This window comes from Mangifera indica, chromosome 13 (genome assembly GCF_011075055.1).
Source record: "Mangifera indica cultivar Alphonso chromosome 13, CATAS_Mindica_2.1, whole genome shotgun sequence".
Lineage (NCBI taxonomy): Eukaryota > Viridiplantae > Streptophyta > Magnoliopsida > Sapindales > Anacardiaceae > Mangifera > Mangifera indica.
Window position 1 is genome coordinate 1,960,806 of NC_058149.1, and position 72,089 is coordinate 2,032,894.

The following is a 72,089-nucleotide window of genomic DNA, read 5'->3' on the forward strand; positions in this document are numbered from 1 at the left end:
CACAACCTGGAATGATCCTTCTCAGAGTAGAAAGATTTCTTTGTACAGAAAAGTTAGCAAATTTCACCTTCTTTCTCATTCTCAAGCACCCCATCTTCATTTTTTTGTTTCGATTATTCCTCAACAAGAAGCCGGCTCTTCTCATGGTAACTAAAGCAAAAAAATACAATGCAAATTCTGAGGCTTAAGATTCAGAGAAGCAAGGAGCCTATGCAGATGACTTACAATTCATTTACACCAATTTATAAACTGTTTCACTGTAAAGCTCATGATGGGGCAGATATGGAGCAATGGTTGTGGGGTTCTTTTTCAGTTGTCATATTGTGATTGTTTTCGCTTACATTTGTTTAAGAAATAGCTTTAAAACTTTCTGCTGCTCTTGAAAATATGACATAACACCATTTCTTAATATTATAGCCACTGATAATCTCCAAATATGGAAGATTTTTCAGGATCAAGACTGTTGAATGTCGTGGTGAGGGCCATGAAATTGTTTGTTTTATGGGTATATTTTAAGTAATTTTTGTCTCCTAATCTCATTTTTATTCATCCTAAAATGTTCCTTTACTTTTCTTCCTGTTCTCAGAAAGAGACTTGTTTAGTTTATTTCTGAATTTCTGATGGTCAGCCATTACTATCCAACAGCTCCAATATCATGGGCCAGAATGCGCTTTTCATGTCGATCCGGTATATGCTAGTTTACTAACTACCCCAAAGACTAGCATATTAGGTGATATTATCTACCCGGTTTTTAAAATCAAGACCTAGCCCATGTTTATTCGACATTTGGGAGTAACACCAGTCACTTTAGCAACAGTGCAGGCACCTAAATGTGAACCCATCAAGTTGTCTGCTTTCTCCCAGAATAATATGGAGCCTGCGTGTAGAACTGAAAAAGGGACTCTTTTTCGTACATGGGAGTGATCCTCAAAACATCTTTTTCCCATTGGTACCTAATTTGGCTGCAGGTGGGTCATTTTTCAGCTAGATAACAAGAAGGGCTTGACATTGTCCTTCAGGTTTTTATGTCATCTTTCTATAGTTTTCCAGGACTTGGCAGATCAGATGAATGGATAAGCCTCAAGTCTTTTCATTATGGGCAGTGCGAAACTGAAGAGGACCTCAATATGGTTAAGAGCTCAAAGATGTGGGCTAATAAGTCAGATAGGCCACCTTGCATCACCACTACTAGCGTTTCATGGAGGGATGACGACGCGCCAGGTAAGAGACAAATACTCTAACCCCCGTTCTCATCTCTTATATCAAGATAATAGAGAATTCTTATTCCTTTTTTTTTGTTGAGAAAATTTATTTTTTCTTTCTCATTTCAATTTTAATAAAAAATAATTAAATATTTATTAAAAATCAAAAGATATTTATAATAATTTAAAATTTTTAAATTAATTTAATATTTAAGATTTTGAAAGATTTAAGAAAGAGAATATTATCTCTGACCTCTATCCGTTTATAATTTTAAAGATTTTATCTATCTTCGTCCTCAATCCCATCTCTATTCCTATCAAGAAATGTATTCCCTATTCAAGAAAAGGTAGGTCAGGGATCCAATTTTGAGGATCGAATTCCCACCCCTTTTTTTTTTTGGCTTGAGTTCATTGTGCCGGTGGTGGTAGGTCAAAATGTGGATATGCATACATTGCTGCAATGCCGGTAGATTTTTTGATAAATTGATTCTGAGATATCCAGCAGTACGGAAAAAATGAAAGACTCATGGTCGAAGAACTTAACAAGATTCTACCTAAATCATGCCTTAATGATTCAGATGGAATGATTTTGCCTCCTTGGTAACATAACTACTATAAATTTTAGTTTGAATATACTACAAAAGCACATAAGGCTGCAAAAAGCAGGTTTAGATTGGATCAAGTCCAGTTCTAGTTGACAATAATGGATCATAAAGGACTAGCCACAATGCAGAGAAAGCTCAGCGAAAAAGTTTCCCTAGAGAAGGAAGATGACACCAAGAAATTACCCAATGCCCATATAGTGGAATACTCTGATTCAATAGTCTAGTTGATTGTTAAGACTGTATAAGAATTCACAAACTATATAATCAATTTTCAGTTAGTATCTTCAATGTATGTAGAATGTCAATACATACCCACCATATCCCGCGCTTTGTCAACATGAAATTCCTTAAGATTATTACATTTACCCCTCTTACATGATTTAATGTCTATGTCGAAATTTACCCAACATCACTTAAAATAACACACAAAATAACTCTGATATCCTGGTCCATTAGCTCAATCCTCTGTCAAAATATCGTTCGTTTCAGATACATAATTAATCATAATTTTGTTTTTTGTATTTACATTCCAAAACACGTTGTGATTGTTTAAAAATTCACTATATGTTTAACTATTTATATCTTATCATCCTCAAACAATGTGAGATACTCACACATACCTGTCATCTTTCTCATGTTCTGTCAATATAAAATTTACGTAAAGGTGTTACAATTATTCGACATAAATATCCTTCCCCTTGATTCTACTTTTATACGTATACATTCTTGAGATATATATATATACCCAAACTCATATTTATTGACTTTCAAAAACTCAAATATTTATTCATTTATTACATTTTATTGTTATTGTCAGGGGTAAAATTGTTATTTAAAAATTTTATTTAAACTCATATTTTAAGATTATCATTAAGTTTTCAAATGTTTATTTCAACTCTATAAACTTATATTTTTCAAGTTTAAAAACTGATTTCTCTCCCTCACCCACCCCCCCCCCCCCCCAAGTCTAAGGGTACAAAACTCTATTTTTTTGTCATATACATCACCCCCTCAAATTTCTAGAAAATTTTAATTGTACCCCTATTCTTCCTTTCTCCTTCTCTTCAATGATAATTCGTTGCCACCTGTCATCAGTCTACCCTCTCGCCTTCCTAGTTGCTCTCCCTTCTCTCTCTGACCGTCTTTATCTCCAAGGAAGAAGAAAGGTGTTTGTTTGAGACGTAGACTCGTCATCAAAGTCTTCATTAGACAAAGACCTTTCATCTTTGTCTCCGACAAAGATAACCAAAAAAAGAAGGTAGTGATCAACAACCAATGGCAACGAATCGTCGCTAAAGAGAAGGAGAAAGGAAGAATATGGGTGCAACTGAAATTTTCTAGAATTTTGAAGGGCAATTGTATATGAAAAAAATAGAGTTTTGCAACCCTAGACTTAGATTGTTGGGAGGGGTGAAGGTTAATTTTTAAACCTGAAAAATATGAGTTTAAAGGATAAAAATAAAAATCTAAAAATTTAGGGATAATCCTAAAATATATATTTAAATAAAATTTCTAAATAACTATTTTACCTTTGACAATAACAGTAAAATTTAACAAACAGATGAATATTTGGTTTTCAAAAATTAATTGTATGAGTTTAAGATTGCACTAAACCTTAGGTGGGAATAAGTCTTTTGGCCAAAAAAAAAATGACACCGACACATGAGAAATTTATACATATGTATAAAGTTGACAGCCATGGACTCAGCCTTTTTTGTCAGTCATATTCTGCTAGACAACAAGATTAGGGGAACTCAACAATGGTATAACATAGAATTTTTTATGGACTTCAAATGGGAATAACAAATTTAGTATAAGCTTATCAACAAAATAAAGAGGAAATTTAAAAGTAGAAAAACAAATTTACATTTAGCATTTAAGAGTAACAAATACAACTCAACAATCAGCTTAGAATTCAAAAATAATTTGGTCAGCAAGTCTCAAGATTAGATAACAAAATCCTACTGCATCAGATCAACTGTCACTGGCCGGTCAAAGTATAGACAACAACAGATGCCTGAAGATCTCGGTCCACCTTGAAGTGAGCATGGAAAAACCGTTGTAACTAGCATAACAAACACGATTTAGTTTGAAATGAAGAAAACGCTAAAAGTTGTGAGCGAACCAACAGAAAAGTGAAAGATGATTTAAAAAAAAACACTTGAGATACAAGTTTGAGCATGTACCTCTTTGTAAGAATATGAAATGAGTAGATCCCTCAGTAGTTTTTCCTCTGAACTAAACAGGACAACATGACTTGGTAGAGACCTATTTTTCGCAATTTCTGATGTAAAACCGACAGGGTCAATCAAGAATTGATCCGACTCATCTAGTTCCTTATCTTCTCTGTTGAACAAAACACCAAACCAACAACGATTAGAAGGCAATGGATATCAAGACTGTAGAAAATATAATCCAACCAGCAGGGCAGTATAAAGACCTTGGTGAACAGTCCAGAAACCGCATGGGCAGGTTGCAATGCAGCGTGGAGTAGTAAGGTGTGGCATGACAAGGCATTAGGAAAAGAACACTTTTCACTTTCTCATTCTGAGCTTCTTTAGAGAGATAGTTCATCACATCTTCAGCTCCTCTCTGCCACACATAATTTAAGGAATGCATCAGCCAAAAGGGAAAAATATTACAACAAATTTTGCATCAGATTTTCCATTTTCTGGTTTTGTTACTTAACCCAGTTAGTTACCTGATGAACCAAGCTCATATACATGGCCATTGGAATATTGGTAGCAAGCAAGAAGAAAATTGTAAATTGCGTTTTTGTAGGCCACTTGGAATGATCATGTAAAGAACTTTTCTTTTTGTTATCAGTTCTTTCCGTCTTGGCTAAATTATAACCAGAGAACATTAAAGCTAGGGGAAGCACAGGAAGGACAAACCTGCATTATAGCATAATTAAAGGATGTCATTTATGAACTAAAGCAAAGAAGCTGACGCTGCATTTTCATATCCTCACAAACTGAAACATTTTGAAATGGTATTCTTACCTGAATTCCTTATGACCTAGTAGACTGTAGATTGCAAGAACCCATACTATAAGACCACAAAGTTTCCAGTGTTTAGATTTCATGATGCCATAAAATGAAAATGGCATGAAAGTGAAGATCATGACTGGAAATCCACTGCTGAAGTACCAGTGCCACTTGTGAGTTCCATAATAATCTCCACCAGAAGAAAGAAAATTGAACTTCAGAAAATTAAGAGGCACTAAAATCCAGGAGCCATACATCAAGCGATCTAGTAAGCATGTAAGTCCAAGCATCACGGCCCTGATACCATATGTAAGAGTATAAGGAATCAAGATGAAATAACCATCTACACTCTGTAGAGTGTCTCATGAATGTGCACTGCTACAAGGACTCTGCACTATTCCTAGAAGTACAAAAGACAGATGCCCAACATAAAGTATGACATAGCTGTTTCCACTCATCATAATATAGCAAATTGTGAATAGCAATTTGATTGCAGGGGCATGATAGTAATGAGCAATAGTTACAGTCAGAGACCACTGCAAATATCAGCAGGAACTTTATCTTTTACTTCAATGACTTCTTATAATTAAGTAAATATGCAAATTGACAATATTCCATCATCCAAATTTTCTTGTAAATGGTGATTTATACAGAACATATTCAGAATCTTGAGTTACTGGCCTAGATTTGTTACAGATATGGAAAATAATCTACAGAGGACAGCCACAACTATACCTTCCAGAAAAAATTAGAAAGAAAATGATTCATTAAATTTTGTAAAGTTACAAACCTTAGTCACAATTGGTTGTTTGAATAATTTTATTTTAAGTAATCATCTATTACAAGCAATTCTGATGGATAAGAGAATCAAAATATTAAAAACAGAGTGAAATGAAAATTAATTATAATCTATACCCCTTAGTCCATACAAACAGAGGCATATGATATACAGAACTATAAATATGATAATCAAGCTCAGGACATGTGGAATAGATAAGAGAAACAAAAAGTTAAAAACAATTACATCAGGGAGCAATAAATTAATACCTACCCAATTGGGAGCACCTCTAGAAAAACAAATCTAAGTCTATCACGTGTAACAAGTAACTCAAGAAGGCCAACATACAACCATATAATAGCACTTGTTGGTCGAATGGCACAAGCTAATGCTGCCACTGCCAATCCCCACTTCCTTGAAACAGGGTGAACTTTGCCAGCAGAAACTCTCATGCAAGGCCAATAGTATAGGCCTGCAAGGGTAAGAACAGTCTCCAAACTATTTGATAATGTGCGGTTGAAACAGTAAAACATGAACCAATTTGTCAATTGACAAAACAACTGCAGAAGAGTTAAGTACATCAACTACAACCAGCAGCACGATGGACAATGCAATGCCTTTTGTTTTAACAAAAATGCAAAGTTCAAGTAGGAAATGAAAGAATAACATTAAATTAAGAAAACTAAAGTTCACTCTACTAAGAACACATAAAAGAAGGATACTGCCCATTTTGCAACATGACCACCAAAGAGGACATGAGAAAGTTTATACACGTATAGATCACCAACTGCAGAAAACACAGACTGCAGCAGCCGTGGAGCCTTTATCTACAAAGCATAGAAGAAAAGATATAAGTGTGTCTTTGAACAACAAAAATAAAAAGCACTACTTTCATCCACCAGTAATTTGAAATCATGAGTGGATGCAACATAGCCAAAATGAAGGGACTAGTACATTCCTATTGCAAACAGATGACTGCATATAAAAGCATTTCATTTTGATGATTTTCTAAACCATAATTTCTCAATAACAAAAAATAAAAAAAAAACTTATGCCAGCAGGAAAACTGAACCCACTATTTATACTTTGAAACCTACTACAGTTGTAGAATCCAGTCCCATCCTATATTCAAGATTGAGTGAACCAAGAAAATTAAGAAAATTAAACAAGCATGAATAGTCATACAAAATAATATGATGAGTTCCACTTATGGCTAAAAAGGATCAAGTTGTCACTAATATGAGCAACTGCTCGCTCAGTGAACCAATGCCCTGCATTGTTCGCACAAAAATAAGAACATACTTATTAATCAAAGACTTAGCCATGAAACTCTCTCAACCATTGCTATAACAAAAATTATTCATGCTCTAAAATAAATCATCCCATTTCACTTCCTTCAGGGTCATTCAACAAATACTTAGATGTAGAGACACAATGAACCAGTGAATGAGGACTTCCTTATCTTAGCCCAAAAACCATTAATCTCATCGAAAGGTTCTCAGAACCAATATGAATACATCAAAGTATGGTAGAACTTCCATGCACTCTGTTACAATTACCAATACTGTATACAAACAAATACATATTACTTTATTTACCATGACCAATGGAGTATCAAGATGCAGCAGAGCAAGAATTTTGTAAAGGAGAGCAAACAGCATTGGATGCAAATAACTTCGAATCCCCTTCTTCCACTCCCATGTCAAATGACCATACCTGTCATTTTGATCAGTCCAAACACAAAACATTTACCACCATTGTACTGAAAAAATACTTTCACTTCAAAAAAGATTTCACTACATATTTCTGGCCTGATCAATAATAAACAATATGAAACAGCAATAACAGAAACCCAATACGTAAATTCTTCTAAACAGAAATTCAGCACAGATACATTTGCAATTTCCATTTAGTAACCATTCTAAAGGCACTTTGAAAGCAATTCCACGCCTTTCAAATTAAATACTGCAAAACTTAAACAGAAAATAGCAATTCTTTTCCAAACAGAAATTCAACACATACCCATTGGCAGTTTCCTATTAGTAAACATCTTAAACGCACTTCAACAGCTTTCAAATAAAAAATTACGCAGAAATTTGCATTTTCTTAAACATATATTTATCATAGACCCACTTGCAGGTTCTTACGAACAAACATTTTGAGAGAACTTCCTCAGCTTTCAAAATCAAAATCTGCAACAACTACAGACCCTAAAAAAGTCTAAACAATTTTCCAGTTTATAACCTTTTTTAGGCATTTCCACTACTTCCAAAATCAAACTCTGCAAACAATTTTACCTCATAAAAATGCTAATCACTAAGAAACAAAAACAACACATACCCTTTACCAAAACTATTCTAAACAGAAACATGAAAACAGTCCCATTTGCAAGTTTCTTACTAATATTCATTCTGAAAGCACTTTCCCTGCTTCCAAAATCACAAAAATTACAAACCCTCTAAACATACCAGCAAAACATAATTATTTAGTAAAGATTTACCCAAAAACCATGCGATGGGCGACTTCAAGGGCTTGCCAGTGCTCATCCGGATTGAAATAAGTTTGAATCAACAAAGCATTCACAATTCTCAAAGCCAAACAAACAGCAAAGACTCTTTTTTCTGAAGCGAATAAAACAGAGCTTGAAGATTCGGTTTCGGCTTCTTCATCGGAAGGGTTGACAGGATGTGTATTAACACGTCTTCGTCTCATCGTGTTGGGACGGACTGAACTTTGAGTTCAGTCCCTAATCCGGTGACATTCGGGATGCTATTATTACTAAATCCACAATTTCCCTCGGGTTTTATAAAATTACAGTAATCCTATTGAAGTTTCTGAAATAACAAAAACATCCCTGTCGTTAGTTAGTAAACCGTTAACTTATACCGTCAACATAAATGGTAAAAGGTTAATTATGTCAATATCTATCATCAACTTCCATTGAATAACAAAATTTTCGTTTAGTTTAAATACGGACACCTTATAAATATCTTATCATTAGGGGTACCCCCAAAACAATATTGTTACATGAAATGCCACTTTTACCCCAAAATAACCAGAATGGACACTATTATTTTAGGTATAATGATATTTCACAAGTATTATTAAATTTGTCATCAAATAAAAAAATAATAAATATTGAGTTCACTTGACCCCTAATATATGATTAACTAACAAAAATCCCCTTTTTAGTTAAATTAGATGCTATAATAATGGTGTAATCTAGTTAAGAAGTATTTAACTCATGATCAGTTTAATTACCCTAAGACAAGTTTAAACTTGAAACCATTGAGCTAATAAAATTTCAGTTTTAGCTCGAGCTTAAGACAAAAATGACTAATTCAAACTCGACTTAAAAATTACATTTAAACTATAATTTTATAAAAAATTATATATAAACCTTCTAATTTATATATTTATCAATTGATCAATACATATATAGTCATTAGGTAACACTTTAGGGTTGTAAAGGTAAAATTAAATTTTTCTGGAACCGTGAGTTTACAAGTTCCCCTAAGCCAATTAATAACAAACTTAAACTCAATTCGTGAACCCAACTCGAGGTGCTTGAACTTGACTCAACAATTAAAAGTAATGGAACTTTCTTTTATTTTTTGGTTATTTAGTAAATAGATTTCAAGTCACATTTTTTAGAAATAAAGGAAGTATTTGATTGTATTAAAATTTAATTTGAATTTTCTACTCAATATCATAGCCCAATCTTAATTAAATTAGGGAATGAAGCTTATTTAGCAAATGGGTGGGGAAATTTAGAACCTTCTCTTTGAAACCCTAATTCAATGAAAAATGGACTTAAAAATTAGCCCCATAAATGAAAATGAAGACAACCAAGCAAGCCCAATGGGCTTAAAAATGAATAGTTCAAAAATCAGGCCTTAGATCTAGGGTTAAACTTGGATCCGAATCAAGTCAACTTAATTTAGCTTGATGTTCAACTTTATTTGAGTCTAATTTGAGCGAGTTTCATCTTGATAGGTCAACTCAAATTTAATTCATATCCCACTAATGATACTATCTATCTCACCAATGAGATCATTTATTTTACTGGTGACTTTCCAACAACATCATATAAATTCCAAGGAATGAAATATAATATTTATAATTATAATTTTGAAATTATTTTAATTTATTAGGACTTATGACAAAGGTTATTTGGTTCTTACATGACATTACTTAAAATGAGGGTTAAATTTGATTTAAACCGAGCTAAAATATAGCTAAGTTTGAGACCAATTCAAATAAATAAAAAATGTTTGAAACCGGTTTGAGATTGATGAGTTGAAATTTAAACTCAATTTAAAAATAATTTAACTTTTGATTTAATCCAAATCCGCTTAAATTTGAATGTTCATAATTTTGCTTTTTCATGAAAACGTGCTAATCCTTGGCTCAAGGAGCTCTGCCCAAATCGATTTGAATTTGAGCTCAAACAACTCAGATCAAATCAAGCCATACACAACCCTTTTAAGTCCATAATGGCGGTCCAAAAGGCCCAATCTGTAGGAGGTACAAACAAATCTTCTACATTTTTTTTACACGCATTATTCACAAATATATATACATTCATTATATGATTGAATAATTTTAAATTAAAGATATTATTACTTTTTTTTTAAATGATTTTACAATCCAACATGAATCAATCTGGGCATAAAGTTACTGTAGGGAAAGAAAGCAAAATTTTTATATTGTGAAAATGAGATCCAGAATCTGAATATAGAACTTAAAGTAGCAAAAAAAATAATAATAATAAATTTATGGGATCTGATGTTCATAGGATATCTAAATTGGTGGGCTAGATTCTTAACCAAAAAAACTACTTCAAATGATTTGAAACTTCCAAATTTATATGAAATTAGGTTTAGAACAACTCTATCGAATTATTTTACCTTCTTCGATCAACTTGTACTATATATACCATTTTTTTCATCTGTTTGATCATCAGAACGATGAGTTGCTTTCAAAATGAATGCATGTTTAATACATTTTTATAGTAAAACATATACATAACATGATAGGTATGTTTTATCAAAAATATTCTCATCTATGCAATGATTATATATACTTAGAGTGAGAGATGGGTGTATAAGTTTGAAAATTATACACTATTTCAAATACGACTCATTGTTATCCTTACTTTCGAAACCAGCATTTTAATTTAATCCCATAATTAATGTTGATTGAATTTAAATATAAATAAATAATAAAGATTATGTCGACATTTTATATAATCTTAAATACGTTGTATTATAAAATTTAATATAATCCGATCAAATTTGGTACCGAAAAAAAAAAAAACCCCTTTGGTGAAATAGATGTGATTTTTCATCTACACCCCATAACATTTATATTTTTTCTTCACCCACTCAATTATCATAATGTCAAGTTGCTTTCAAAACCAATTACATATTTAATACATTTCTCATACCCATTAATAAAAATATTGCGATGTGTATTTTTCATTGAAGACTTTTCTGCCTCTCATATAAGATGAGTATGATATGATGTTTCATCGAAAACTTGTTTTTCTTGCATATAAACCTAACATATGAGCATGCATAGAAGTTTGATAGATGTTATACGCCTGATTCAAACTCAATCGATTGCCATCCCTCTTTGAACCCTAAATTTCGAATTAATTCCACTTCAAGTAGGATAAAATTGATTATATAGAACACAATCCCTGTCCAACCCAAAACAAATAAAGAAATATCAAGGACAATCACATTAAGTAGTGGAAAGGTGGTCCCGTAAGTAATTTGAATGACAAAAAGTGTGGACACTCAAACAATGAAGAGGCAATAGATTCGAAACTACTAGTAGCGTGGTGTATCAGCCTTGAAGGAGTGGTCCAATTAAGATAAAGGTTTCAACCCAAAAAAATATATATTGGGAAGGTGTCACAAGTAGCACAAAGACAAAACCCACTCCACACAACAACTCCCCATGGCCTTAATAACATCAGCCATTAATGTTGAGTCCCTCAACTATTTAATGCCACAGCCTGTAACCATAATGACCTTACTTGGCATTTCCTGCTAAATTGCATGAAAATTATGTAAGTCATAATCAATGGGCAGTAACCACCATTTCAAATTCAATTCTGGTTCATCTTTTCAGTCAAAAACTGATAGATACCATATTAAATGACCCTCATTTAACTCCAATGGCACATTCAATTCATTAGATTTTAAAATAAGGCTGTCAAAATCTTCTGTTTGGGGCCTAAATTTATTGCCTCCTCTTATCAAATTTGACCATTGATTCAACTCAAGCTTTATGTTCTTGAAACATAGATATCATCGTATTGATGTTTAAGACCAGAAACAAACTATGGCCAAGAATTTGGAAAATCTTAATTAAGCAACAGAGAGATTGATGTTATTGATGTTTAAAGGCAAAATAAAAATGGCATGAAGAAGACAAAAGGAAGAAGACAATTATAAAGAATAATGAAATTTTGAGCAAATGAGAATGCAACAACTATGTATAGCTTTCATTTTTTTTCCTCTTTCTTTTTGTTCTTCTACACATCATTCAATTCTGCCTTGCACAATGGAGAAATTATAACACAAGTTTTCCTGGAAAATGAATCCAAGAAAATAAACAAGTAAAGAAACTAAATATTTGGTGTAAAAGATGAATGAACAACCTTGTTTTGTTTCCCCAACAGCCAATGTAGAGTCCTCCTTGCAAATGATGGTGTCTTTGCCTGCAAATCCACACTGCCACCGCTTTGATTTTCCTCATCGCCTCGACTAAATTCACTTCCTCCAGTTTCCCATCTAGCAATGCCAATCTCAGAAGCAGTCCTCCTAGCACCAGCATTTGCATTCTTTGATTTCATATCCCCAACTCGACCTAATTCACTTCCTCCAGTTTCCCATCTAGCAATGCCAATCTCTGAAGCAGTCCTCCTAGCACCGGCATTTGCATTCTTCAATTTCATATCCCCAGCAACATTTCTAGTCACTGGAAACCGGAATGAGAAAGCCCTTCTTGACGGGTCTTCTGGTAAAATCTGCTTCTCCTTCTTACCTCGAAGCCATATTTTCGAGATAGAGAAGCTATCCCTGTTCCTTCTGCTCCTCCCAACAGCATTCTCCTTGCTAGAACTAATACTAGCACCAAAATTAGTTTCAAGGCCTTTAAAATTGTCGAAGCCACTGAATTCTCTTCTCGATTCACAATCACATTCAGACATAGCTGGCCTGTAACCCAGTGGCAAAGAAGGTTTCTTGCTAGCCTGTTTTTTCATGGGGGTTCTGATTGGCACTTGCAATGAAGAATTCTCATCCATTACATACTCAAAAGACCCCATGGAAAAGCACCTTCTGGCATCAATATTATTAGTACTACTAGTTTCAGCAGCATCCACATTTCTGAACTTTCCCAGTTTAACAGGCACAACTTTTTCCCCTGAATCTACAACAACTGTTGCAGGTGGTGAGGGAATTCCATTTCCATCTTCTTTTGTTAAAATTTCACAAGATTTTTGAGTATAATCAATGTGAGATGATCCAAATTCACTGTCTCCACAACGGCCAAGATGGGAACTTGATCTAAGAATTGAACTTGTTCTGCCTAGATTAGCACTTTCTCTATCAGCAACAATCTCTCTAGAGCTCTCACTCCCAGATTCAAGAATAAGAACAACAGGAGAACAACTATTGTTTGGAGAGAAATCAGGGAGCAAACTGGCTCTGCATAAAGGGCAGGTAGAGTGAGACAATAGCCATGTGTCTATACACTCCATGTGAAAGGCATGGCTACATTTTGGTAACAATCTGAGCTTATCTTCAGGCTCAAATTCACACAAGCAAACAGCACAATCAAAAGGGTCCTTGAGTCCAATAATGGCTTTGTAATAGAACACAGGCAAAGTGTCTATAAAAGACTGGTCAACTCCACCATCATGAAGGTGAAAGAGTTGTTGTAATTGCCCTTGAAGAGAAGTTACAGTATCTAAATCTTCAGGTTCTCTACCGGGAGGCCTCAAAAGAAACCTAACTAAAAGGTGAAGCAAACCAGAAATGAAGAAAATCACAGCTAGAATTATAATGGTAAGCAAAATACTAGGACTGACCTTATTGTTAAAATTGAAACCATCATTAACATCTTGTGGAGGAGAAGGTGATGGTGGCGGCTGAGGAATAAAAGATGGTTGCAATGAAGGAGAAAGAATCAAGTTTTCCTTGATTTCAAGGTGAAACCGACCCATTTTTTGTAAACAAAAGTTGCAGAAAACTCACCAAGATTGAAACTTTACTGTAAATTCAAATGCTTTCAAGAACCCCATTTGGTGCTACAAACAAAATCCCACCCCAAAACCAGTTTCAAGTTTAGAACTGTATTTGGGTGTGCAAAATAAAATACAAAAGCAGGAATTTTGAAAATAAAAATCCAATTTTTTTTGTAAATGGAAACTGCAAGTCAAATGCACAAAGATACACAGAGAGTGAGAGACAGAGGATTGATTGTGAATTGAAAAGGTATGTGTTAAAAATGGGATGAGAATCTGAGCTTTTACAAACAACCAATAAATCCGCCAAACAGTACGAAAAGAAAATTTTAAACTCCCATTAAGCTACTAACAAAAATTAAAATTTTAAGCACCCAAAACTCCAGTCATCAACACAGCGAAAAAAGAAAACATTTTTGTAAAACACTTTCTCTTATCTTGTGGGTTGACTTTGAAAAAGAACTCACCATTTGCATCAACTCCAAGGCACCATTAATGTCCCCAAGAGCAATAAAAAACATAAGATGCAAATCCTGAAGCTCACTCAAAATCTTGATTTAAAGTTAGTTTTTCCTCTAATAAAATTCCCCTTTTCAGGTCTTTATATGGTATATTTCAGCAGAAATGTACAATGAATCACAGTTTGAAGCTGAAGTGCAAAGACAAAAGAGAGATGAATGTTACAAAGCAAAGAGCTTTGGAATAATTGGAAAGAGTTTGAAGAAGATTAAGAAAAAGGCAGGCAAATTATACGGAGCTCTTTCTGGCTATTCAATAGACAATTGGTTAATGGGAAGTTTACTGGACCCCATAGCCTAGATGATCGCACACGCTTCTTTTGGAACCATTTCTTCTTAAAGAATTCTCCATGTGCTTTTTGTGCTGTGTGATGTCTTTTTTTTTTTTTTTTTAAATAACAAAATAATAATAATAATAATAATTAAGAGTTTTCGGAAAATATTTGTTTATTATTTTTCAAATATAGAAAATTTGAAAGGTGGGTGGTGAAAATACCCTTTGTTGTTATATTTGATGACTATGATTATTAGATGACTATGATTATTAATCATGTTTGTCATATGAGTAATTATACGGCAATTTTTTATCTACAAATTATCTATCGAGAAGTGATAGTATGTAAATTAAAAACTATAATTTGTCATTGTATTTGATAACATGATTATTAATCATAATTGATATATCTAAATAGCTTGTATCTGTAGGTATATCGAGGGTTAAGGGTAATTTTGTCTATATAAAATAATAAATAATGATAAAATTATAATAAAATCTATGTTATTTTAATAATTTGATTATCTCTTATATTAATATTTGTAATAAAAAAATAAATTATCAGAATGTTTACTTTAAACCAAATGCCCCTTAAATGTAATTGATATAATTAGAACAACCTTCTCTGATCCTTTAAAGAATATTACTCAGGGAGGGGAGAGTAAATATGCATAAGAAAGCATACACTTGGTGTTTATGTTTCATCCTCAATTAAGTTGGGAGACTCTCACAAAAACCAATAATCTTCTTTGGTACTCTCATCCTCTCATGACATCTCCTTATAATTTTTATACATATTTTATCAAAATATTCTCCTAAAATCATTAATGTTATAAACGTGAACACGAACTTTTAAATGCATAACAGATCTACCCATGTTAAAAAATAATTTCATATCAAACTCTTTATTTACTATTATCTTATGTCATCATAATAGATATCATGATCTAGTAACGTCTTCAATGTCACTATCATAATTTAGTCGATTTTGATACAAAATTGGAGTAAATATGTTATATATAATTATCTAAAATTTATACTATGTGAAGTGGTATGAAGTACAATAATAATAAGAATACTATTATAATAACTATAAAATTATGTGTATTTATAATAAATATCAATTTGAGTATCAATGATAATATATCATTATATAATTAAGTGATTTTGAATTAAATATATAATAATATAATAAAAGATTTTTTAGTATCTAAATTAATATTAAGTTGTAAGTGTAGATAGGTATGTAATATTGTTCTAACAATAAACATGACCCATAAAATATATCATTTAACACTGTCTAAATAAAGGTAAAAAAAACATGTCCAACACAAGCCTGTCCAATTTGACAAATGTTACATGGTAGTTTTTAAGTGGAACCAAAAGCTCATCTAGAAGAATGGCTTATCTTGACTTCTATCTTCAAAAGCAAGCGACAACATTTTAGGTTTGCTAAGTGTTTTTCTGCATAGTTTTTTTGCATATCTTTGCCTCAAAATTTGCATTTTTGCATTGAGGGAAACATGGATAATGATCTTGTTGTTAAAAATAGTAAGGCAATCTAGTTATCATAAAAAATAAATAAATAAATAAAAAACCTCAATTTAATTTCAATTTATATAGTTTTTGGAAATAATAAAATTATGTGTATTCAGTTTTGAGTATTCAATTAGGAATCTAAATAATACGTTATTGTGTGATATGATGATTTTGAATTAAGATAAAACAACATTTAATAACACATAATCTAAATACTCAACTGAGTATTTAAAACTGAATATACATAATATTGTTTTTTCAGAAAACACGTTAAAGTGGTCAATTTATATTGTTATTTTACAATGTTTTTGATGATCTAAAACTATACCATATGAAACAACAAAACCCAAAATTCAAAAGGCGCTAATGTTTGTCATTCAAATGTTATTTTTTTCAAGAAATCAAAGATAAATATAGAGCAAGTGCAGTACAAAATTTTAGGGCAAAGAATAAAGAGATCGATGAGCACGCCAGCCAAATTAAAAAAAAAATGTTTAAATATTTTCTTTTTCCCATTTTGCTCTCCTTTTTGTGTTGCATGCATGCACGCATGCAAAAGTTGAGCAAAACATCCCATGGATGGAAATGGAGCTGCAGCTTCTTCTTCTTCTTCTGCAACTTCCAAGAGTGACATAAACATTAAAGGTTAAGAAAATGTGAAAGCAATTAAGAACATCTCCAAAACCAGCAAAGTTTTTTTTTTTTTTAAAAAAATTTAGGGGCTTTTTAATCAAGTTAAATATTTATTATAATCACAGTAATTAGTTTCACTGGATGAAGATTAAAGGTTTTGAGTACTGGAGCGAAACCAGAAAGTTTAAATTTATGTGCAAAAATATTAATCTTGTTAATGCAAAGATAATATTAACAAGGATGAAAGATGGACAAATTTTATTTTAAAATAGAATAATAGTGTGATTGTATACCTTAATTTAAAATTATTTAATCTGATATATTATTTAAATTTTTAATTAGTTACTCAAAATCAATGTTTTTAAAATCGGATCAAACTGATTGATTACGACTAATTAAACTGTAAACTAGTCTACAATCTATTCCAATTTTATAATCCGATTCGGTTTATATATAAATAATAACTTGTTTAAATTTTCGTTAAATTCGATAGACCCATTAAACCGAAACACTATTTAAAACCAATAAAACCCAATTTACACACTACAAACAATTTTTGTCTTATTAAAACTTCAAAAAGTTATAATTTGTAAAATTTTAATTGAATTAATGATAAAATTTGTGATTTGTTTTTTTTTAATCTACGTAATAGAGTGGTAATTGTTGAATTAACATATTTAAAATTATGTTTTATGTTTAAAAAATATGATAAAGGTTTAACAATTTGATAATATATTGAACTGCTTAATTGCCTAACCAAACCAACTGAACCATAAACCATTGAAATAATTAGTTTAACCATCAATTTGATTTTAAAAATAATATTTAAAATTAAATATATATAATTTTATAAATTCTTTTTTTTTTTTAACGAGGGAGTATCCAAAGAGATGGAAGATTGATTTTTAAAGTTTTAAGCAAGGTATAATGTCTTATTATTTTATCATTCACATGTATTAAACAATTTAAATTCACCGAATCCAAAGCTTAGTTTGGATTAATGAAGACTACTATTTAAAAAATGCCAATCCCAAGGTATCATTTATTTTTTCTATTTCATTTGGTTCTTGCTAGAGTGATGTTCCTTTGTTTAGATAATTGAATTTATTAAATCGACCTTATTAATTGCTTACGGGTTTTAAAATATTTAGCCTAATCTAATTAAGATTAACATAGGTTAATTATTTTTCATGTGGGTATCAAGCATATCGTCACTTTCTTTGCTTTTCTCTTTAATTATTTGATTCCTTAAGTTGCCCGTTACGTGTTCTTATTTATTATATTCCTCATCAATCATATAATAATAATAATAATAATAATAATAATAATAATAATGTTGGAAAACGCAAATATTTGGGATCTCTTAGCAAATTAATATTAATCAAATTCAAAGCATAAGAATAATTAAATATATCCATCAAAATCAAAACAATTTAAATTTATTAATCAAATTATTTTTTTATTTATTACTCCAAAATCAACCAAAATTATTTATTGTACTCCTCATCAATCTCTTCATTATAATAATAATGTAGAAACAACACAAATATTTGGGATCTCTAAGCAAATTAATAATAATTAAAAATATTTTATTTTCTTCTTCAAGACCAGCTTCAAAGCAAATATTTGGCAATATTCACCTTCCAAAGTTGACAATGGGCAAAAGGGGTCATTTTCCAAGAAAACATTGTGGAAAATTTGCAACAAAAACTATGCCTAATCCTTGACAATTTGGAGCATCCCAGTATGTTAATTTGATGTAAAAAATTTACTAGAGTTTGGACTTTTCTTTTTGGCATCAACAAAATCAATCTTCTAATGGGCATAGAAAGATTTCCGAACTTCTATACTTATTTATTTTGTTATATTTTATTTATAGGAGATAACAAAGTCTTGAAATTAGGAATTGAAAATGGAAAGCTTGTAGCTGGGTGACGGCAAAATGATGTAATTTTATATTGAGTCATTTAATTTTCCCATCCAAAAATTGGCATTAAATCAGTTTCCACTCTTAATTGGTATAAATTTTTAGGCTATTTTTTGTGTTTTCACCATAGAGTTAAATCGATAAAATAAAATAAAAACTGTCATTTCAATTCATGGATATTGAAATTTAAAAGGTTTTGATTCATAATTGGGTATATTTATTTATAAAATAATTGTGAGGCTCAATGCCATACTTTATTCATGAAGATTTATAAATATTGAATTAATTTTTTAATGATGGGTTTATTAAAAAAGAATTTGGTAATACTTTAATTGAGCAAATTTTGGTAATAATTTAATTTAATATTGGCATGCACCATCCCATATTTTAAAATAAGAAATAAGTTTACTATTTTTTTAAAAAAAAAAAAACACATTGATCTTTATTGGTCAAATTATATATAGAAAACTTTCATGCGTAGACTTAAATAATAACTCACAAATATAAACTACCGAATAAATATATTATCAGTTTGGTAATATTATATAATCAACAAAAATCATAATATTAATTTATTTTTATTATACACTTTGATTTAAGATATAAATATTTGATATCAATTCGATAATGTTAACGAACTATGGTTTATAACAGAATTTCATATGGGACTGGATCAAGACATAGTCAATTTGCTTTAACTGAGTGTTTGATTTGATTCGAATTCGAATTAACTTGAATTCAGTTTGAGTATTCATATATATAATAAATCGAAGATCATAAAACCAAGTCAACTATGAATATTGAAGTCAGCTCTTAACAACACCCAACAACAAATTGACATAAAAATATAAAACTAGTATGAAATTAGGGGAAAAAAAATATAAAAAGATTGGTTTTTCTTTCTGGGTGTTGAAAATTGAGATTTAAGCATAACTAATCCAACTCAATTTGCATCGTTGTCAACAACTTCCTTTGTCTTGAGTGATTTTAATGTCAAAGGTTAGTTCATAAATCTCACCAAATAATATCAAAGTCAGAATCAAATATTTGATTTCATTTGTTTCAAAATTCCCATGTAGATTTCCCAAAAGAGAGAAAGAGGGTTAATTCTACACTTGCCAGTTTGTAATATATATATATATAATTGTTAAGCGGGCCTAATAAATCGATTTTGACTTGTTCAAACCTAAACACGTACAAAATTTCAAGTTTAGGCTTCGGGTTTGTCTACTTGAGTCTCGTATTTTTAAATTAAGTTTGGTATATTAACTTCTTTTTTTTTTATTCAAGTCTATTTTGGGTTTCTTTTAGAGTATGTGTTATATCTTTATAAATATACAAAAGCACTCTTACAAATCTCTACAAGTTTGAAAACTTGATAATTACATCTATACCCATGATGAATCTTCGTAACAAAGTTCAATAATTTAATGGACAAATATTTTTATATAGGTTGGCCCAAGATTTGAATTTTGTTCGATTTGAAACTAAAATCTTAGGATTGAATAATCAGATCTTAGGCTTGCCCAACCCAATTAACATATCTATTCATACATTAAAATACATCGTTTAATATGTAAAAATTAATTAAAAAATGTTAGTCAGTGTAGCATCATTCAAGAAAAATTATATAACATCCAACTCAACAACTTTACGCATTATCAACGTATTGTTTTCTTTATCTATATAATTCGTTACACTTTTGTTTTAAACTTTACAACCCAAAACGTATTTTGAAATTAGAGAATTCATAAGTTACTTAACTAATATTTTTTTACCATTCATAAACGATATGAGATGTTTATACTTATTCAACAATTCTCGTATACTTTGTTCATATGGGATTAATGAAGCAATCCTAATGCAAACATATCATTGAGATTTAAAGTCTTACCAATTGTTTCAATAATTAATTGAATTATTAAAAAAAGACATCTAAAGTGTACAAAAAAATGATAAATATAACTTGACAAAAGAGAGATGTAGACTTTAAAAAGAGGTGAGAAACCCCATGTAGAATGAAATAAAATTATTCACATTGTACCCAGAAAACAACAAGGCTTTAAATTTTATTTTTCAGGTTTCAAAATTGGGATCTGAAATATGATTAGAAATGTCAATGATTCCAAGGAAGAAATTATATAGCCATAGCCTGATCCTGTAAAAAAATTGTTCCATTTCAGAAAGTCTCCACATTGTTAGGATCTTGGTTCTCTACTCTATAATTTATTTAATTTATTTTTATTATTTTTTTATAATTGTCTATACTCTATAACATGAAGAAGAATCATATCATTCCCACTGTCCCACATAATCCTTTTCAATTAGGGCTGTCAATCTTTGCAATCACACCTCATTCCATTATGAATTAACTTAACACGGTTTAACCGAATTAGGGTTGATTTTAATTATTTTAAATTGTATTGTGTTCGGATTGACAAATCTCAATTTATGAACCTATTCATAATAACAAAGTTAAAAATAGAATTTAAGAGGACCAAAGATTGTATAACGGTAAAAATATAAGAGGTAAACAATAAATTTAGAAAGGTTGATATAAAATTTTAAAATTTTTATTGATATTTTATATTTAAAAAAATAAAATCAAAGTGGGATAGTTGACCCATAACCAGTCCTCCCCTTTACGCACCATCGAGTAACATAATTAATAAACAAATTAAATATGTATTTAAAAATAACATTATGTTAGACACCATCAAATACGGTTTTAATAAGTATATATTAATCAATACTACGTATTTTTAATTTTGAGTATCTAATTGAGTATTTAGATTATATATTATTATTTGATTATGTGTTATTTTATTATTAATATAAATTTAATAAATCATATGATAATATATTATTTGAATCCTCGAAACTAGTCCACATAATTTTTTTTTTTGTAATTATATATTAACCTTTTTTAATGGTTCAAAATCACATAGAATGCAACAACAATGGCTGTCTCAAGCATTAATTAGAGTTCCATCCAAATTGCTCTATGACAAATTGAACATTGACTAGTGATGAATCCATTACAATATGTGGACCTTTAAATTTATAACAATAATAATTGTTAAATAGACCATACTATAAAAATTACAATCCCTATATATATATATATATATATATATATATAGAGAGAGAGAGAGAGAGAGAGAGAGAGAGAGAGAGAGAGCTTTTTTTATGTATTTAAATGTTTTTAAACATAATAATATGTATTTGTGACATATTTAACTGGATTTTAATGATAGTACGGTTCAACGGAAGTTTCTGTTCCAAATTCGATTTAGTGGGATTTGGAATCAAGTGTTGAGTTATTTTTGAATGCATTTAGATAAAGTTTGAGCTCGCTAGGCTAAGAAGTTTTTAGCTCGAGCTCAAAATCTAATCGCAATAAAACTATGTATAGTGTAAAGATGTTGTGTTATTGCGTAATTATATATGTATTTAAAATTAGATGTACATAACATTGCTCGAAAGAAAGCACCTGAATAAGATTACTCATTTTTTTCATTGGGCTAGAATGAGCCGTCAACCCAGTGGGCTAATAGAGCCTACGATAAATAGAGACAATTTTGATGGGCCCATTCAAATTGGGCCATTAGTAGGGTTTTAAGCCCAATATATGGTCTATTTTATTATAGGAATGAGCGGTTCTTGGGCCAATCTTTGTGCATTAGTGCATATCCATTTAAAAGCTTCATTATAAGAAAGTTTCCTTGAGTTCAATACACAAGAATTTGATGAAAAATAAAGAGTAAGTGAAAAAAAAATTTACTTTCAAAATCACTTAATCATATATTATTATATTAGTTTATATAAATAATATGAAATTGATTAATATTAAACTACCTGTAATTATGAGGGATTTTAATATAATTAATTTTTTTCCCATAATTTCAGGGATATTGAAAATAACCTTATGAAACGTTTAATAATTTTAAAAATATATAATACTTTCTAACAAAAGTGAATATACTTAGTTTTATTCATCCCAAAAAAGTTTTCTTATTATAGCTATATTTTTAGGCTAAAATTTGTTGTCAAATTTGCTAATATTATCAAGTCTAATCACTAGCATAAAAATTAAGAAGTTGAAGTTGAGCAAATGGTGTTAGGCTAGAACTAAGGTTTTTAGAGTAGAATTGGATTTTGATGCATTCAAAAGATTGGTCTACGGGGTGATAAGCTCAATTATGCAAAAATAATATGTTTCAAAACTAATGTCTGAGTCTCTTTATTCTTAATATTAATTTATACTAACATTAACATAAGAGTCGGTTTAGTTCAACCCTAGATCAATTTAATTTGATAACAAAAACAAGTTTTAGCCTAAATTGAAATCGATTGGATTTTTTTTGGGGTTTAGAACACTAGCTAAGACTTGGCATAATTAATTAAAATTAAGGAAGGCAAACTTGAATTCATCAAGTATAATACAACCCAAATTTTTAATATGTATGTCGAGTCAATAAATGTAAGTCATATCACTATACCAATAAAAATATGTACACTAACAACTACATTTTGTTTTTGTTTTTATAATGAGAAACTCTATTCAAATCAGACAGTCACATTACGTTAAAATCATCCACATCGAATAAGATAAACTTTAGATCTAATGATTAATCTCATAATCACAGAATTAAGTAAATAAATAGTTTGATCTTAATATATCAACATATAAGATTTGAACTCATTCTCTTTCATACATGAAACATTATATTTTGTTATTCAAACTAGAAGTGACGATGGGTCAGATTGACCCTAAGACTAGACCCAGTAAAAGGTCCTATAGGCTAGACCAACCTATGATAAGTATGAGACTCACGGTTCTATCCTATATATAGAGGGTTAGGCCAAACCCTACAATAATGAGTCAGGTCGAACCCAACAGTAATGGGTTGCCTATTAATTTTAATAAAAAAAATTATATTATATTTATTATTTAATTAATTAAATTTTTAATAATGATGAAAATAGTAATGCGCTATTCATAAACCTCGTGTCAAGGCGTAATGCACTACGAGCTCTTCTAGGTTAGACCATTTTTCCATACTTCTGGCTAGCCTGCCGCCCATTTAACACCTTTAATTGCACCTTTAAAAACTCAATTATAAAAAAATATATATATAGTAGTGTTAGAGAAAAGTAAATAATATAAATTAGTCATATCTAATTGGTTATTCTAATTATAATAAAATTATATATATAAATAATATGTGTAATTTTATATATAATTAATAATATATTATTATATAATTAGATATTATTTTATTTTTAATTTTAAATTATTTAACTATATAATAATATATTATTAATTATATATAAAATTATATATATTATTTATACATATAAAATTACTCTTCTAATTAATATAATTGAGTGATTGATTCATTGTCCGTTAACATAGAAATGGATAGGTTCCCAGAGGCCCACTTGAGGCAAAACAGACAAAGCATTTTGTAGCTAATTATGCTTAATTAATTAATTAATTAATTATAAAAATATTATGAAAACATCCCCAACCATGTAATTAGAGATGACAACTTGACTATAAAAATGGGTTTTTGCCTGTACAAAGAAAGAACTTTCCAATGTAAGTGCGGGATAGGGATAAAGACAAAAAATAATTCAGGGAAGCAAGAATGGGACAAGAATCGAAATAAATATATTTGCTTTGCATCATACCCTCCTCACCCTATATCCATTTTTAGGATATATTTTACGAAAATATTTATTCTATTTTTAATTGTCTACATAATGTTATTACTTTGATGATAATTAATCAGGTGTGAGAAGAACAGTTAGGTTCAAATTAAATTTTTTTGAATTTGAGTTAAAGTTTGACTTGAATGTGTCTAAAACTAGTCAGTTTTAAATAAACTCGAATTTAAGTTTGAGCCAATATTTTTGAATTTGTTTGAGCTTGTTTTAACTAAGATGTGTTAAAATAACTTTGTTTTATTAATGAGTTAGTTAAAAGTTCAAACTTAAACTAAATCAAATTCGAGTTTAACTGTAACAAGTTCGAAGAGCCTAAATTTGAGTTCAAGCTCTATTATATATAAATTAAATTGAGCTCAAACTCAAACAAATTTGAATTTAATTTAATTTGAATCTTATCCTAACAAAGAAGATGGATGGAAAAAAAAACATTTATAATAAGAAATGTGAATTCCCTATGATCCTTTAATTAAAACGAGTGATAATTGAGATGTTTCTCTCCTTGCGAGAACATAAACAGGGGAGAGCCATCTGAGCCATCCCATTCCCGACCTGACCCTACTCATTGTCATCATCTCTTTTTGCAATAATATTGCTTTAAAAATACTAGTGAGTGCAATGCAATGCATGACTAAAGCACTTTACATCCAAGTGCTTTTCTGCTTTTCGGGGGTTGCTATTATATCCTTCACATGCTATTTTAATATTAATTTTCGAGAATTATTATTATTATATTTTAGAACAAGCAATTTGATCAATTTATCACTTTTCCCACTTTTGAAGAAGCACTTTACCATATTAATTATTTATTTTACAAAGGATAGATAATTATTCCTTATTATTTAACTTTGAATTCCACTATCTAATATCAATAATCTAAATAAAATAAAAGTATTCATCTTTAAATATATAAATCTTACCAACTTTGTCCTTTTCCATTCTTCATATGTATTTAAGAGTGGATGCAATAAGAACCAGGCCTAGAACAATTGCACATATCCTTCAAAACATGTTATTTTAGCTAGAGAGTTTAAATCAGTATTCGACTCGATTTTAATCAAATTTGAACTAAAATTTCAGTTTGTTAGTTCAATTTAAGTTCAATTCAAAATTTTTTTCATAATATTATTTATTCTGTTGATTATGCTATTTCAGTTTCAGTTTGATTTGAACTCAAATTAACTTATATTCAGACTCAATTAGACTTAAATCTAACCCCAATTTTAGTCGAATTTTCTGAACACACATTGATCTAAATAGTACTCAAAACAAATTTCAAACTGATGCTAGGAATCCTTTCATCCAAAATAACAGGAGTGATGAATCTTGACAGTTTTATGATTTGTTTAATCAAATATCGTCTCTATCTCCTATTTTTACAATCTCTTGATTTTTTAAAAAAATCACAATCACCCAATTTATTTAAAAACAAATTTCCTTATATGTTTAAATTCAATCTACTAGCGTCCGTATGTATTTGCTTTCAATAATGTAATTATTAATGACACAATCGTTCGTGTCTTTTGTCCTATAAATATATTATAAATACAAGATTATATCCTTATTTTGTCAAAACCTTAATTAGCAAATACAGGAAAAGAAAAATGGTATTTGAGTTATATAGGTATTATACCACGAATAATAAAAAAAAATATTTTTATAAAAAAGGGTTTCCAAAATTCATTTATAGAAAGAATACGAAACGTGTATATACGGGTTTAATATGATATATCGTAATAATTTTAATATTTTTCGTAAATCTTCTATTGAAAATCAAAATAACAATTCAAACATAAAGTATTTAATTAACTATTAAATCTAATATAATATAATACATAATCAAAATTTTTTGTACAATAAGTAATATACCAGTCAGTTAGAAAAAGTAAACAAATTAATCAGTTTGGATTTCAGAGTTCGGATCAAAATGAATCTTTATATAGAAATTAATACTGAGAATTAAGAAAGAAATACTGTTAAGTTTTTTTTAAACGACAGTGGTATTTTAGTAAATAAGTGAAAATAGAAGGGACAATTTTATACTTTAAGTTTAGTCAAAAATGCAAAAAACGACAAATGTAAAATATGACGTATAATTCAGAAAGAGCATAAAATACACGTTTAATAAATTTTAGGTTTAAAAATTCTTTCAACGTATTTAATACGCAAATAATATATGTATTTATTAACTTGGGTCTAAACTTCTCCAAAACAATAACTTACATATGATAGTTAATGTAGACTAATTAGTGATAAGCTGTATTATTTTGAAAAAAATTTTTGATAATCATTCCATTATTAGTTTTAATAAAATTGTGTATTTATTTTGAGTATATAAATAAATAAATAAATATATATATATATATATATATATATATATATATATATATATATATATATATATATATATATATATATATATATATATATCATTAAATGATTAAGTGATTTTGAATTAAAAATAAAATAATAATAAATAATATTATAATATATTATGTGTATACTCATTTGTGTCATAAAGAATAAGTACTCATAGATTTGCTCCTCTAATTCTGTATATGGTGGAATTTTTACCATCAACAATGCTATTTTAGCCAAATTTTATGAATAAAAACATTATTCTAAATAGATTGAGAAACAAATTCACATTTTTATTATCAAGCACACATTTAATTAATTTTAATCTAATTTAAACAGTGATTAAATCCAGTAAGTTTATGAATTTCCCTCCAAAGAGAAGAACATGGCAGCAACCACCACAAAAAGTTGACTTAAACAAAGTATAATTTTATCGAAGGCCAAGGGTAATGATGGAGAGAAGACACAAGCTGTTACCACATTTGTTAGTTGAGTTTGCACTAAAAGTTTGCTGTCTTATTATCCATTTTTATCTATATATTTTTCGTTTATTTTTCCACCTTATAATTCCCCCTTATATTTGGCAAGTTTCTAGTTTCATTTTTTTTCCAATTTTAAGATTGGCGTTCTTTTGCAGTCTGATCCACTTGGCTACTTTGATATATTGTAAATTTGGATTCTTTGGTTAAAAATTGGCAAGTGGGTATTTTAGTTTTTGATTCTTGAGGCAATTTCTGATCTGGGTACTGGAGATTTTGTTTCTTGAATGAGAATTTGGAAATGGGTAATTGATTGTTTGATGAAGGAATTGAATTGGGTTATGGAGGTTTTGGTGTGTCGATGGTTTTGTTTCTGAAGGAGAGTTGGGGAACGTTTTGTTTGGTCGGTGAAAGAATTAAATAGGATCTTCCAATTGGAGTTCTGTGATGGATGCTTGTTTGGTTTCTTGAAGTTCACGAGATCTTTAAGTAATTTGAAAAAGGAAGAAAACAATCGCATTCAGATTAAGTTTTGTTTTTTAATGGAGGGGTTAAAGAGGGAGTAGTTAAATTCTTTCGATTTTTTTTTTAAAAAGAATTAACAGGAGTCCTCTCCTCTTTGTCTCTCTCTCAATTAGCATCAAAACCAGTGAGATTCGTGCGGTTACAACCAATTGTTATGAAAATTATGTGAGAAAGATTCTGTTTTGTTCAGGGTTGTTACTCGTTTGGTTGATGCGAAGAATTTTATGCGCAAAAGAAGATTACTTTCTTGTATTTTACATTATCCTCGTACACTTCCTATGATTGCTTTAAGGTTTTGAAGAATTAGAAGTCTTTTGTACTGTTCCATTTATCAGTATTCAGGGTCTTTACAAGGGGAAAAAGATGAAGTTTCTAAGCATCGTAGGTAATTCATTTGGGTGTTCGGCTTCTGGGGAGCGTTTAGTTTCGGCTGCAAGAGATGGTGATCTTCAAGAAGCCAAGGCCTTGTTGGAATACAACCCAAGGCTGGTGAGGTATTCAACTTTCGGTGTGCGAAATTCACCTCTTCATTATTCTGCAGCCCAGGGCCACCATGAGGTATGCAATTGTTGAAGATAGTTCCATGTTCTGAATTACATGTTTACTTTCTGTTGTTCTGATGATTGTCCTTTTATATCTTTAGATAGTTTCACTTCTGATCGAGTCTGGGGTGGATATTAATCTCAGGAATTATCGTGGTCAGGTATAATCAGTTTATATGTCTTATTGAATATTTTGGTTTATTTTGATCATTTATCAGTTTTGATTTCAGTTTTTGATCGCTTGAATGTTCAGATTGGTAAACTTAATTTCATATTTCAATTTCGCTCATCTTTGCATTCATCGTTTTGGTGAACAGACTGCTTTGATGCAAGCTTGTCAACATGGTCACTGGGAGGTTGTTCTGACCTTAATTCTTTATAAAGCCAATGTAAGATATTTCTCTACATCTCCATTTTCCTTGATTCGTTACAGATTTTTGTGATAAAATTATGATAAACTTTTGGGAATTGGTTCTAAGATTCACAGAGCAGATTATCTGAACGGGGGTACTGCACTCCACTTGGCCGCTTTAAATGGTCATTCTCAATGTATCCGGCTACTTCTTGCAGATTACATTCCTGGTAAGCCCAATGTTTGGAACAGGTTAAGGAAAAAGTCAAACGAAGATGAATTGATCTTAGAATTCAATGAAAGGTACTTTCATTTAAATTTCCTCTTGCATTTGGTGATAGTTCTTGAGTTTACTGTTTTGATTTATTTTTCTGCCATTTGATTGCACCAGTGCACTCCATGAAGTAATTAATAGAACGTCTGATGGAGGAATTACTGCTCTTCATATGGCAGCACTAAATGAACATGTTGAAAGCGTTCATTTACTCTTGGATTTAGGGGCTTCTGTTTCTGAGGTCACTGTGGAAGATGGAACTACAATTGATCTTATAGGTTATCCCCTATTCTCCACCTTTCAAAGGAACTATCTTTGTCCAAATGCATTGTTAGTTTTACTTGGTTGGTGTTTAATGGAATTTGTTTTGAACTGAAAAATTTATTCTGCACTCTTCTTGATCCTCCAATCCTCCTCCTTTCTCTTCCCATCATTCGTATTTGCTTATCAGATTGTGAACATTTGATTGGTTTGCTGAAATGATATAACTTTCACAGAAAGTTTTAGGCATGTGCCTTTCAGAAAGTAACATCTATCTCTTTCAGTCACTCATTGATTTGTTCTTTGAAGATTTCTTGAAATAATCAATTCTACTTAACCTTCCCAGCTTCCATATTGATGTTATTTGCTTCAGTTCACATTATTTATTGAAGTGCATGTTGTTGCCAATTGCAGGAGCTGGGAGCACACCGCTTCATTACGCTGCGTGTGGTGGTAATGCTCAATGTTGTCAAGTATGTTTTCAATTAAATATTTGAATTTTGATTTTGCTGTTACATTTGTCTTGAAGACTTAGATTTGTGTCTTTATTGTGAATAGCTTTTGATTGCCATGGGAGCAAGTTTGACTGCTGAAAATGCAAATGGGTATGCATTTTTTTCTCCTCGGCTTGTATATACATAAAAATTTATGATGTTTTAATATTAGTTTTCAGTGAGCTATTTGGTGTTTTTTTACCAGTGTCCTTTATATGTCTTCTATTCAAGTAGACTTCAAGAAAGCATAGACATTTATATGTGTTATACCACTTGTTTTTGTAATGATGTTTTAAATTAGCTTAGTTTGCGTTGTTGTATGTGTATGCAAGGGGAAGGGGTAAAGTTGTTGGGTTTAACTCTAGAAACTTTTGAAGCTGCTGAGGCCAAAACAGCAGCAGTAGTCTATGCAGTGGAAGGAGTCTCTCTTAAGCCTGGAAACTCCCTTGCTTTCAATTGAAACCTCAAGAGCTTAGCCTTTCAAGATGGAAGAGGTGTCCAACAGGTTGCAAAGGCGAGTAGTTATCACTCTCTTGAGTGGATATGAGCAAGTCAAAACTGTAAAATGTGCTTGACAAACTTTATTATAAGTGGAAATGGAGAAAACTCGTGATGCAAATGAACTATTCTTCCATGTGCCATCAGCATGGTGGCTTTTGAGGAACAAGATCACTTGCTAATGGGCATTTGGCTGTATTTCTATTGAAGATGCCAAGTTGTGCCAACTTTTGACTGCTTATGTCTAGCTATACTAGCTTGAAGATGGTTATTCTTAAAACTTTTTCAAGTCCTTTGACTTGTGATATACTAAAGTGAGATTCTGTGAGTTAGGTGTTGTGCCTTAACTGAAATTAGAAAACAGTTAACGTCATCCATGAAGTGACTGGTAGTGAACAAGATGATCCTCTCTTAGAAATTGCACTTTCTCATATATCCCTTAGAGTTTGTTAATTTCAGTTTAGGGTTACGGTATTAGCAATCAAATAATTGGAGGGAGAATGGAGCGTTAGATCCAGTTCTCTGTCTCTTGTGTGCTCCTCTACACGGTAAATAGATCAAAGCTGTCAAAATATGATATACATCTAGATCCTGGAAGTCTCTGGTATCATATTGTGATGGCCATTTTTAAATTCATTTGCTTTCTTTTATTCTGTGGCTCGGTTGAGTGCATCAATTCCATGAGAGAAACTTGATTGGTTGATTATAACCATAAGCCCAATGATTTTAAACTTTTTTTTTTTAAATTTTTCAAGAACTTTTGACAAAATGTTGGCACAAAGTGATGATAAGAAGGCTCAATGTGTAGTGGTAGTTGGTTGTTATGTGCTTTTGATGATGCCCAAATATGTGCACAAGGAACAGGGAGGGCGGTGTTTATCAGGGCGAAGATCTGCATTTCTTATGTGGGATGTTGAATGCTTTTTGGTTCATAGTTTTGCATTAGGATTTTTACCCCGGATATATGCATTTCTCAAAGTCTTTTTCTTTATCATATTTTATTATTTTTTAAATAATACTTATTGAAGAGTGGGAACTATAGGCATTCTTGGATGTGGGAATGTTATATTTTGATACTTTGTGGAGACTTTATGGAGATAAAACCTTTTTGCTTCTTTTCCCTAGTAATTGTGTGCCATTCCTTCTTATTAAGATGTATTCATTTATGTAACATTGTTGACATAGCCCTGTAATATTTCAATTGTTCAAGATGGACTCCTTTGATGGTTGCTCGTTCATGGCATAGAAGTTGTCTCGAGCAGATTCTAAGTACTCAGCCAGAATGTCAATTAGAGGTTCTTCCTTCACCATATCTGTCTCTTCCCCTTAAGAGCATTGTCAAGATTGCTAGGTAAGTAAATATATACATATATTCTATATTTTATATTAAGTTATAAACTGCACCAGCGTATGGTCTTCCACAGCATATAAGCCTTAATTTCTTTTTTTGTACTTCTAAATTTCTATACCATTTGAATTTATGTGTTTTTGAGTATTTCCTTAAGAATCCTTTTGGGTGCCCCATGAGTATTAGCATCTCTATTGTCCTCACAGCCAATAAGCTTTGTATTTTCATATTTTGCTCTGATCAAACCACTAGTTTGAAGGCTCTGAAATTTTTCTTGAAAGTTTTGTAGCATCTTAATAGAAATCCTGCAAAAAGAAACCAAAGAGATGTCTTCTTTTCCATCTGAAACTTTCTTCCATATTTTCTAAGTCTTATGATTAGAAGCAGTAGAGAAACTTTATGTATATTTGTGCACACAGAGGCTAATGGATTGTGACACATGGTGCACTTTACCACCTTGGCATAAGGGAATGACTGATTATATGTTGGATACTTTGAGTTCTTAACTTGTATGTTGTCATTTGCAGAGAATGTGGATGGAGGAATAGCACTTCTGTACCCACATGCCAAGATCCTTGCGTCGTTTGTTTAGAAAGAGTGTGCACAGTAGCAGCAGAAGGTATGTTATCAGCAATCTCTCTCTTTTGAATCTTTAGCCACATGCCAAGATGCATGTGTTGCTTGTTGGCAAGAAGACAAATGGAAATTCGACCATATTTCGTATCAGTCTAACTGTATACCATCTTATATGTTCTTGCCCCAACAAATATGCATTCAAATATGTGCAGATTTCATTCACACGCAGTCAGGCATTTAGACATAAGTCCATGATAGGGGTTGAGTACGTGAATGAAGTGGCTTAGATATTCCCATTTACACAAATGCAAGCACAAAAATTTAGACTTTGACATTATGGCTTTAGATGATGGAGTTGAATTAAGTGCTCACGTTGTAGGAGTCTAGGAACTAGAATGCAAAAATAATGGTGGGCATGTGTTATTGCTTTGTCAACGGAAATATATTGGTGGTTGCAGTGACTTATTCAAGTAGCAGTTATGGTGGTATTTGGTGATGGAAGCGATATGTTGATGGCTCTTGGTGGTAACATTAGGATCGGCAATGCAACATAGATATGGTTGTTCAAAATTATAATGTCAACTCCCCAAAAAATGGAAAATATAAGGTTTTAATTGTGTTAGTACATGTATTAATGTCAACATTCATGAAGTTTTCTTTGATCTCTTTTGATATTAGGATTGTTTTTTTCTTTCCAATTCTACTCAAATCTTTCCATAGCCGAGACAATGATACAAATTGCTATAATGCAGGTTGTGATCACGAGTTCTGCACACAATGTGCCCTATATCTCTGCTCGACAAACTGCACCTCAACCGTCTCGAAAGGCCCCCTTGGCTCAATTCCCTGTCCTCTTTGCCGGCATGGCATAGTTTCATTTGAGATGCTGCCGGAGACAAAACCAGTCAAGGACATTGCAAGAACAAGTGCAGCCCTGGCATTTTGCACCTGTTCAGGACCAGGTGACATAACAGAATCAACTTCACTAACAACAGCCTTCTGCAAGCCAGGTTTCGACTGCTCCCGAATCACACCTCTTGGTAGCCTAAGTTGCCAGAAGTTCCCATCAATAAAACTCAACTCCAGTTTTTGCATGGGAGCCCCAGAAACTAGTTCTTCATTAGTTTCTCGTACGGTTGACCGGAACAGACTTGACAACCATTTGGTAAGGTATTCAAAATCGAATTTTAGACGGTCAGTCTCCAACAACGAGCGGCGAAGGTCATGGTTTTCTGCACTCAATCAGTATGTAGCTACAGGCAGTGGATGCTAAAAAGTTTTTTTATCACAGCTTTTTCATATCCCAATACTTGTTTTTTTCTTCCAAATATTAAACTTGATTCTTTCAATTATAAAGATAATTGGGTTTGTAAATATTTTTTTAAAACTTGTCTCTGGAAACGTTATCAAGTTCTTTTGTAGAAAGGACTCTTATTCAGGAATAGTGTCAACGCTATCACAACTGTCACATATCTGAAAAAAAAAAACTTCTATGCAATAGATGGACCTGTAATCAATCAATACACATGTTCACACATGCATGTAAGTATGTATTATACAAATGTTCACATATGTATTATACAAGTTTTACATTTATGTATTAGTAAATATACGAATAGTAACAAAACCTGATTATACAAGTAAATTTGAGTTGAATGAGTCTGAATTGGGTCAATTAAAGCAAGGTTTGAATTCAGAAAATTCAATTCAAACGGGTAATGAGTCATCAAAAGAAGTCATATAAAAAAATTACAGAAGAAAAAGGAGGGTTGAAAATGAAGAATGATTGGAAAAGAAGAAAAGCTATAAGAGAAGATAAAAAAATAAATGATTTCTTGCAACTCACTCAAGTAAGGTAGGGACAATTTAAATTTGAATTTTAGTTTGAGTATGACTCATTTAAATTTACTTAAGTTAGCTTAAAATTTTGTGCCACACATGCATATAAATAATTAAAAAAATTTATACAAGAAAAACTTTAAATTCTAGTTCTTATCACATTTGTGAAATTATTATTTATTTGGTATAATAATTATGAATTCGATCATTATAATTTGAGATTACTCATCCAATCATTACAGATATATCCCTTATTAACAGAAGAAAAAAGAAAAATTTCTTCTACATCACATATGTTGACATGGCTTACTCTCATATTTTGATTGGCCAAAAAATTTATTCCCACCTAAGGTACGGTGAAATCCCAAACATCCACTTTCTACCTTTTAAAAGCTCAAACACTCATCTATGAATTAAAATCTGTTAATTTTTTTAGTTATGGTAAAGGTAAAATCGTTATTTAACAAAAATCCAAGTTTCGACTCTTTGTTTGGATTATATCAAATTCAAATATAGTTAGTCGATATTGAGCACTAGAGGGAGAAATGACACCGGGAGAGAGAGAGATCAACTATCGTTGGCTGAAAATTCATTGACGAAATTGAAAACCTTAAGTAGAGGAAAAATATCACTTTTTAAAATTTAATTTAAAAAAAAAAAAGTTAGTTTTTCAAGTTAAGGAAGTAAAATGATATAAACTTTAAATATTATTATTAAATGACGATTTTATCTTTAACCTTAACTGAAAAATTTAATAGATTTTAATTTATGAGTAGGTATTTGAGTTTTTGAAAATTAAAAGATGAGAGTTTAAGATTTCAATATAGCTTAGATGCCTTATTTTGATTATATGACAATGTTTTTTCTCTAGTTTCATGTTTTTATGACTACTTTGAACATAGTTTGAATTTAGAAAGTCCAATAGAAACTCAAGCTCAGTTGAGTTAGCGACGAATTGTTAGAGAAGTTACCAAAGAAGTAGACAAATGATTACTGAAGAAGAAGAAGAAAATAGTTGGAGAAAATAAATTACCATAAAAGGTTAAAAAAGTCCTCGTAAAAGATTAATTTGTGGACAATTGGCTTGACTTGACCTATAGTTACTTTAGTTTAAGTTTCGCTTGTTCAAACCAAGTTTGCAGCAGGTGGAACTCTCCACATCTGTGCATCAGATGCATGTAACCAATAAAAATTTTTGTACTATATCACATATGCTGACATGGCTTGTTCTTATTCGTTGATTAAATGACAACTTTGTTCCTTAGTTTCATGTTTTAAAGCCTTGGATTGTACAACAAACATACCTAAAATCTGCAAAGAGGAACAATAAATACACACAGTTGAATCCCATCTTCCCCATTAAAAGAGAAGCTGCAGCCACCCATCCAATGTGCAAACTGCAAACCCCAAAATGGATTGCTTTAATTACCCCCCATAACCATCCCAGTGAAAAAGCTCAACGTTGACACAAGATATGTCAACAACAGAGCTTTTATTTCTTCACTTGGAGTCCCCCACACACACACACACACATGGCTTCATCAGAATCAGAATCATCTTCAAGCTATAGCTGCTCTGCTGCTGCATGTTCCATTTCTTAGTCTTACGTAGGCAAAGAGAGAAAATTTCAGAGAGCCTGATTTGGATTGACCATGTGTTGTCACATCACTGACCTTTGTTATGATTATCTTCAACATCAAAAGCTGTCAAACTTCCTGTTCTTCCCATGCTTGGCTTTGCCCACCACGCTCTCTCTTTCGGAAAGAATATTTCATATTCATCGCTTAGGGTTTGAATGACTTACAGTTTGGTAGTGAATATGACTTTAAGACACACCGATAAAAATATCAGTTGGTGATAAACAGTATTAATTTTTTTAAATTTGAATTTGAACCATAGGAGTAGACAATGACAAGTTCTAAGGTTCCTGTGAAGGTAGACAATGACAGTTTGGTCCTGGTTTTGGACGTGGGTTCGAAAAGATCAAAATTCATTATAATTATATCATGATGAAATATTTAACTTGCTTAATATAGGGATTATATGATTGTCATTGAATTTGTGATTTTCTTTGTTTGGTATAATCGGCAAAAAGAGATTTTTTTACTCAAATAGTAAAAATAGTTGAATCTCCATTCTCTCCGTTAAAGTGAAGCTGCATGCAGCCACCTATGCAAAGTGCAATTTGAGACCCCAAAATGGATAGCTTTAATTACCCATGGCCATTCCAGTGAAAAGCTCGACGTTGATACAAGACAAGGCTTTGGAAACGTCACACTTTCGTCCGAGAGTGTGAAAGAGAAACTATGATAAACATGACAGTTGATAGCTTACAATTACGATAATAAATTATAAAAAGGTGCATTTCTTGGAAAGACTCTGGATTCTTCAAATCAGATCACTACGTTGTGGGTCACTGCCTGGGTTGTGATGAGGTTGACAATACATATTTGGATGAAATCTTTTATTGGTTATCAAAAGATAATGAAAATCGTTCTCAAAAATTCATTCTTTCGTTTGACATGGGAAGAGATACATAAACCCTGCAATATTTATTCCTGAATCAGTAGGCTTCTACCACTGGGTTTTAAGACAACTATATATCTTTCTCTACAGCTACGAAGAAATAAAAGATGTAGGAATTGAAGGTGAAATATATGCCCTTTTCAGTTCCAAAGAAAGTCTAATTGACATTCCCTGGCATTATTGGAGACCTTCACTGTACCGGTCACGCCATTCTATCTTTAACAGTCTTCCGATGCAGATCGATCATGTATAACTTACGCAAAAAATAAAAAAAGATCGATCATGTATAATTTTTGTATAAGATTATAAATTCTGTGTTTTTAGTAAATGCATGCATATATAAACTTGACCTATAATTTATTTAATAAAAATGCATGCATGGTGATGGCCATAGAGACAAATGACCCTTCGATAAAAGGGGTTTTTATTAACCATATATTGAGCATTACCTAGTTTAACGTGCACCTACGGCTGAATTTGAGCCACATTTGTTGGATTTGGAAAATGAGTTTCTCTCTATTAAGTTTGGTAAGTAAATTCAAATCTTAGTAAAAATTTTATAATTAAATATTTTTGAATTTAAACTCAAATTTTAAAAATGTTTAGTTTTTTAATATTGTGAAAATAAATTTTTTTAATAAAAATGGATTAAAATATTATTAATTTAATTGATATGTATTAAAATAATATTATTTTAATTATTTTTTGTTTGATTATATTATTAAGTTTGAAACTTGAATATGAACTGAACTTAAACTCAATTTTTTTAAAATAAATTGAGCTCAAATAACTATAAAATAAATTTTATAAATTCAAACTTAAACGAATTCAAATTTGATTCAGTTTAAATTTTGACTTATATGCACATATTATTTCTGAAAAAAAAAAAAAAGTAATGGTAGGAGGGTATCATTTTAGTCATTAAAACTTTAGGACACAAAGGAAAAAGTTTCCCTTGTTCTCACAGTGTAATAACTCTCGCTAATCTTTTGGATCTTGAAATGGATTGATCTCGACGTGACTGTTAAGTTTACAGCACGTTCTTCAATGAAGTCTGTTGGAATAATTGCTCTCTCTCTCTCTACTTTCCTTTTCATCTTCTTCCTCTCCAGAGAAAAAGAACCCTAACCCTAACCCTAGCTCTATCTTCGCAAAATCTTATGGGAGGCACTAATGTTGTAATTATATTCTCAATTCATTTGTGATTTTTTCTTTTTGATGAGAAAAGGCATCAAAAGATCTTGTTTGACAGTGGATCTATGAATCATTGGGGAGTGTGTGCTACTCTCAAGTCATCCGTAGTCTAACTCTATTGATGTTTGGGAAGAACTTAAGCACACGGTACAAGCCATTTTCATGCAGGCCTCCTGGGTCTATGAGCTCTCAGCTCTGTCAAATCACCAGCTTTTTATAACTTAATTAAACTTTAGTAAATGCTATCATTAATTCATCATACATACATGCATGTTGAATAACCTATGGTCTGTAAACACATGATCATACATATATTGTCACAGCCTCACAGATTTCTTAATTTTAATATATAGTTCTAAATTGCAGTACTTTTATCATCATTAATCTGTGAAGATTAGAGTTCATTTATTACAATGTCAATCCCGAAGTTTGGTGGCATATTCTTTCTTCCTGCTGCTGCTTAATATTGTAATAACTTATATGTATTCAGCAAGATATAAAATTATTTTGAATAATCTATTATCTTCTAATTAGATCCTATTGCCCTTTACTCCAATTAACTCTGTTTATAGATTCAAGTGTGAATTTAAACCAAATTAATTTGGATTTAAGTATATGTTTGATTCAAAAAAGTTGAAATCAAGTTAGTGTTTTAGTTCAATTCGAGTTTAATTAATTTATTTTTTTGATAATATTATTCACTTTATTAATAATATTATTTATCTTATCAATGATATTATTTCATTAAAAACACTATTATCTCACTAATAGTTCCTTAATAACATTATATACCGATTAAAATGAGCTCAAGTAAAACATTAAGTAATCAAATTAAGTTCAAGCTTGACTATATTATTAATTTATAAAAAGTTTAAGGAGAAGCATTGCTACATAACAAATGGCAATGTAAATAATTCATTAAGGTGTGTTTAGTTGGGGTAATGTTTTATTACAAAAATTAAAAAATTACATTAAAGATAGATTATTTAAAATATTACTAGGTATAAATGATTATTATGTTTGATAAATTTTTATAGGTATAAATAATTATTGTATTTGATTAGAGGTAATTAAAAAATATTAATATATTATTTTATTTAAATATACTTAGAAATAATTATTCTAAAATATTTTTTATATTATTTATTATATTAATTAAAAATATAATATTTTTTAAATTAATAAATAGAAATAGAAATTATAATAAATTTAAAATTATATTAATAATTTTTTAATATATAAAATAGAGACGATAATTAAATTATTATTTGTCACATTATAATTAATAATAAAAAATTAAATATTACTTAAATTTTTTATTATTTTTATAATCAAATAAAATATTATTAATAATAAAAAAATAAATTATCATAATAATTTTTTTATACGTTAAAACAGACCTCATTTTGTAGTTATCAAAGTTGATCAATTTAAATTTGTCATTTCACAACTTCAAAATTTAAGTGTCATCCCTTGTTCCATCGCAAAAAATTCACAGTTACGGGAAGATATGAACATTATACATGTAGGACAAAATTGGAAATACTCAAAGAAGGTTAGGGTTTTACTTTTACGAGAGTGGAAACTGAGAGAGAAAGGGCAGCATGTTACTTTATGGCCCTTTCAAATTTACGTAACTCAGTAGGTAAAAGATCATGTGCAACAAAAGAGGAAGACGAAGAGAGTCCGCAATAAAATATTTGGTCTTTAATTCTTTGTTACGTCAAATTCAATTTTACTTTCACTCCTCCTGCTATTCTTGTACTTTCTCTCCTATCACTTCCCGGTTACTTCTTGAATGAAAGACACAGTTCATCTCTTTACGTACTTTGGAATGTCAGCTCCCTCAGCTTTCCCATTTATTTCTTTTTTTTCTTTTTTTTTCTGATTTTTCTAATTGATTAAACTTTGAATTTCGATCTCAATTGCCTTTTTGGCCTATTTATATGACTTCACCACTCAGCTCAACTCTCACTAACAAAACGAACAACGCAATGTTGTCTTCAACACCCTTCATTTCTATCTCTATCTGCGTCTCGTTTCAGCTTTATATTCAAGCTTTCTTGCTGTTTCTAGCAATGGAGTTCTTTGAAAAATGGAGATGCAAGGAGGATACATCTAGGGTTTGATTCTTATGGTGCTATCCCAACTGAGCTTTTCATGATTTTTATTTTTTATTTTTTTTTCTTGACCTTGCAAGGCTTTTTCGGTTTTGCATCTTCTCCATGACCGCCCTCTATTCCATTTTAATTCTTGATGAAACATCTCAGCTTCACCCATTTGCCCATTCTTTCTTTCATTTACATTCCGTCAATTTTTATTTTTGTTTTCAATCTCACCGGCCCTCCCACGTTCTTCATCAGTTCTATCCCTCCTGAGCTTTGAAATTTTGTGTTGTTTCGCTTAGATTTTGTGTTGTTTCATTATATCTATTGTACTGTTCAAAATGTCGCTGCAATGAGAAATGGCTTCTCTTCTTCTGTGTCTTGATTTGTGTTGTAATGTGCAGGCTTTCTGTTACTTGAATGTTGACTATTTGTATGGATAACTATTATTCGTAAATTTATGTAATCAAGAGAGCTCTAAAACCGGCCAAAAATTTAAGTTACTGCAATGGACAAAAAACCTTGACCCTTTTCAGCTTTCCACTTGGCTTCAGCTTCTACTACTGGTAGCTTTTTCTCTTTCAATGGATGAACCCTAAAAGCTGGTAAAGATGCAAAAAGTTGAACATCAAAACAGGAATTATCACAATAATTGAATAAGAATTGCAATAGATTGGAAATTATCGGGCTGACTATTGACACTTTGAAAAGATACTTAATCAGCAATCAGTGAGACGACATTAGTTGCAGCTATGTATGGTTTTGCTTTTTTTTATTCTTTATCCAGACCTTATAATCCGAGAGCAAATGGCATAACTGTTTACTTCAGTATATTAATGACATCGATCAGCTAGCTAGCATTGTATGAGAAAAGATAAGAACTTTGTGCATAATAGTAGTCCAATAATTATGAAGTTGATTATTAAATTTAGATTTATTTTATTTGATGTGAATAATTTTAATTTAATAATTATGAAACAGATTATTAAATTCAGATTTATTTTATTTGATGTGAATAATTTTAATCTAATGTGACGGTTTAATTTAAGTAAAATGTAAAATGTAAAATGCTTCGTTAAAAAGAAGATTTTATGTATAAAAGTTTAAATTTAAATATAAATTTAAGTCAAACGAATTCTCATTTTAAATCTCAAAGAATCGGTCTGAGATTAACAATCACAAGCCTGGAAGCAATATAATTTATATAATTTTTGATTTGATGTAAATTTGTTTCAACTTGATTTGTATTATGAAAAAAGGGTCTCAATTTTTTGACTCAGTTCATTATCAAAGGGCCAAAAGACTATGAAATCTAAAATATTATTTTTTAATTTTTAAAAACCTAATATTTATTTATTAGATAATTTTTATTAAAAATTTTAGTTTTGGTCAAAGGTAAAATAATTATTTATTAAAAAATTAAAATTTATTATATTTTTTATTAGTTTAAAAATCTCGTAATTTTTTTTATTCAAAGTTTGAAAAAATAATAATTTTCTATTATGTTTTTTTCTCTTTTTTCTAACAACGATTCATCGTTTTCGGCATTCGACTTTTTGCCATTGATCGACAAAAATCATCTAGAAATTCAAATGATTTTTTTTCTGTAAATCTAGATGAGTCTAGACAAAGTTAGAGATTATTTGAGTTTTTTATGATTTTGAAATTTTACTATATCTTAGGTGGGAATAAGTCTTTTGGCCTTATGAAAATGAATTCAATATTTTTATCGCAAAGTTGATTTGTTTGATTTATACTTGAAGTTGAGCTTAAATAATTTGGTTTGAATCCAACTTTTGGTGGATATGTCTCACACAATAAGGTTGGATTTGAACCTAATAAGTTAGTTCAAATTGACCTTTGACTTAATTTAAGTTGAATTTAAATTCCAAAAATTCAGTTTGAATCTCTTTTCGATAATATTATTTATTATGTCAGTGACCTATTTATCTCGCTAAGGATTTTTTTAATCATATTTTTTTGATTTTATTTATTTTATTGATGATATATTTAATCACTTTAAATAAATTTAAACTTAAATTGATCGTTTAAGATTTAATTCAAATTCTAGTCAATCTATATACAAATTCGACTCAAATGACTTACTGAAATCCAACAATGTCTTGTTGTAAAAACATTGTGCACCCTGTCACAATATAGTAAATATATTTTACTGAAAAAAATGATCAGGTAAACACAAATATATTAAATTCATAATTAATAACAAAAGTATAAAAAAGGAAAATATTTTGATTTTCTAAATAAAAATAAATAACCCATATATATAAAAAAAATCCTTCCAAGGGAAGACGGCCCCAGGTTGGCCCATTTTTATCAGTAAATGGATCTAAGAACTGGGCTAAATGGGCCGGCTCAATTAAAAAACAAGAACTATATAAGTAGAAAATTCGGAAACAACGTGAAGCAAGGGAAAGAGATAACAAAAATGGCGGTCCTCTTGTTTACTCCATCTTCAACTTCAATTTCTTGCTCAACTACTTCTGTAAATTGCAAAAATGATCCAATTTTCAATGCTCGCTTTCCAAATTCCTGTGGTTTCGCCATCGCTCGCCGTCCCACCACGGCCTTGCACGTGTGTACTCCTCCTCACCACCCTGGATTTATCTCCGTCGACAAGGCGTCGTTAATCGTCGACGAGACGACGTCGGATGATCAGCTTTGGGCCGCCGCATGTCTCCGTGTCCGCTGCTTTTATGAATTTGAGCCCAATACTTTTGCCGTCCAAGTTAGTTGTTGAATTTATTTTATTAATTTTTTTTCTTTTTTTTGTCGTCGAGAGATGAAAAGAAAAAAGTTCAACTCAACTGCTCTTCTACAAAAAAAAAGGCCAAGCAAAATGAAGTTAGTGGTGGAACAATAAACTATACTTGAGTGTTTTATTGTTTGAATTTGGATTTTTTGTTCGTTTACCGAGAAAATGGTAAGGAATTTCGGATTTTCTAGCGGGGTGATAAAGTAAGTTTAACTCAACTATACATTAGTAAAAAGGGCACCACTTTTTTTTAAGCTCAAATTACGAAACAAATTTTTTCCACCATTGGATGAAAAACTGTTGATGATTGGGATTCAATGTAATTTCAACTATTAATTAACCTTGGGAAATGACATAATTTAAATGCAATCTTAACCATTTCATGAGCTAAAACATTGTGTTATTGGTAAATTGAATTTTAGATTGATAATGTATAAAAATAGAGTGACATATGGAATGTTGGACTGATAACAAACAATATAATCGGTGCGGGGCATATAGAATTTCTATTACTACTCACTGGTACTGTACCAGATGCTGGTCCGTCTTGGCCAGATTCTGAGTATACAACTGCATAATGTGTTTTTTAAATAAAATTAAATCAAGCATCTGATTCTGATTCCATAAATGTGATATTGATGGAATTTTGGGTTTGTCAAGTTCTATTAGGATCATACAAGGTACTTGGCCGAGCGTGAGTTTGAAGCGTTAAAGGAACGAGTTGCAGGGAAGAGGACAGGTTTTACAAGAGTTTCCTGCATAAATGCTACACTGCCTTTGTCACAGCTTTCAAGCGTCTCTGAAGATTTATGTGCTGCATGTAAGGTTTGTTTACTTTCATTCTTTCTCTGTCCAAAATAAGATTTATTGGCTTTTAATTTCCTATTGTCATTTTAAAGAGCATGGAAGGAAATTTTAAATTTGAGCTTAAATTGTTGTGTTATGAAGAAAGTTTGAGACTATAATCGAAGTGTTATTTTCCTTTTATATTCCATAAATATTTGGATTCCTCTGGAGTGTTTGTATAACTTGAGTGTTTCTTTCAAATTTGACAGATTTCCACGAGCAAGATAAAGTGAACATAAGGGGAAAATATAATTTCTTGTGTACCATGAAATATGTTTTTATTGTATATAGTTGACAAATGTTTTCTTTTTTCTTTTTTATGAATTCAGGTTCTACCATTATGTACAATTATCATGTTACTTAATCTTTTCCTTAGTCCTGTAGTGACCCATTGACAAGAATGGTCTGATAGGTATATATGCAATCTTAGAACCCAAATTACACCTATCTAAATTTTCATTTTTTTATGATTTAGTGTAACATCTTTATGGTAATTAGGCACAACTATGATCCTGATGCTTTTGTTGTTTTATTTGCGGTTAGTCACTCATATCATGTTCTTGTAGCAGGTCTGACTCTTTTGTACTGTTTATGGTTTTTGATAGAAATTTTGGATTTTCGAATTTAGCTTCTGAATTAGGGTTTTAGTTTTTCACACCATCCTGGACAATCAAGAAGAGCCAAATTAGTACATTGTTCATATATCACCTTCTAAAAGGCATAATTCATGGCAAACATTTTTTTGGTAAGTTTATTCATGGAAAACATTGTTTATACTTATAATTACTTTAATTTCTTTAGTTTTATATGAACATTTTTTTGCTGTCAATAATGCTATAATTGGCGTTTTATCTGTTCCAGCTCTGCCAGTCACTATAGAATTTGAGGATGTTTCATAGTGTCTATTATATATAAACAAACTGAACTCAGTATTGTTACTCTTGTCATATTTATTTTTTTTCATATTCTTCTACAGTATAGTGATGATGGAGAAGACCGAGTAGTAGTTGGGACCCTTGATCTTAATCAGTGTATTAGACTTCCTGACGAAATTACAGGAAAGAAACCAGAGGTAATTTGACTGATACCTGTTTTATTGTTTTGGATGTCACATATGCTTATTTATAGTCATAGTATTAAGTATTATATATTGTATTTGGTATGGTTGATTATAATTGACATGTTATTTCTTTATTTTATCCATTTCCTTCTCTGCTTAGAAGATTGTAGTTGTATAAATTCTTAATTCATATTAGTTTTTGCATAAATCTGGTTTGGCTACAAAATTTTTAACTGAGTTCAGATGATTGTGTAGGATTCTGGGTTTATCTAGCTTGCCTGCCCTTTTTCATACTTATATGCAAAGTTTTTCTTTTCTTTTAAATGTTTTTGTTCCTCGAAGCATTTCATGCATTGTTGTATCTCAACACTTGTATATGCATCTGTATGCATAAATATACAACCATATGCTGAATTTTTCCTTTCATGAATCTTGAATGGCTTTTTATTTATTATTTCCCCTAATAACCAAAATGAGCAACATTTAATAGGGGATTGGAGCTGATTTTGCAAGGGCATACCTAAGCAATGTATGTGTAGCTAAGGAACTTCAAAGGAATGGTTTAGGTTATGAAATTATCGAAAAGTCAAAGACAGTGGCTCAGGAATGGGGTAACATCCCAACACTCAACTATTTAACATTTATATTGGCTGGTTAATATACCCTGTGTTTTTTGCTCCATATGTAATTTAAGTTATCAAATTTTTGAGTTGTGTGTGAACACTGAAAAATTTAATGCAATCAAACTGCAACAAATGAACCCTTCCCCTCTTGGGTAAAGAACCTGCTCCCCACTTTTCAAAACCAAAAAGAGAAAATGAGAGATATATACATATTTATCATTAATCACATCTCTAATTTGCTGTGTAAAAGATCTTTAGGCGTTTGGTTATGTTGGTCTTTATTCTTTTACTAAGTGTAAAAAAGAAAATTTGGCCACAGACTTAGTTTCAACGAATATTTAGACATGGTTGGAGTATGGAAAAGTTTTTAATTCTTGTTATGAAGTTCTATCAATTGTCTTGTGGAGCTCTCAGACCTTTTTAGATTTTATAACAAACTTATACCAGAGGGTGTAATTTTTACTATCAAAGAAAGTGATGTGCTAAATTTTCTTTTAACACAACACTGCATGACCTTAAGCAAATACATGTAAAATTTAGGTTTACTTTGCTGATTTATTTACAGGCATAACCGATTTGTATGTTCATGTCGCTGTGAACAATGAACCGGCAAAAAAATTGTACATGAAGAGCAGTTTTGTCTTTGAAGACGATGAGCCTGCATGGCAAGCCAGGTTTCTAGATCGGCCTCGGAGGCTTATACTTTGGTTTGGCCTCGCAAGCACGCGTGAGTTGTGATGTTATCCCCCTTTCCTCTCCAAGTGCTTCATTACTGATTTATTTGTACATATTTATGGTTTCCAAATCTTCTTTATATTCAAAATGTCTAAATCTACTCTTAATGACATTGATCAGAAATATGTATACTGTTATCATTATTGATCAAAAAGATGAATTTTTTTTCCTGTTCAATTCAAATTTGTTGGTAGCAGGGGAGAACTCTTATCATGCAGTGAAAAGAAGTCGAAGTTTCCCTCTTAAAAACTTGGAAAAGGGCATTACGAATTGTGTTTTACCTGAAACATGTTGGGTGAGAAATGATTAGTTCGTGAACAGGGAAATGTAGTAATGGGGCTAGCAGGAAAGTGATACAATTAGTAGTGCTGTTTCAGAAAAAAAAAAGGGAAAATTGACAAACCAAACCGAACCCAAGATCACAGGTTAATCGATTCATTGATTGCGATTCTGGTTTACATTTATAAACTTTTATGGTTTTCAGCTTGGTTTTGACTTTTCATTCTAAAAAATTGTGGGTTTTGATTAATTGAATATTAGCAAAGAAGAAACGTAGTAAAATTAGTAGAACATTAGAATTTATAAGTAGAGTTTTTACCCTATCTAAGGTGGGAACAAGTCTTTTGGCCTTCTTTATTCTATATAAGCAGAGATTTCACCTCTCCTTTAATGCCAAAAAATAAAAATGTGTAATATGAGAACTTTTCTGCTTCTTGGCCTTGTGCTATGCTTTGCCTCTGCAACACAAGCCACCCAAGGAAATGCCGTCTTCTATTAACCCCCTTACACTGGTAAGTAAATTTAAAGCTCAGATTATACCGACCGATTGAGACCGGGGCAAGCCCGACCATCAGTTAAATCAAAGCGATCTCCTTAACCGATCATCGTCCAGTCTAACCGGTTTAATTTTTATATCTTTATATTTTATGTTACTGATTCTGAAAATTGAACAGCTTCGGCTTGCAACGGCTTTCTGAACGATGGAACGCGGTCGCTGGAGTAAGCGATGCCCTGTGGGACAACGGCAAAGCTTGTGGAAGAAAGTATAGAGTGCGATGCATCAGAGGCACCAATGAGGCTCCACATCGTTGCCGCTCCGGTATCGTTGTAGTTAAAGTGGTTGATTTTTGTAAATCGGAATGCAACGGAATTCTTAATCTTGCTGAAGATGCTTTTGCTATGATTGCTAATCTAGATGCCGGATCGTGGACTACGCCCCGTAAGCTTACTTATTAATTAATTAGATTTTTACTGTTAAATTCTTACCTTTTATTTTGGCAATTATTTTTCAGGGTTTGGGGCTTTTATAATGGGCCAATTACGTTATAAAATAATAAAATTATATGTATAAATAAATTTAATTTATTTATATAAATAAAATTTATAATATGTGATTAAATAATTTTAAAATTATTTAATTATATATTGTTATATTGAATTATTTGTATATATAATATCATTCAAAATAAGAATACATGTGAAATTTGTATTTGGTTTCTTAATTAGTTTGCTTTTTTTATATGGACATACATGAAAGTTTGATGAATAAAGATACGTACGTACATACATACACGTGTTTCTATAAATAGAGGGAGAGAAGTCCTATAATAATAATAATAAGTTTAATGTTATAAATGTAATTAATAATAATAATAATTGTAAATAGAAAAAGAAAATTAAAGAGATAAAAACTGATGTAAAAAAGCGGAGATTTAAAGAAACAAAAACGAAAATCTGGAAAAGTAATAGGGAGAGTGACTATGCTTTGATCGAAGGAGATAATGTTGTGTATATTATTATTCAAAATACAAATGACGGAGGGGATTTCTATAAGACTTTTACGTGATCATTATAGCCCAAAAAATTGACCAACTCTCTTTGCCTTAAATGTATTCATACAACATATTAGTTAATTTTGTTTCTAATTAAATGAATTTGTGCTTAATAAATCAACATATTTAATCACAAGCTTCTTATCATTTATTGCTTTTATATTTGGCGGAAAACCATCTCATATGTAACATTCTCTCTTGAATTTTTACTACTTACCGATAATTGCATTAACCTTGTTAAGGAAAACTCTAGTGGGATAAAAACCAAAGCAAATGAATGCAATTTTTAATATTCTATAAAGTGGCATTGAACGTGTTTAAACTACCCTATTAAAAACTTTACTAGAAAAACCCAATGAGATAAAACTTAGTGAACAAAAAAAGAGAATAATGCACATTTTGTCCATATGTGACAAATTTCAAAAATTTGCTCCCCCTGATAAATGTTCCTTCTCTTTGTAGTGAGATTAATTTGATTGCCTATTGAGTCGCTGCATACCGATGTTATACACTAATTTTTCAAATGTTGATGTCAGTAATGTTTTAGTGAACAAATCTGTAAGATTCTCATTTGATTGTATTTACTTGACATCAATCTTTTGACTCTGCTGGTACTCATGAGTATAAAAGAACTTCAGTGAGATATATTTGGTTATGTCTCTTTTAATGTACCCACCTCTAATTTGGGTAATATATGCTATATTATTTTCATATAATATGAAAAAAGTGTTTATTGTAGAAAAAAACTGTATGTATTTTAGATATGATGGATGACAGACCGTAACTATATGTATTCTCGGTTGGTTTTATAGAGAGTTAAAATCTTTGAATGATTTGAGGACGTTGTAACCAAACTCTATTTAGTGGAACGCTAGGATATCGCTATGTCATTATATGTAAAAACATATCTCATTTGCAAGCGAGCCTTATTAGGGTCAGAAAAATAATCAGTATTTGGATATCCAACTAAACTAGGATTTTTAAGGGATTTGACAGAATATAAAAATCTCAAATCTCTAATTCTACATAGGTAACGAAATATATATTTAATTATGTTCTAGTGACGACGACTTAGTATAGAGCTAAATTCGGCCAATAAATTGACTACGAAAGATATATCCGATATAGTGTATTGGGCTAATATAATAAGACTTTAACAATATTAAGATACGGTACTTCAGTATTGCGCATCTTTTTATCTTATTTTTTAAGACGAAATGACTCATTTCAGATCGAGAGATTGAACAACCATTGAAGTTTTCAAAGGATAACCCTTATCCATATTAAAACATTTTAATAATTTTTTAATATACGCTAATTGATGGATAAGTATTCCATTTGAACTGTGCTCGATCTGCAGACCAAAACAATCTTTTGTTTTTTTCAAATCTTTCATCTCAAATTCATTTTTCAGATATTTAGCAATTTTTTAAAACTCTTCAATAGTCTCAATTAAATTCATATCATCAACATAAACTGCTATAATGGTAAATCCCAATCTTGCCCTTTTGATAGAGACATATGGGAATATAAGATCATTTACATAACCTTCATTTTTCAAATATTTACTACGGAGATTGTACCACATTATTTCAGATTATTTTAATTCGTATAATGATCTTTGTAATTTAATTGAGTATACACTTCTTGAATTGATATTTTTTTATTCAGGTAATTTAAATCCTTCACGGAGTTTCATATAAATTTTAATATCCAAGTTTCTATACAAATAGGTAGTAACTATGTCCATTAGAAGCATATCCAGTCCTTTAACGATTGTTAAATTGATTAAATATCTGAATGTGATTATATTCATCATAATGTATATGTTTCATCAAAATTTATATCTGGCATTTGGGAAAAGGCTTGGGCTACAAGCGTGACTTTATATCTAGCAATCTCATTTATTTTTCTCACAAATACCTATTTATATCCAACGAGATGTATATTCTTAGGTGTTCGAACTAAAAACCTGAACACTTGACATTTTATTAGGAAAGTGAATTCTGTTTGAATTGTTTCTTCTCATTTAGACCAATAATGTATTTGTCTACACTCAGTCACAGTATGTGGTTCAAAATCATCATCATTCATAATTTTAGTAGCTACTGCAAATGAGAATATATCATTAATATTAACCGTTTTACAGTTTCATATCTCTCGTGTATAAGAACAATTAAAAAATATTTCAGTATTCTTATTTTCCCGTTCTTTAAGATTTTGTACCACTTTAGGGGTTGGGTTTGATTCTTTTCAGGACCATAATCTTTTTTAGAGGAATATTAGAGAGTGTGAATTTTTTATTCATTTTATAATCATTATAATTTAATTCTGTTTGATTATTTGTTTTTCTTTTTCGGTGGATAATCTCTTTTGATTCAATAAGTCTACCACATTTTTAACGTATAGTATATTGATCAGTTACAATTCGAATGAACTGTTCAGTAATAATATTAATTTTTGTTGGTACATTAGCAACAAAAACAAATGAGCTTATCACTTTTATCGTATCTACAAATGCATCAAACATCTGATTGACAATAATTTATAAATGTACTATCTTTTGCATTTTGGTTTCTCTTTAAGATGTGTAAGAATTTAGATGAGACATAAGAGATATGTATCAAGTAAGTAAGTTTATATCTAACTTCAGAAGGTGTTTTCTTTTCCCCCAAAGGTGAGAATGTTTTCTTATCAAAGTGACAATCTACAAATCGTGTAATAAATCGATTGCCTGTTAATGATTCTAGATACATAATAATAGATAGTGAATTATATCCATCATAAATTCCTAAACAACGTTAGAGTTCTATTTTTGTGCGTTGAGGAAACGCAATAGAGACATATATAGCACAAACAAATATCCTCAAATAAAAACAATAAACAAAAGTCTTTCTATCCTCATTGTGAGTCACATGCACCTTTATACGCTCCTATTTTCGAGAAGCGATTGCTCAACTATATGAATCTATCGTTTATTTATCAGGGCGCGCCTAGCTGACTTTAGTTCCATTATCATATTTGACATTTAATCAAATTTAACAATCAACTACCTTCATTCGAAGACTGCAATTCCTTTAAAGTTTTCAATCAAAACCATAGTTATGACATATATAGTTGAGCATTACTAGTACTCGTATACCAAAGTGTTATTCATGGAACAAGTCAAAAAATCACATGAAGTGACTTTTGCTTCTTACATGCATGATGTGTGTCCATATCATGTTTGTGTAAGACACTATTTGAGTTTCTATCCATTAGTCAGCTGTAACTTTATCTTAAATTGATCTACAACCTCCAAAGCTTTTTGCTCATCTAGGGTATTATGCATTTTAAATGTCACATGTTAGAATTATCTCTATTCAGTATCATTTTCATTCAAATCAGCTATCATTTCTTTAGATGTTATGATTAACTAGATCACAAAAATATATATTAGACACAATTCTATCAGTGCAATTAAATACATATCAATTATCGTAATTATATATTAAAATTTAAAATATCTCACATAAGGGATAAAATCGAAAGTTTACTATATTTCCAATCATCTTCCATAACACAAATGCTTAAATTTTAAAATTCTATCTAATTATGCCAATATTAATTTTAGATGAGAATTTCACTAAATTCTACCAATCTTAAAATTTTTACATCTAAAAAAAAATATATGATACAACAAATGCATCATTTATCATAACTATAACCGTTTAATTAACCCATATCATTCTCAAAGAGACTTTATCCATGATAAAGTCTCTATGAAATTTGAGATAGTTCAAATACTTCGCAGTTCTTTAATTTGGGAAAAACATCAAAGCGATGAATATTCTCTCGTACATTACTACAAGTCGCTCTTTAGCAAGCTGAACGTGTGCACTCAATCCCAAAAGTTTTTCAAATTTTTGTTCTGAATAAAATCATTAATTATGGGGCTCATATTCATGCATAAATATTATTAAACTATGTACTATCTTTTTTTCAATTAAGAGAGTGCAATATATTATATATAGCTTCAACATGTACATAATCACTTTATATACACAATGTGATGGTCCACAATCAACAAATTTACACGAATTAGAAACATGTATCTTGAAACACCAATATATGTTTTTAGGAGTCGAAATGAGCTATTATATGTCTTTATGCACCGTAAGGCCCATGAAATACATTCCACATGCAAATGCGAGCTTTACATAGCTTCTATGCTTTGGAAAAAATTTTCACGAGACAAAACGTATCAGAAAACGTTGTTCACACATCATCATAAGCCAAAATAAGGTCATACACGCCTTCATATGTCGAGTCGATGTTTTATGTGCTTCCATGCATCGAAACAGAGCCTACATGGGCCAAGGGTGAGCCACACGCGTTGGGAGAAGACAATCATGTGCACTCACGTGTCGGTCAACAATGATGGTCAACTTTTGACCATTGACTAATCAACTAACCCCAGTGGATGTTAATCGATTTAGGTAAACTTGGTTGACTATGCTGGTTGATCTATTAACAAACGAGTTTTGATCGACTCGTTGACCAACAGATCAAACAATTAGGTTTTTCTAACTCGATGTCGATCCAGATTTGTGCATAAACCCTAGAAATTTGGCTGTTAAATTAATAGCCTTTCGGCGATCCACCAGTAGCTAGACCATAGGGCTTTTGAAGCTCCATCGACATAAACTTTGGTCGTTCCAACTTCCGATGCCAATGTCATTGGAATCCATCAAAACGACGAGTAAGAAAAAACACGCCTAATGTCTTGGTTTTGGCTCTAAATCCGTCAATTCTAGCATTATTTCGACTCGATTCTTAATTTAAAACATGTAAAACAATTCCTAGCAACTATCCAAAATGTTTCTTGTCACCAATTTCATGCAATTTTGGTCGAATTTAATTCGTGCCCAAAATTCAAATTTAAACATAGTTTCATTCACAAATTGAAATTTCAAAGTATAACAATCACATAATGTAGAATTTAATTCACAGAACATATGACATATTCGTAACCTAGACTCTGATATCAATGTTAGAAACAATTAAATATGCTAAATCAAATTTTATAAATTGCAGTAAACATAAATTTATGTACCTAGCTTCAAGTTTGCAATGAAGTCCATTCGAATACGGCATAAAGTGTTGATGTGAGTCATTTTCAAAATTCTATTTGCCTCACATATTGCATTCTTATTTGGGAGACTTGATCTCTGTGTTTATGGTTTTTCGTTAAAAGAAAAAATCTTTTCTTTAGTAAAAAATAACACATTCACCTTTTAGCGGAGACAATTTAGGTATTAAAATAGATGTCTAATTGCCACTAATTGTCCTTGGCAATTAAAATAAATTAGGGCAATTCGACTCATCATAAATGGACCTAGACCCACTAATTGTGATGAATAATGAACCTGCTGAGAAATTGTTCATGAAGAGCGGATTTGTCTTTGAAAACAATGACCTTGCTTTGGTTTGGCCTTTCGAGCACACGTGAGTTGTGATGTTATCTACCTTTTTTCTCCAACCACTTCATCGCTGATTTATTTATACATGTTTATGGTTTTTAAATCTTCTTTCTATTCAAAATTTATAAAGCTACTCTAAATGACACTTGATTAGAAAAATTTACACGGTTATCATAAATGTTATATAGTTATTTCATAAATTTATTTATACAAACTAAAATATTAACATATAATTAAGTAATATAATTATTTATTTATTTATTTTATTTTAAAATCTATGAATTAAATACTATCATTTCAATCACTATTGCTTATAAATAAGATACAAATTCAAATAAGCTTATTTAAAATCAATTCAAGATTGGCAAAAATTAAATTTGATTTTTAAATAATTTTATATTATTAAATAGTTAAAAAATCTTTGAAAGAAGCCAAACAAGAAATCACTTGCGTTCCATTAACACCAAAATATTTAAATATTTGTTGATGATTTTTTATCTTTACTAAAATACAAAAACAGGAGTGTCTCAATCTTATCCTTGTTCTCATGTCAAAATCCAATAACTTTTTACACTTTTCAAGGCATATTCCATTCAAAATCCTTTTCAATACCAATACCAATAATAATAATAAAAATATCTCCCTTATAACTTTTTTTTTTCCAACCCTTTTTTGAAAACCCAAATCAGATCGATTAGTTTAATCAGTTTGATTATGTTAGAGTAATTTGATCAAACTCTCCTATTAATATCAATACAACTAAATAAAAGTATGGTTGAATAGTGGGAAGCATGCCTTGCAATCCCTATCTAGTTTTGTAAAACTTTGAAATCGTAAATAACACTACGATTTTGCTTTTGAAATCTTTTTTATTGAAGAACGAAAAACCTTGTCCGATTTTGTTATTAAATAAATCAAAAATGATTTATCATGATACATCACTATTCAACTCAAAATTATTCAAACCCTACCGTTTTATAAGGAAAATATTTCTGTTCATCAGTTACACCGGCCCTTGTTGATGTTAGTTGAAAATTATAAGTTGGTTTTTTATTTTTGTTTAGTATTATTAGAAATTCAATTTATTAATTTTTCTATTTAGTATTTACTTAATATTATAGTTGGAAAACCTAAAAATAAAATGAAAATTCCAAAACCGCCATTACATATTTATATATACAAATATTGAATAAAATTTTGTCGTCCACAAAGCTGTCAGACGCTCTTTTCGTCTTCTATTTTCTCTCAAGCTTATCGTCGGACGCGTTGCCTACATTTTAAGAACACCGCCAGCATGCCTCCGTCGCACCACCGCCACGACCTGCCGCCGCAGCCACCGCCGCCGAAACCCGACACTGCTCTCCTTTCTATCCTTTTGAAGGCCATAATTATGACTGTCATAACCTCCTTTTTCTTCCTTCTTCTCGGCCTTGCTTCTCTCCTCCTAATTCCTCTCCTTCTCACCTCTATCCACCGTCACCACAGTCGGAACCGCCTCGAAGACGGTCTTTCTGATGGATTCTCCCCAAGCGGTCTCAAGAGGCTCCCCCAGTTCAGGTTTTCGAAACGATCGGAGGTTGAGAGCGACGGCGAATGCGTGGTCTGTTTGGAGGGGTTTAAACAAGGCCAGTGGTGTCGTGCTCTCGTCGAGTGTGGGCATGTCTTTCATAGGAAGTGTGTGGACACGTGGCTCGTTAAGGTGGCTGCCTGTCCGACTTGTCGTACTAGGGTTTGCTAGATTTTGTAAGTTCAATGAAAATTTTGAGTTTTTTATTTTCGTAATTATTGTTAGTATTATTATTATGATTATATGGTTCGGGATTTAGGTTTTGGCAATGTATAGTTTCAACAGTTTTAATAAAATGAGTTATTACCGAGTTGTTGAATAGATTTAAAGCTCTATACTCGTTCTCGCTGAATTTCTAATTTGATTTCTACATGTTTTTTCTTGTATTATTATTTTTATATTCTTGGCCCTTCACTTGTTAGAAATAAAGAAAATGGCAATGTTTAAGATGTTTTTGCTGATGCTTGATGGGTTGGATTTATCGATAATATACCTTTTAATTGTTAGGAAGAATAAATAATCACGTTTATGTGGGAGTGTTGTTGGATTCTGCCTCTCTTGCTTTTGGGTGTGTTGGTAGTCGGAACAGGAAACATGATGATGGTAGATGGTCTGAGATTAATGTGGTTAGAATTTGTGTGCATTAAGAATTCTATAATTGTTTAAATTTGAAATCAACTATTTATTAATGACTGGTTTGGTCTTGTTCTTGTTTTTTTTTTTTTCAGAGATTAGCATTTGTAAGTATGTACGGAGGATTGTTTATTCTTTTATTATAGAAGGCCAATGTGCCTTTGTGGCAGGGATCTTTGTCTGATATTAAGTTGGTTTTCTGCCTATCTGGAATCCTGTTGGCTTTGTATTCCGGAAACTACTTCTTTTGTGAATGGGTTGACCAGATAGTGCCTTAGAAAGTCTCACAGTATGATGTTTCAAATAATTTATGTTCATAAATTATCATTGCCTTTACTACAAGTAATTGCCAATGTGAACTAGTGTCCAGTTTTTATAGAGGTTAGAGTTGACTGTGGATATACCGTACTCAAAGTTGCATTTAGGATTAATTTGTTATCACAAAACTAGTTTCATACTGACCAAATTTTTTTCATTCTGCTTTTGTTTACCCATTTGGGCTTGCTGTATTAGAGTTTTTCTTTACCTTCTCTTATGTTTCAATTAGGGGGCGTTTGGTTAGGAGTTTTTAAGATTACCTTGGTAATCTATCTTTTATTCCCTTATTTGGTTTGTCAGTAATAAAAGATTACAGTAATCTTCTATTACCAATGTTGACGTGACAGGTAATATAAGTTGTAATCTAATTACCACCTTCACCTTAGGTATTTAAAGATTACTGAGTTAATTTTGAGTTTATTATTATTATATTATTATTTATTAATTTTTTGAGATAAAAATAAATTTATTTTTAATTAATATGACAAATAATATAAAAAATATTTAACAATAATTATATTCAAGGGCATTTAAGTAAAATAATTTACTAGTAATCTTTTATTACCTTTAACCAAACACAATAATTATTTATATCTACCAAATTTTATCAAATATAGTAATCATTTATACCCAGTAATCTTCTAAGTAAGCGATCTTCAAAGTAATCTTTCTATTTTGGTAATAAAACATTGCTTAAACCAAACGCCCCCCTAGAGTTGAATTTGATTACTAATTGTTGTATTAACCAAGTGCATTCCATTGTTGAGGATCTTTTGGCAATATGTTTCTTTCTACACTTTGATGCAAAATGATGGGGAAAAAAAGGTACAAAGAATTTTCCTGTCAATACAGTCTCTCTATGAGATGAAATTATTCTGCTGTCCTTAAAGTTATGATTTGTAGATACTGACGCAAGTGTAATGTTTGGACATGGAGATGTCAATTTTTCAATTAAAAAATATAAAGAAATGGCTTTAGATGAGTGTATGCTTGTTCATTTTATCATATTAGACATGTTTACTAAACTATGGCTGCATGTTATTCTGCCAGTATATCAATCATAGGAAGGAAAATTATCAAGCTGTAGTATGTGAAACTTTATAGGATTTACTTGGCATTTCTAAAATGATGCATATGTTGTGTTGGTGTATTCTCTTCTAACTGTTTATATGATGTCTGACATATGAAAACAAAGATGCCATGTCTTTATGTATTTGACATGCCAAATTTCTTTGGGAGACATGTTCACAGACCAAACCTATATTTTTTTCTCTTTAAGCCAATATATGTATAATTGAAATTATAACAGTTTTATCTATATCAGAGGTTTAGATACATTGCTATACTTTTCTCTGAACTTTACAGCAAAAGATATTTGGGAAATGCCTTTTTGAAGAACTAAACTTTGGGATCCTTCAGTTTTCTGCAAAGAAATTATATTGTGGTAACTAAGGTATGTTGGTGTCCTTTGATCAACTCCTTTAACAAGGATGCATTTTGGTAGACGTTTCATTTTTATGATATATATATTTTCATCAACCTGTATAATTGCATGTTTTTTACTGAATTATTCCACGCTGATAATTTGTCTGCACCTCTAATCTATTTCTGGGCTTGGTTGGTTGAGCCTGGTAAAGTGTTTATAGTCTCTTAAAACGGTATCAGCTGCATGATCCTCATTGATTTCTCTTGTTTGGTGGTGTTTTTAGAACTTTGACAGATTGGATTTACTGCTTGATAGGATGATAATGCTTTGTCAAGTACAAGTAAAAAGAAATTGTTTGATAGATGGCAAAAGTTGTTGCTTCAATCACTCCATAGCCATGCAAACGGAAAAAGTGATAAAAATGCTGAAATGAGACTACTAATAGCTGTAGGAGCTCTTTTTCTTCAAAAAAATCTAACTTGTAGCTTTTGTAGGTCTGGCACAGAGTTTGTCAATCAACTCAATCATGCTATTATAAGAAGTTCCACCTCTGTTGCAGGCTGCCTTGCTGCCCTCAGTTTCTTCCCGCTTTCTACTTCATCGAGTTATCTCAGTCCATTGCTTATTGTCTGCCGTTGTATTGATAGTGTTGCCCGTCCTGATGGGCCTTCCATTTCGACCTCAATCCAGCATTCAACTCATCTACAACCTCGTTTGCACTCATTGGCTCTTTGGTTTTCATGGCTAATGCTAGAAGTGGATCTTCCGTGGACAGGCTTTCCAAATCCAAGTTCCATCCGCAATGGCCAGGAAATGGGAAAGCCCCAACTGCAGGGTGAGCTAATACTCGTTTCTGCTCTACCCAATCCTTTGTAGATAACCCTTTTCCTTTCAGTTTCTCTTCCGGCCCATCTGGAAGGAGCTTTGTTTTGGGCTTAACCACCCACAAAAAATGTTACAAAATATAATGACAAGACATCTCCTACCCGTAACCAATTTCAAGATCGGCATAACATAAGTATGCTTGTGTACCAAATGATACATAGATTCTTGATGCTGGTTTTGTGACATGGCCATCAAGCCAATCTAAGTAATCAATCTATGATGTCCATTTAGGAAGGTTGTCGTTGATTTCATCATATAGGAAGAGAGGTCCTACACACTCTGCTCTAGCTCTGTTTTTGTAGAAGTGCTCAAAAAAGGGGAAGTGACAGTCCAATCAGCAAAACTGTTCACATTAACACCCCAACTTTCTACTTCAGATTCACTAGGGTCAGCTAAGAATTGTGAAAAAGGCTATCATTGTCTAAGAATATGTAGTCTTCTGGCAAGTCTGATTTGGTCAGGGTGTGTTTGAGTTGTGCCACTGGCAATTGAATTGGGTCACTTTCAGAATCTCTGAGGCAGTCTAGCCTATGCTTTTATACTGATTTATAAATTGCCATTGATAATGCTCCCATCCCATAGAAGACTACTCTAAGAATGTCGAATTCACGACAAGTGTTAAGAATTTAACATAAAAAAAAATCTGAGTTTACGCAAATTGGTCATGAATGGCTTTCAATCATTTCCTTAAGGGCATTGTTGAATGATTGCTGGAGTTTATTTGTTGCATTTGAAAAGGGAACTAGATAATGGGTAGTGTTCTCATAAACTTCTTGTAACACTCTAGAAGTATTGCCCTTTAGAGGAAAGAGTCATCAAATTGTCTATTTTGAGCATGCATTAAATAAAAACAATAATAACTAAAAAACATTTGAATAAAACCTCATTTATTAAACTTTATGAAATTATTTAAATACCATTTTTCAAAAGCTATATCGGAAGCGTACAAAAGATGTTAGATTATAAAATGTCAACTGAAAAACATAACATGTGTACCTTTATACAAAAATAAAACCTGAATAAAACAAAGCTAAAAAGATAGAAATACCCTCGCTACTCTGTGCTTGTGGATCGTTGCTCGTCTCGCAACCATTACGATCATTTGTACTTGCACACATGAAAGTAGTGGAGTGAGTGATAAAACACTTAATAAGTAGGAGACTCTATTGATAACTTTTATTGAAATTCCAAAAATGCCTTTAAACTCAACCTATACTAACTTTGTCATCCAAAGTCGGCATTAAACTCCTTTATAAATGATGACAGGTTTTATGTATTGTCTCTATACTTATACTATAATCTAGGAATTGTCTAGGTTGTATATCATAACTCTTTTATTGAACTGTCTCTTTCAGTCACTAAGGAACCATTCTCCCCGGATTCCTATATGACGTGACCCTACTAAACTTAGTGGAAACATTTAAATCTAAAAGTTGTAACTAAAGCTGTATACTAGGCCGATTGGTCTGGGTCGAATATAATGATTTGACATATTGGTCATGTGAGCTATTTCTTTGTTTCACTACACCAAACTATATCTTAATTGGACTCAATTGTGAGCTTGTACATTGTTGTGGGTCTGATGTCCTAGTGCGGATGGTGTAGTGAATCTGTACTCACGGTGCCCTCTCGTAACGATCTTGTGATATCTAGTATGTATGTATCTCGAGCCTTTATTAACTTAGTTCGCTCTTACTTCCCTCTAACAGTATATCTAATGCCACACTATGACTTGACTCTTAGACTAATGAGGTACTATTGTGTACCCATAATTTTTGTATTGTAACTTGGGACGATTTTTAAATCTCTAGCCTAACTCTTTTACTTTTTCCTTTCTTTTGACCTAAATATACAGGCGTGTACATTTAGAAACACGACTTGTGTCTCTTTGATTTACTCGCATATGACCACTTTCTCGTAGCTTCTTATCATGTGCTATTATTGATAAATACACGAGTGTGTATCCTTCAAATATTTATTTCACTTTTCTTTTTGTTCTCATTTTGACTGATCTACTTCTCAAGGGTATTATAGTTATTTTGTCGCACACATGGTAGTGCTTAAACTATAGACGAGAAGTCGACATGTCCTAGCTGACTGTTTATTGATCATCAACATCCAACGGTTGTCAGATCATCGGGAAACTCAACCCATATTCTGGAGATCATATCTATGGGGGTATGTCCTATACCACATGACAATGTATCGATTCCATAATTCAAAAGAGTAGTCTTAAAAATGCACCTTAATTGGTCTTTGTGTATTCTTTTCAATTCCAAACATACTAGATATATCTATAATCCATTCATAATGCGTTCTAGCAATTTATCAACACCAAAATATAAATTGTCTCAATATAAGCCAAAAAATACAATTAATATGAACTTTGTCACTATGGAGTAAAGAGGCATACACGACAACCCTAAAATCATCTAACTATAGTGATATATCATCACTAACAATGACCATTAAAATCAGCATGATACCCAAATATATATTATACCATGGCAGAACCTCAACATTTAATATTAACATTTGATTCTTCACTATTCATCTAAAATCATCCGAATGCCAAATATCATGGTACAAATTGATTTCATACATTCATCATGCTTTAATCACAATATTAAATGCTCTCATATACTTATACAATCCTCAAGATCAATTCAGCATAATCATGATCAAGAAAAACGAATCCTGCTTACCTCTATTTGCAAAAGCAAGAGCTCGCAAAGAAGCTTCCTTCTCTCTTCTTTTCTCTTCACCATGTCGTTAGAAAAAGCCGTTGAAAGTTGCCCACAAAGAGTTGGGAGATCAAGTGTCGAACTATCTCTCTTTTTGAGAGTTCATGCGTTTAGGGATTATGAATCATGATCTCTAAAATGTAGCAACATGTCTTATATAAAAACTGAAACCACGTTTAGCACACATGGGCGTGTATCTAAGGCAAACGACTGTGTGTTACTTCAATTGAAATTTATGAGGCATCAATCTTATTCTGTTAACGTGGCATGACACACAAGCATGATCTCTCTATATACAGTTGTGTGTCACCCAAAACTTGTACTTTGACTTAGAAATCATATTTAACCATGCTCACATCCTATACTCATGAATAAAGATTATTTTTTCCTTGAGATATACCTGCAAGTATTACACTTCTGGGAGACCATTGATTGATGAGATTGAGATACTAGCAAGATGGATTTGTGGGTAATCAGCTATGCGAGGTAGGAGGTTGCATTTGATGGATTGCTGATGGTGGTAATTATAACACCATGGTGTGTAAGAACCTTTGTGATATCTAATAATGGTTGAATATGACCTTGAGACCTAAAAAGGGAAGATAACAATTTGGGGTTCTACTGCAGAAGCCATTGCAGTACTTATAACTCAAATAGAAGTATTTGTCCAAGATTTTAGTGTCACTACTCTCAATAAAACTTTGGTTTTACCTATCTATAAGCATCATCTAGCTATTGTTAGGATTGATCATTTTAGTCATGCACTACAACTTAACTTGTGTGTCTATTGTTATCTCCTTAGAAGACGACAATGGTATGCCGACTCACTTTCTGTCCTTTTTGAAGCTAACTGAAGATGATTTTTATCCATGTTTGCTACTGTTGTTGATTTTGCATATGGTCAGGCTACCCTTTTTCCTTGGATAAGTTTGTACCCGTATGCTACTGATGAATATAAAAGCATCCTGGAATCTCATGTTTATTTTTACTGTTCAGGAACAAGTACAACCTTTCAGAAATTTGGTCATATTCTGCAAGCACTGCAAAAATTTTTAATGGGTTCCATGTAGGGTTAAATTCAAAGTGAGTTTAGTTTAGCTTGAAGGAGCCCGAACAAGAGCATGAGACAATGAACATGAATCCAAGTATGAGCTGGAAAGTAAAACTAGAAATAAACCTGAGCTCAAATCCAAACTAGAGCTGTGCTCGGCTCGTGAGCCAAACACTGCTCGCTTAAACTCTTAACAAATAACGTTATTTCTAACCCTACTTAAAGATAGAGTTGGATTTAAAACGAGTTTATTCGGACTCAAAATAAGCTTAACTCAGACGAGTCTAAAACTACAAATATGAACCTGATCACGAACATGTGATTAAATGAACTGGGCGAGCCCGAACAGAACTTGAGCTTAGCCTAATCCAAAACTAGCTGAAAACAAGACAGACCCTATTCAAGCTCGGCTTGACTCATTTCCACCCCTAGTTACATGCACTAAATGATTTGGTTCATACTAGTTTTTATGTGATTTAAAGTGTTGACATTTTTGTATCTTTTGTTTGGTTCTGCCAGAAAGGGTTCAAGCCTTGTTTACCCTCTTGTAAGTATCGCAGGATTACAAAGTAGTTGAGTTGGATGATCTGAAATTGAACGGTAATTGCAAGTAGAGATCATATAGTCTAGAAACTCAGCAATGGTCATTTCCTTATGGAAAATGATATTTTTGTCCCCTTGGCTATGGCTACTCTAAACGGGATTAGTTTGACTCGTGTTTGTCTTGATTTAAGTTGAAGGTTAAGTTCAGCAAATAAATTGAAGTTTTGGCTTGAATCCTCTTCAAATCATATTGTTTTTTACTAATAATCTTTTAATGACATTTTTGTCAGCTCTAACAAGTTCAAGCTTGAATTGGTTATTATAAATTCAAATTGAGCTCGATTTAATTCTTATTTATGCTCAACTATGCTCAAATCAAACTTATTTGAAAAATTATTGGATTTAATATATTTGAAATTAATTTTCCCAATGTAATTTTCCCAATTTCTATTTGAAATTAGTTAGCTTTAAGAAGTCAACTTGCTTATAATGAATTCTCAAAGACTTATTAATATTATATTTACGAATTTTTTAATTAAATTATTTATATAAACTGAAATATGATTAAATTATTTTTATTTTTATTTTATTATTAATTTAAAATTAATTAATTATATAATTAAATTAATAAAACAATGTTTTTAAATGAATTAATTTTCTTTCTTGATAAATAAGTCAAATAATAATTAAAAATTTATGTTAGATACAACAATAATAATAATAAATTCTCAAATATTCTTATTCTATCTTAAACTTTTTTCTATTTGTGTTAATTTCTTAGGAAATAAGTTGAATTAATGTTTATAACATTTAATGCGAAAATTGAAATAATTGAAAACTTGAAATTATTTAACGTGAAACTTATAATAAATAAATAAATATGAATTTTTAATGTTTTATAAGTTTTTATGTACTTTATTATAACTCATTATAAGTTTGAAATTCCTATATTGAGTTTGGTTTATGGTTGGCTTGGGAATTTTACATTAAAAAATATAAACATTTTTATCAATAAAAATGAAGTCTTACCATAAATGGAATTGACAAATGACTTTAAAATGAATGGCTTATGATAACTCATACAATTATAGGTGTACATAATTCGATTCAAATAGTAAAATTGAATTGAATCATTTAAAAATTATAGTTTGGTTTAAGTTGAAATTTTTCAAACTGTTTTTTACAGTTTGGGTTACAATTTAGATGATTTTTAAAATGAATCAAACTGTAAACCATATTTAAAAAAAAAAAAATATATATATATATATATATATATATAGAGAGAGAGAGAGAGAGAGAGAGAGAGAGAGAGAGAGAGAGAGAGAGAGAGAGAGAGAGAAATGAATGAGTTTAAAATATTTAAATTATGATAGTTGAATTATATATCGTATCGTATATTAAAACCCTAATTTACCATATTGTGTATCATACAATATGATACACTTTTTAAAAATTAAAATAATAAAATATTATAATTGACACATAATTATTTTGAAAAATATCAGAAACATCTTTAAAATTTTAAAAATTTTCGTACACACCTATAATGCACTATCATTTTCTCTAAAAAAAATGTATCAATTTATATTGGTAATATATATCATATTACCATAAATTGTATCGTATGATACATTTACTGTATCGTATTAATTTAATACACATTATGATACTTATTATTTTTTATTTGTATTATATTGTATTGTAAGATATGATACGTATTGTGTATTGTAAGATACCAATAATTATAATTCAAATTATAATCTAAATCGGACTAAACTGTATTTTTTCAATTTGATCTGAAAATTTTTTAAACTATTTTTTCAATTTAGTTTGAGAAAACTCTCAAATCGTATCAAATCGAATCATACACACCCTTATATATAATTAAATTGACAAAAAAAATGATGATTTATATATTTAATTTTAAGTATTTAATTAGTTATCTTAATAATAGATTATTATACAATTTGATATTATTTTATTTTTAATTCAAATTTATGAGGATAGCTCAATTGAGAAAGTGCTAGACTGAATCGCATTCGATCTACACTCATTGCAAATAATTTAATATAATTTAGTGCAACCATACCAACATTAATGCATTAGACTTCAAATTTTCTAATCACATAATGATATATTATTTAAGTATTGAATTAAATATTTAAAATTATATATATATAAAATTTTATTAATTTGGAGGATTTTTATGAAAATACTAAAGAATTTATTAGTTTTAGAAATATTTATAAATTTCGGTATTTTGGCTTTAAAAATTATTTATTAGTAGGTGAATTAGATTATTTATTTATGCGCATGTCAATTAGGCCAGACAAGTTTAAGGTTGGATTATTCTATTAAAAAATTTAATAATAAAAATATGTGTATAAATAATATGTTATTATATGATTAGATAGATTTAAATTAAAGATAAAATCATCTAATCGTATAATGACACATTATATGTGTCCTTAGTTATGTATTAAAAATATATACACATGATATTGCCCAAAACTTAATTTTAAGTTGAACAAAATTTGAGCCTTGGGCAAGACGAAAAACTTTGTATATAAAAATATATTTGGTATATAAGTGTAGATATCAAAACTCATATTATATAAAACTAATTAGGTTATATTAAAGTTTAATCTACCATACTTATATATCACTCACTTTTATTATGCATTAAATCATCAACTCTAATTCAAGTTCGAGACCCAATAGAGTTTGAAAATTCACCATCGGCAAAAAAATGTATCTAGTAGATTTTTAAATTTATAAAAAATTATAAAGATGTTTTCACTTATTTTTAGAATCGAATAAATAAATATGAAACAAAAAAAATTTAAAAAATAATATTTTATATATAATTTTATACATAAATAATAATATGTTATCATATAATTAAAAATAAAATAATACTTAATTATATTATAATATATTATTATTTTTTACATAAAAATTATACACATAATTTTATTGAATTTCCTGTGAGCTAAATTTAAAAAAAAAAAAAAATGAGTGTTGAACGAGCGAAGGAGGAGACCTGACGGACTTATTTATTCACCTATTAATTGACAAATAGACATACTAATTATAAATATTCCGTAATTAATAAAGTATCTATGCTGAGAACATTCTCCTCGTTATCAAGAAGCATCAGTTCTAATTAATCCATCATGGAACCTGGGATATTTTCGGAAATTAATTTATAGAATACAAACAAATTCGGACGCACAACCCAGTTCCACAGATTAACGTTCCTTCAGAATTCATAAATAACTTGAAATATACGCCACCACTGCCACGGCTACATCACCGCCATCAAAGGAGGATGTCCGAACGAGGCGAAGACGACAGCGACGACAATAACAATAACAATAACGTCATCAGTTTACTTTCCCAAGAAAATAATACCATCTTGTTTTGCCTCAAGATTCTCATCAATTCCCTTGTAATTTTCCCGGTAAACAAACATATCTTTCTTTCCATTTTTACCCTCACCAACCTCCCCCTCTCGTTTCTCCTCTTCTCCTTTTCCCTCTCCGCACAACCCATCAAGGCCCGCGTCTATAGTCTCGAAGCCCTAGCCCGGTTGGCCCCCACGCGCTTCGAGGCCCGTCATCTCTGGAAGGAGTCACGTGCTGACGCTTTGTCTCTCCTACACCTCCGGTTGTGTTATTTCCTCCCATGTTATCTCCTCTCTCTTGTTGCGGCTGTCTCCGCCATCCATTCCGCTCACTCCGCCGTCCACGGAAAGCGATTCAGCCTCCTCATAGCGGGTTCCCACATTAGGCTGACGTGGAAACGGCCGTTGGTCACGTCGATTTGCATCTACGCCGTGTTTGCATTGTACTCTCAGGTAATCTTTTATCTAACAGTCATTATGGGCACCACACCCAGGTCGGTTTTTCTAATATGGGTATTCGGGTCGGTTTTCGAACTTTATTTAATGGCAATTTCGGGTGTCGGGTTGGTTGCATCCGTGTTGGAAGATAGAATCGGGTTCGATGCGATCCGTTTCGGGTCCGATCTCATTGAAGGGAGGAGAGCATGCGGGTGGTTGTTATCGGGTTGGTTTATTTTTATATCGGGTTGGATTGGGCGGGGATGGCACAAATTGATAATGGACGGACATGATTTGAGGAACATGAATTGGACGGTGATGATGACGAGTTGGGAGAAAATGGGGTTAATTTGTTTGTACGGAATTGAGATGCTGTGGAGTTTTACCGTCACCACAATTTTTTACTGCGAATGCCGAAAACGACACTCGATCAGAACAGAAAACGACATAGAGGAAGTTACAGCTTAATAATTGTAATTTTTTTTTTTTTTTTTTTTACTTTTGACAATTACACACATATAAAATAATACACAATTTTGTGTTGAGTACATTAGAATCAGAATAGGGGTTTTGAAAACGGATTGTACCGGTCAATCCGACTGATCGAATCATTAACTTGGTAAAATTGAATTTAATTTAGTTAACATTAAAAATTTATTTATTTTTAGATTCATTATTGATACTTGAATTTAAAATTTGAACTAACAATTTTAATTATGTATATTATTAAATTAAATATATTTTAATATTAAAATAATATAAATTATATATTTAATCATAAATTTTTTGAAATTCAATTATCAATAGAATCAGACTAATCTTTCCACCAGGTTGATGTCTGATGCAAGAGAACCGAAATGTCATCTTCACCTGTCAATGTCTAATATGAATATGAAAAGGCTAATCAGAATAAAATTCTATGCAAAAAAAAAAAATTAATTTATTTTATTTTAAAATAATTTGGTTAAAATTGAGGAATGCGTGTATTGAATTTAATTATATTAGATATATTTTTTTATGGCCCTCATTCATTATCAACTGAAAGGATAATAATCTGGATGCCTTCCATCACAGGCATCCAACCTTTGATGAAATAATTTTTTATTCTTTTAAGTTTGAAAAATTTATCTCCTCGTATGTTTTTAAAGTAAGATGAAAGATATTTTTGTCACTTCATATAAAATTCATAATAGTATTAATATCACTTGCACTATTAATAGTCTTCGTATATTTTTATTTTACTTTTTTCTTTTGCTCTTTCATTTTTTTGTTATCGAGAGTTACCGGAGGTGAGACCAAGTATCTTGACTTGGCAAAATGAGCAAGTGCTGACGAGATGCTTTGCTAGGCAACATGTGTGCAGTTCACGCAATGCAAGTTTGACAGCCCTAACCCCTTTAGTCTTCATTTCTTCTTGATCTTACTCAACGACAAGATCAAACATCTCGGCTTGCTAAAATTACAAACATTTAGTTAGCCATGATTAGGGTTAGATTTGAATCAAATTTGATTTGAATACGTTCGAAACAAGTCACATAAATGAGCTCGAGCTTTATATATTTGAAAAAACAAGCTCGAGCCTTGAGCCAAATAGCTTGGCTCAGCTTGAGAGCCAAGGCAGCTCACCCATGATTATGCGATATTCAAACTCATGCATTAGAATCTCCTTTTCAATGAGGTCTAAGTAAACCCAGATTAAAATTTGATCATACGTGACACAAGAAATGAAGAGCACATCTATCTTACACAACTCATTTTATTTGTTGACATTATTAAGCAGGTGCTTTTATTTTTATTATAAAGATAAAAAGGTAACAAGCCTACAGATGCAGAGATCGGTGTAAATCTGCCAGAACTTCTTACTCAGCAGCAATTAAAATCCCAAGGTCTGGAAACGGCTCTTCCACCTTTTTCATGAGAAGTGGTTTTTTGTTTCGAATATTCTCAATTAAAATGAAGAGCACACCTATCGTGGCCAAAACATGGACTAGGGTCCATAAAGAAGGAACCAACAGCAGTAGTTTCTTTGAAGCCAGGCAACTGATTTAAATCAAGACTTGAATGCGCCTTAGAAACAGTAGAGGCAGGAAATGAAGGCTTACCAAGGTTATCGTCAAAGTTCTGCAAGCCACCACCATAAAAGAATGGCATACCATCCCCCAGAAGTTGATCATCACCAATAGAAAATCGATACACTCTAGGCAAGCCCAAACATAATGAAGGGTCTAAGGGCACATCTATCTTACATAACGCATTTTATATATCGTGTTATTTGTGGATTGAGGCCACTGTCTCTTTGTATAGTGTTATTTGTGTACTTTCTAAAGATTATCATTCATTTTTATTTGTTGTATTTAATAGAACTGAGATTTGTTTTTTATATAGTGTTATTGTTAATTGTTACATATCGATTTTTTAGTTTTTAAGAATTTTTTTCTTAATAGAATTAAGTATCTTTACACTTAATAATATATATTTCATATTCTAAATGATGAGAAATTCTATACTTTTTGTTGTTTCTCTTTTTTGTCATTTAATAAATTTTGATTAAAATAATGATATTAATGTGGTTCAATTTTATTAGATGAGTTATTATAATTCAATTTAGTTTTAGATTATTGAAAAGAAAGTAAAAACACATAGACTTTTAATACTCGTTTGAGTTTATCAAGCTTAACTCGTAATTAGGCTTGTTGAGCCTATTCGAACCAAACTTGCAAGCTGAGTTTGAGTATTGATTTTTTTTTGACTCGGTGAAGCTCTGACTCATTTCAATAGTAATTGAGCCGAGTTTAAACTAGGCTTGGCTTGAATCTAGCCCTAGCCATGGTCAATCCAATGTAGTGAAGTGGGCACCAAGGGAAAATCGATTGGTCTAACTATATAATCTGGTGTTACCAACTTTCAACATGTTTTGGTGACTTTTCAATTTTGTTCTTACACTTTTAGTGTGTTTTAGTGGCTTTTCAACATTGATCTCCAACTTTTGACTTTATTCTGGTGGCTTTTGAAATTGTTTTCTTATCTTTGATGTTATTCTTTTTTTTCACGAGATGTCTCTAAAAACTTTGATTACACTTATTTTAGAAACAAATTGTTATTTCATTTGAAAGATTTTATTAACAAATTTAACATATTGTTGAGAAAATATACTTTTTTAACTCAAAAAAATTGTAAATCATTGTTCCATTGAGTGGGAAATACTCTTCTTCTTTTTTTTGTGTAAAAAAATATAATAACACAGAGAAAACAATCCCTCTAACGAGAACTCGAGTACAATCTAGGCTCATTATGAGAAGGATAATATAAAAGTTCAAAAAAACATTCAATTTGTAGACCCTGAATAAAAATGAAAATCATAAGTTTTCTTTTCTTAAAAATCTTACGATGATAGGGTTCCAGAGGAAAGAAATAACATCACTATTACTCACCATCTCAACAAAATCAGTTGCAGGCCTGTCAGAATAAGTTTTACCATACACAGAGCCAAGCCAAACCAGAAAGTTCGGAATATAAAACAGAAACCAAGAAAACTGCCTGCACGGGAACTTAGATGAGGGAGGATCTTGATGGTGCAGCTTTGGAAGCCCATTGGCAAGGGAGAACTGCTGGCTGCTAGTTGGCCAATAACAAGGGAAGGTCTGAAATTTCCAGTGAAGAAGACTGGTAAGGGTACTGCTAGAGAACACAGCTGGAAAACCAAGGACAAAGGAAGATTGAACACCAGCAGCAGGAGGCCATCTGGAGGGAGCAAGACAGAAGCATCTTCAAGGAGCCGCGAAATTATTCTGGCTGTTGTAAAGACTGCTGCCAGTTCTGGAAAAAATAATTCTGTAGAGACTCTGAATCGACTGGACAGAATACCCATGGATAAAGCAACTGTAAATAGACTTGGAGTGGTGTGGGTGCAAATTGCAGGCAGCAGCAAACAGGATGGGGAAACTGGGCATGCCTGCAGAATTCTGGGAAGCTTTTTTGGGCAGATCAGAACTGTTCTTGCTTTGCAGGAGCTGGCTGAAGGAGCTGGAGTCATTTAACCTTTTATCACAACAAAATTTTGTCCTTACCATCCCTTTCAACAAGTGGGATAGAGAATTCATGGAATAAGGATCAATATTCCCTGAAAAAGGATGTAAAGCTAGAAAGTGGGAAATGAGCCCTTTTTAGTCTTTTCACATTTTTTGGAAAATGCAAATTGGAGTCTTGTATTCTAAATTTATTTTTGTTAATGTAAAACCTGTGAACTTATGTAAAACGTGTTTTCAGTGTTTTTTTAAATATATTAATAAATAAATAAAAGTTAATAATATTTTTAAAATATGCGGGTAGTATATATGATCTAAATAGTGTTATTTTATTTTTTTACTTAAATAAGCACACATTTTAGTGTTTTCTGGGGAAAAAAGAAGAAGCAGAAGCCATTCTATTTAAACAATTAAATATAGAATCATATTTAATCATTTAAAAGTTTAAAGCACCCTGTTAGAAATTTTTAATTACTATATTTTGACCTGTCTCATATTGACAATTAAAAACGATAATATAAAAACCCCACAAATATTGTAAAAATGTTGTGAATATAATTGAAAATGTTGACCGAATTTGACTAGCTGAATTCTTCAATTGCAGCTTTTGAATTTTTCAAAAGCTATGTTTTTTGGCTTTCAGAAAATCGGTTAACTGAATTTATTCCAATAGATTCAATTTTATTTTGAATTTTCTAACGGCTAGTACCACATGACACCATGGAAATATCATGATATATCTGATTGACCGAGTTATATCCGATCGATCAAATTTTACATTTTTTGAAAAAGTAAAATAGCTAGTTTTTGTGTACAATGATAACTTTCCTCATTTTCTCCTATATAAACCCAATGAAATTCACTTGGGATAGACTTTGACCACTAAGAACTTTTATATATTTGAGAGTAAATTAATTTTGAGCTATTCACTTGCAAATTCTCTTCTCTATTCAAAACTCTTGTTTACACATTTTTAGATTTCATTTGCATTGGGTTATACTAAACTTAAATTTTCATATACATTCTTTGACAGAGATTATATTTCAAATTCATATAAAAAATTCGTACCATAAAAGAGTGAAGTTCACTTCTGAAGAGACTAAAAAATTTTTAGTGAGAGAAATTGAGTTTTAGTATTTGTAAAGGTTAATAACACCTTAAAAACTATTTTTGTTATGAAGAAAAACTTGGTTGAAATTTTATCAATCAAGAATTAGTGGAATACTCTAAGGGAGATAGTTTGGAGGAGTGAATGTAGGTTGAGTTGTGACAAATCACTATATATTATATGTTTGATTTTTTCATCCTTCAAACTTATATTTTATGTTATGTTATTTTGATTGCGTTAATCATTTAAAATATCTCTTATCATTCTCATAAATTATATTAAAATAGTTAACATTTATTAAATTAAATAAATTAGTTTAATTCTTCAATATGGTTTAGATTGCCTAATTCATCCCCGCTTTTAGACTATCGATCTTTCAAACCTTGCAATTATATATAGTTAATGTTTGAACTCATGGAAATATGAATGGCATCCCTGTTCCTTTTATCCTTCACATCGTAACTCACAAATTTATTTATGAATCAAATAATAAAAAATAATTTAAAAAAATGAAACTTATTGAATAATTACACCCTATTAAATTTACCACTGTAATGACCTATTTGTGAGAATATAATACATATAAATAACCTTCTACCGAAATAATATTGTATAAATAGTAAATTATTTATAATTAAAGCTTAATTTTATAAAATAAAACACTTACCAAATTTTCTGATGCAATAGATTTCAATTAATTAAATCGTTAATTTTACATATTATAAAGATTATATTAATATATAGTCATTACACCTTATCATAGTCATATTTATAATTGACTGTT

The 72,089-nt window shown here is 30.9% G+C and overlaps 7 protein-coding genes across 7 annotated transcripts in view; 4 read left to right on the top strand and 3 right to left on the bottom strand.

Annotated features, from left to right (window-relative positions):
* Nucleotides 1-293, bottom strand: part of LOC123194031 — a 400-nt gene extending 107 nt beyond the window's left edge. The window contains exon 1 of the mRNA XM_044607144.1: nucleotides 1-293. This exon is cut by the window's left edge and continues 107 nt beyond it. Coding sequence (XP_044463079.1) covers nucleotides 1-145 — 145 coding nt within the window. The 5' untranslated portion in view covers nucleotides 146-293.
* A 3,275-nt stretch (nucleotides 294-3,568) lies between these two features.
* On the bottom strand, nucleotides 3,569-8,332 carry LOC123194057 (mannosyltransferase APTG1). Its single transcript, XM_044607186.1, has 9 exons — nucleotides 8,073-8,332; nucleotides 7,171-7,288; nucleotides 6,295-6,399; nucleotides 5,846-6,132; nucleotides 4,810-5,091; nucleotides 4,509-4,701; nucleotides 4,248-4,399; nucleotides 3,994-4,153; nucleotides 3,569-3,872 (listed from the first exon to the last, which is right to left on the bottom strand). Exons 1-9 carry the CDS (start codon nucleotides 8,282-8,284, stop codon nucleotides 3,789-3,791), a joined length of 1,593 nt encoding a protein of 530 aa, XP_044463121.1. The 5' UTR covers nucleotides 8,285-8,332; the 3' UTR covers nucleotides 3,569-3,788.
* A 3,736-nt stretch (nucleotides 8,333-12,068) lies between these two features.
* LOC123194017 (putative RING-H2 finger protein ATL49) lies at nucleotides 12,069-14,600 on the bottom strand. The gene has a single exon (XM_044607121.1). The coding sequence runs from the start codon at nucleotides 13,812-13,814 to the stop codon at nucleotides 12,213-12,215; it is 1,602 nt and encodes a 533-aa protein (XP_044463056.1). The 5' UTR covers nucleotides 13,815-14,600; the 3' UTR covers nucleotides 12,069-12,212.
* A 12,676-nt stretch (nucleotides 14,601-27,276) lies between these two features.
* LOC123195356 (probable E3 ubiquitin-protein ligase XBOS32) lies at nucleotides 27,277-33,542 on the top strand. Its single transcript, XM_044609060.1, has 10 exons — nucleotides 27,277-28,379; nucleotides 28,465-28,524; nucleotides 28,681-28,752; nucleotides 28,843-29,018; nucleotides 29,107-29,267; nucleotides 29,665-29,723; nucleotides 29,809-29,855; nucleotides 31,453-31,593; nucleotides 32,118-32,209; nucleotides 32,919-33,542. Exons 1-10 carry the CDS (start codon nucleotides 28,185-28,187, stop codon nucleotides 33,437-33,439), a joined length of 1,524 nt encoding a protein of 507 aa, XP_044464995.1. The 5' UTR covers nucleotides 27,277-28,184; the 3' UTR covers nucleotides 33,440-33,542.
* An 8,712-nt stretch (nucleotides 33,543-42,254) lies between these two features.
* On the top strand, nucleotides 42,255-47,001 carry LOC123194087. The gene is made up of 6 exons (XM_044607233.1): nucleotides 42,255-42,576; nucleotides 43,273-43,428; nucleotides 44,426-44,521; nucleotides 45,000-45,120; nucleotides 45,698-45,859; nucleotides 46,821-47,001. Exons 1-6 carry the CDS (start codon nucleotides 42,277-42,279, stop codon nucleotides 46,868-46,870), a joined length of 885 nt encoding a protein of 294 aa, XP_044463168.1. The 5' UTR covers nucleotides 42,255-42,276; the 3' UTR covers nucleotides 46,871-47,001.
* A 7,340-nt stretch (nucleotides 47,002-54,341) lies between these two features.
* Nucleotides 54,342-55,471, top strand: LOC123193966 (RING-H2 finger protein ATL56-like). Its single transcript, XM_044607058.1, has 2 exons — nucleotides 54,342-54,904; nucleotides 55,457-55,471. Exon 1 carries the CDS (start codon nucleotides 54,456-54,458, stop codon nucleotides 54,897-54,899), a length of 444 nt encoding a protein of 147 aa, XP_044462993.1. The 5' UTR covers nucleotides 54,342-54,455; the 3' UTR covers nucleotides 54,900-54,904; nucleotides 55,457-55,471.
* Nucleotides 55,472-65,659: 10,188 nt separating this feature from the next.
* On the top strand, nucleotides 65,660-66,640 carry LOC123194942. The gene has a single exon (XM_044608452.1). It carries the CDS (start codon nucleotides 65,660-65,662, stop codon nucleotides 66,638-66,640), a length of 981 nt encoding a protein of 326 aa, XP_044464387.1.
* The last annotated feature ends 5,449 nt before the right edge of the window (nucleotides 66,641-72,089 follow it).

What these genes read in the sequence shown, in the direction of transcription:
- LOC123194087 (XM_044607233.1), top strand. Translation starts at nt 42,277, where the DNA reads ATGGCGGTCCTCTTGTTTACTCCATCTTCAACTTCAATTTCTTGCTCA. An exon ending in TTACAGGAAAGAAACCAGAG is followed by an intron (nt 44,522 to 44,999) that starts GTAATTTGACTG and finishes AACATTTAATAG; the next exon opens with GGGATTGGAGCTGATTTTGC. An exon ending in GTTTGGCCTCGCAAGCACGC is followed by an intron (nt 45,860 to 46,820) that starts GTGAGTTGTGAT and finishes AAAATTGAACAG; the next exon opens with CTTCGGCTTGCAACGGCTTT.
- LOC123195356 (XM_044609060.1), top strand. Translation starts at nt 28,185, where the DNA reads ATGAAGTTTCTAAGCATCGTAGGTAATTCATTTGGGTGTTCGGCTTCT. An exon ending in GTAATGCTCAATGTTGTCAA is followed by an intron (nt 29,724 to 29,808) that starts GTATGTTTTCAA and finishes TATTGTGAATAG; the next exon opens with CTTTTGATTGCCATGGGAGC. An exon ending in AGCATTGTCAAGATTGCTAG is followed by an intron (nt 31,594 to 32,117) that starts GTAAGTAAATAT and finishes TGTCATTTGCAG; the next exon opens with AGAATGTGGATGGAGGAATA.
- LOC123194057 (XM_044607186.1), bottom strand. Translation starts at nt 8,284, where the DNA reads ATGAGACGAAGACGTGTTAATACACATCCTGTCAACCCTTCCGATGAA. An exon ending in CTAGGTCATAAGGAATTCAG is followed by an intron (nt 4,702 to 4,809) that starts GTAAGAATACCA and finishes GCTATAATGCAG; the next exon opens with GTTTGTCCTTCCTGTGCTTC. An exon ending in ATATGAGCTTGGTTCATCAG is followed by an intron (nt 4,400 to 4,508) that starts GTAACTAACTGG and finishes TATGTGTGGCAG; the next exon opens with AGAGGAGCTGAAGATGTGAT.
- LOC123194017 (XM_044607121.1), bottom strand. Translation starts at nt 13,814, where the DNA reads ATGGGTCGGTTTCACCTTGAAATCAAGGAAAACTTGATTCTTTCTCCT.
- LOC123194942 (XM_044608452.1), top strand. Translation starts at nt 65,660, where the DNA reads ATGTCCGAACGAGGCGAAGACGACAGCGACGACAATAACAATAACAAT.
- LOC123193966 (XM_044607058.1), top strand. Translation starts at nt 54,456, where the DNA reads ATGCCTCCGTCGCACCACCGCCACGACCTGCCGCCGCAGCCACCGCCG.